We start from the raw sequence: 72,089 nt of genomic DNA on the forward strand, positions 1-72,089 counted from the left end.
GCCAAAATAACAGTGTAGTCCCAAGACTACAACTGCTAAGTCAGGACTTCATGAATCTTCAGAACATTAGATGGGATCTCTGTAGATTTCTTTAGGGGATAGTCACATGCAGCACATGAAAAAATGTCTGCCACTTGTGAATATACCCTTAAAGGGAATGTTACCAATCAGTGGAATGCAGGTCTATAGGGGTTTGGTTCTATAGGAATCATCTTGATTTAGTTTTGCTCGCCTTTCTAGCCATATAGAATTTATAATTAATCCTCAAGTATACTATTGTAGCATGTAAGAACCCTTAAATTACTTCCAAGCCTTTATATACCGTAGCTTTAGATACAATTAAAAAAAAGGACAGTAGTTTTATCACCTATGGCACATTAGAAATAAGAAGTTTCAATATGTACATGAGCAAAAACTGATAGCTTGGCATCTTCTTGTAAATAGCAGTCAGCCCTAAGTCAAGAGCTTGGTTCAGCAAACTATTAGGGGTCAATACACCCTGCCTTAGCAGGTCTTACAAGCACAAGGACTGGACCTTCAGCCATGACAAACCACTAGGTCCAAGAGCCTTAAGCTCCATTTTGTTATGGTGACTGAAGACCATGGCTAGATGTTAGTATCAAAGGCAGAAACTTAATTAAATGCGGATTTCAGTTCTTTGAATGCAGCTCGGCGGTTTTTCTTCTTTTCCTCCTCTCGCTTCCTTTCATCCTGCTCTGCCCGAATTTCCTCCTCAAACTTGCTGGCGACAGATAGGGCCTGAACCTAAGAGCAGAAGCAATGGAGATTTCAGTCTACATGTACAGAATGTACATAAGTATTCAGTTATTATCAGCCTCGTACAATAAAATAGGGGTGGCCAGGAACTTAGGTTTGCAGTGCTGGAGTCCAAGCAAAGACAACATCTGCATGGAGTTTGTATGTTCTCCCTGTGTTTGCATTGGGTTTCCTCCCATACACCAAAGACAAACCGATATGGAATTTAGATTGTGGATCCTATATGGTACAGTGTTGACACCATCCGTAATGATGGCGCTATACAAGTAAGCAATATAAACAGGAGCTACAATAATAAGTAGTTGCTTTCCAAGAGCCTCCGACATAGAAGCAGCACAAAAACCAGACCTCTCATTTCCAGCGTAACACTAAAACCAATCCTTGTCTCAACACAGAAGTAACGTAGTAATAGGTAATTTACTAAGAAAAGGCAATCCTGCTTACAACAATAGGTTATCAAGCATACAACTTTAAGAGCTTTGCTGCAGTTCCTACAGACAACCTATAGGTGGCACTGAAGGATTAAGGACCAAAAATCAGGACTTTACGAGTCAAAGGAGAAGGGTTGTTTTAACACAATGGTGGGCCCAGTGCAAAAGTTTTCAGAAGTGAACTGTGTTAGCTCTACCCCCCCCCACACACACTCCTTAACTCCACCACTTAGGCATACCTGACCCACACAAAATAGAATGCCCTCCTCAGAGACCCCAACATAGTATAATGCCCCTTAGTGGCCCTCACACTGTACAATGGCTCCTCAGTGGCTCTTCACCGTGTCAAGAGCCCATGCAGAGGCATCACACATTAACCTGCCCACCCCAGTTGCCCCTTCATCAGACATTAACCTGTCCTGTCCCACACATTATAATGCCCCCATCCAGCCTGCCTTCACAATTTTATTTTCACCTCCAGTTGCCTCCACAGTATATACCACACCTCTGCTTTCTTTGTTCCTCTGTTCTCTCCCAGAGGCTTTATGGAGCAAGGGGTGCAATGTAAGTGAAGTCTACTGCTCCCAAAACACCAAGAACAGAGACAGAAGTCGAATGATGAAGCAGGGAGCAGACAGCTCTTTACTTCACCATTGCATTCAACTCATCTGTGCTCGGAGGACACAGGAGACCCCGGGGCAGCCCAAACACTCTACAAAGAACAGAACTCTAAATGCTGGACTGTCCTGCTATCTCTAGGGGCCCCCTGCTACCTTAGGGCCCAATGTACGTACACAGTTTTCCCTATGTTTAAAGCAGCCCTGAAAATAATTATGGCTACATGAGACAGATGCAGATCAGCTCCAGATATCCTATCCCAATTAGGGCGCCACCACACAATCCAGGGCTTGCCGAACATCGGGCCATGCCACTGGTGTTTTCAATCACATCTATTGATTATTGCAGGTTATCTAGTTACCAGACGCCCAGTTTGGATGCTACCACATGGTGCGGATCCAGCAGTGCAATGGTCCGAGCCAGTGATTTTTTTTTTTTTTTTTTTTTTTTTTTTAAGTGAACACAGTTCTTATTGCCAGCTTCTTGTTACTGGCCACACATTTTTGCGAGTTGCCACATGACCAGTAAACAAGGAGCAGCTAACTATTTCATTATGTTAAATGAAAACTCCAACGTCTCTGCACATTTGTGGCTGGAGCTACATCATATGGCGGCACCCCAACTGTAAGACACACTTAGGTTTGAAAAGCCATGTTATGCATCAGATACACACTGGAGTTTTCACTTAGTTTATTTTTCAGTGCAAAACCCAGCACCATTCTCTGCTCTACGCTGCAACATCACCATTTACAACCATCCCGACAATGCCCACTCACCTTGGCCTCAAAGAAGTTCTTGGCTCCCATTACTCCCTCTGTTGACACATCGATTTCAGAGAGTTTGGCTAGAGACATCAGTCCACTGTCCTCCTCCAGCTCTCCGGCTGCTGCCTTGCGGAAGATCAGTAAAAACTATAAAAGGAAAACAGAATAAGAAAATGAACATGGTGTAAGATCGTGGAGACAACAGGCCCTTCTGGGTCACCATTTTCAGAATATGTGCAGGTGCATCTAAAGTTACAAGCTGGACTAGTTATAGAAGAGCAGGTCATACACATTGGAGACATTTTTGTATCTAAACTTTTACAAATTCACTTCCAACACAAGCAATCTTAAGTATTATTATCTGAATAACAGTAATACAGTCACATTGTTTGTATGTAACAAATATTAAAGCGCCATCTATATATATTTAAGGTAACCCTCAAGTCAGAACATCAGAAATCCTAGAAAAATCGGAATCTATAGGTGACAATGACTTGTGATTTATTTTCCTAAAATGTTGCTACTTGGCTGTGTTTAGCTGAGCTACATTATGACAGAACTGTGAGCTCTGACTGCGGTTTGCATACAGCGCCTACAAAGTGTGAAGCAGTCTGAGACACACCCCCTCTCTCATCATTGGCTCAGACTGCTGCTCTCCGCTTCCCCCTTCAGCTACGCCTTCTCTGATTGGCTGCTGTGTATAAACTAGTCCATCACAGGCTGGGCAGGAGGTCAGAGCATGGGGAGAGGATTGTATTAAAGCAAGGACAGAATGATTTATAAAGTACAGATTACTAGACCTCCGGGAAGAAAAAGACAACGATCAGGTTATATCTCCGTATATACTGACGGGGAGGAGCTTTAGTAAGGAAGGGCCTGGACATTACCGCCACATATCACATAGAGAGCATTCCAATATGCCCATCATGATCAGGGCAATGCTGGCATTTAGGGATGACTGGCAGACATTGTCTCTTATCAACAGGTAGACGACTGTGTGTGCCCAGCACTAAGGACCCATTGTGTCAGTGGAGCTTCTCACACTCCTCACCTTTCCTATCACTTACTCGTCTGCATCGCTAAAGAGTCACAGAACAGTCGCCTATTCTCCCAAGTCTGTATGGAGGTGTTCTGCATGGCAGCCAATCATATAGTGCAGGGTGGTGAATACAGACGTGACATTTATGCTGTCATCCATAAACCTCCATTTTAACGCAAGATCAGGAGCATAACCCTTTGTATGCAGGCATAGATGGTGTAATAGGCGCTAGATGTAGTACTAAGTACTACAAGATCTCTGACAGGCACAGTACATTCTGTACAGGGACAGTGTCTGTCTATATGAACACATTCATATAGCAGCTATATAAGGTAACGGTATAAAGACTGGATATGTAGGCAGAGATAATTCACAGAATCCGTAGACTTGCCATACAGATGTCCATAAGTAAACAAGCACACACTTACATAGCGGTTATAGTAAGTATTCCGCAAACACCTAGTAAGCATAGCACTTAGCTCAAGGAGCCCGACTTGTTAAGTCACCACACTCCTGTCAAGCAGGTACGAGCACATCCGTCATAGTTAGTCACCGGATCAATGGCAGGATGCAAACAGTGACATTGTGCTAGGTTTCTGAAACCCTGATTGTTTAACATGCAACATATTATAGTGGAAACTTCCTAACCAGGCATCCAATAATAGAGCGAAATGTTTACTAGCTTTGTCAGGAGCAATACCCTTAAAGGGGTTTTCTGGGCAAAAAAATTTTTTTTTATATAATAATAATAACAATAACAATAACAATAACAGTTAGTGCTATTAATAGGTTAATAAGTGCACACAAATACCTTTCGCAGTGTTTGGTTGCGTTCACACGGAGTAACGGCGGGCTCAATTTGAGCTTCTTTTTACAGGCGTAGAACTCCGAGGGTCGCGTAAACGTTGCAATCACGTGGCTTTTTTTTACTATGAGCGCATACGCTGTGTTTTTTGCTCGCGTACACTCCCTGCCTTTTTTTTTAGCAGAGCGTGTACGCAAGCAAAAAACACCACGTATGCGCTCATAGTAAAAAAACGCTTCGTGATTGCAACGTTAACACGAGCCTCAGAGTTCTACGCCTGTAAAAAGAAGCTCAAATTGAGCCTGCCGTTACTCCGTGTGAAGGCAGTCAGAGTGATTTCTGGGTTTCTCTGTGAGCTCCTGGCATCTTTACATTTGTTTACATGGGCATCTTTCTTTTCTGCGTTTCTCTACAACTATTATGATGCCTTGGGCTTCACTCAGCACTAACTCACACCACCTCCCTTTCTCACTCACTTCCTGGCCGTAGCTAGCCCACCCTCTACTAGCCCTTCCTAACTAACTCAACAAGCCCCCCCCCCCCCCCACTCCATCATACTTGCCTGTCTTCCAGTCCAAACCTTTTGGGCACGAGATATCACTCCTACTGGGCTACTGCGCATGCCAACACTCTGGCTCTATTGCGTAGGCAACCCTGAAGGAGTGACGTCCCGTTCCCAGAAGGTCTGGACTGGAAGACAAGCAAGTATGAAGCATAGAGAGGGGTGGGTTAGTATAGGTAACGTTCTGTTTCCCCCCTTCTGGAAACGGAAAGTCACCGTAATATAGGAAAATGTGCCTGGGGCGGTAACATGACCACCCTGGCGATCTAAGTAAATAAAGATTTTTGGTACACTAAGTAATCTATAAGGTAGGTGGGCAGGGAGTGGGGGGGGTATGTGGGGTTTACCTTAGATTAGCAATTTCAATTTATCCCAGACAACCCCTTTAATGTCCTTCATTCACTAAAGGTCCCAAAATGTTATTCGCTAGACATGCAAGATTGACCATGCACATTAGAGACATGTCGGCCAAACCTGACAATCTCACCAGGCTGGCTTACCATCTAATGCGTATGGGGGCCTTGTAGCTGATGGCAGCTGTCAGGGAAGAGAAGGATCAAGCATTGGGATGGCATATGCTGATATACTTTTTATTCACAGTTTAAGAAAGCACAGTATATGCCAGACTACCAAAAAATAAATAAATTGTATACTGTATATTAACACTGTGCCCAGATGCCAATGTATACCAGTGTATGGCTATACTGTGGTATATGTCAGAGGTATATATATCAGGGAATACTTCTGGCGTATACCACCAATGTATAATCTTAGTGAGATGTAAGCGGTTCCCTTTTTTTGGCCTACACCAGTAATAGACGTGATAGATCCACATGTTGACTGGTTTCTGGGCCCGTCTGACTGGCTCTTTTGCCCAGCCCTGTAGTTATTCAATGATGCCTGACATTTATTAACAGGAAGTTGTAGTTATCTAAACTTGAATTACATCTAAAATGTGAACCTTGGCCAAGACTGTACTCAGCCAGGGACAGGAAATGACTGTCTTTATAAAGTAGCCTCCAGCAATCTGCACTGCACACTGTCACACGCTGCCAAAAACAAAGACTATAAACTTCTTCGTTTCCGACAATTACTTTTTTTTTTTTTTTACATTTGTGCCCATAACGCTGGGTTCACACTAGCGTTCGGGTCTCCGTTATGAGGCTTCCATCTTCTGCATGCATTCTTCATGAAATCTGTCATGCTGAGTCTGGGCATTAGCGCTGGTGAGCGTTATATGCTCTCCGCGGAGAAACCTTTTTTTTTTTTTTTTTTTTTTTTTAAAACGGACACAAAGTCCTGCATGTCCGACTGTGTCTGGTTTAAAAAAAAAAACAAAAAAAAAAACAACACGGTTTGAAAGATACCTGCAGGTTTTCATCTCCGGCTCAGTTTTGTGCAGGAGACGGAAACCTGCAGAACGGCACAGATGTGACCGAGCCCTTAACTGTTTGCCCTATAGCATTGTTTGTAGAATGAGCATAAAAATGTATGGTGACCTAACATAGTAAGGTCTGCCATCTGCAGCCTCAAACTATAGCTTTGAGGGCGACTCCATCTGTGTACACTGCATAATTCTGCTTCGCCACATGGTCAACAGGTGCCACCACACAATGGCTGTGGCCCGATGTCATGATGACAGCAGCACATAGCACAACATATGATAAAGTGAAACAAGTTAGACACCTGGCAGTCCTTTAAAGGGATACACCAGACCTGCATCAATGACATCATGTACATCATTTACTTGATTGATACAGCCAATCACTGGCTCTCGTGGTCACATGTAGTACATACAAGCGACTGACGCATGCGATGTCATTGCTGCAGAAATGGAGAGGACCACTGGAGCAGTGTATGAGCAGCAGGGCTTATAATGGGAGACTAAATTCTATTTTACAACTTACATGCATTTCTCTACATGTCACAGACAAGCCCTCAGCAGTAAGCCAAAGCTCTGCTTCTACAGGGACAATTTTTTGGAGAGGAAGACCGTCTCAAATTCTTCCGTGTGAATGGGATCCATGTGAATGTGTATACTATTTTTTTCCCCCCATGAACAGCGGAATAAGCCCCTCTAACAGCAGCTCCCATGGTAGGATTGGGCATGGTTAAACCCATGCTGTAAAGTTGGGTTCACACCAGTGCTTGAACTACATTCAGGGTTTCCGTCCCCAAACCCGCTTAAAATTTTGGGCGAAATTCGTCGGACTACATTATAGTCTTCTATTTCTGTGGGTAACCGCTTTTTAAGCGGGTTAGCTTTCTGTTTTTTTGGTTCTCCAAGTGGACCTGTAGAACGGAAAGTTGAACGCTAGTATAAACCTAGTGTAAGGGGGAGAGGTGGGACACCCCCATACACAATGGACAGCGGTCTAATCTTTGCAAAATCTGGGGGTTCAACCATTGTTGAGATAATGTGTAAGGCTTTTCAGAGATTACCAGTACAAGTGAATGTAAGAAACCTTGTAGTATGTCTTATTGTAGAAATCTATTTCCTTCTTAACTTATCAGGCCACTCTCCTCCTTACACAGACAGGTATTGCTATAGAATTCTATCCATACACATCTCATGCAGAGACATCTTTAGAGAGGGGAGGTGGAGGATAAGGCTGCTGATGGCCAGTTAACACATTGATTCCCTCATTCTATGTAGCAGTACAGCCTTATTTTAAACGGTATATTGTAGGAGAATGTCTTTTCTAGCATTCTTCTCCTCCTCCCCTCTCCATAGACTTCTATGTGAAAAATAACTCAACTTGATAAGTGGAGAAGGAAACATTTCTATAATAAGATATACTACAAAAATGCTTAAATTCACCCAAACTATCCATGTATGAAGCGTGGTTTTATAACAGGAGGTATGTTTTAAGCTTACAGCACCAGATTCACTGTGCAAAACAGAAAGAAGTTTGAGATGACCTTTTCGGTTGTATCATGTAAAAACTTGTTCCTGTATTTTACAGTAGCTTTTACAGGGGGACGTTAGTGAAGAAAATATTTTTGCAGTTAAAAGGTCAACCCTGCACAGACTATTAACAAACCCTCTTTGATTGTGTATACTATTAGAGATGAGCGAACAGTGTTCTATCGAACACATGTTCGATCGGATATCAGGGTGTTCGCCATGTTCGAATCGAATCGAACACCACGTGGTAAAGTGCGCCAAAATTCGATTCCCCTCCCACCTTCCCTGGCGCCTTTTTTGCACCAATAACAGCGCAGGGGAGGTGGGACAGGAACTACGACACTGGGGGCATTGAAAAAAATTGGAAAAAGTCATTGGCTGCCGAAATCAGGTGACCTCCATTTTAGACGAATAGTGGATTTCAAATCCGGGTCATATGAGAATGTGAACTTTGTGACTATGAGACAGGGATAGCTGTACAGGCAGGGATAGCTAGGGATAACCTTTATTTAGGGGGGAATGTTATTAAAAATAACTTTTTGGGGCTCTATCGGGTGTGTAATTGTGATTTTTGTGAGATAAACTTTTTCCCATAGGGATGCATTGGCCAGCGCTGATTGGCCGAATTCCGTACTCTGGCCAATCAGTGCTGGCCAATGCATTCTATTAGCTTGATGAAGCAGAGTGTGCACAAGGGTTCAAGCGCACCCTCGGCTCTGATGTAGCAGAGCCGAGGCTGCACAAGGGTTCAAGCGCACCCTCGGCTCTGATGTAGGAGAGCCGAGGGTGCACTTGAACCCTTGTGCACCCTCAGCTCTGCTACATCAGAGCCGAGGGTGCGCTTGAACCCTTGTGCACACTCTGCTTCATCAAGCTAATAGAATGCATTGGCCAGCGCTGATTGGCCAATGTATTCTATTAGCCTGATGAAGTAGAGCTGAATGTGTGTGCTAAGCACACACATTCAGCTCTACTTCATCGGGCTAATAGAATGCATTGGCCAGCGCTGATTGGCCAGAGTACGGAACTCGACCAATCAGCGCTGGCTCTGCTGGAGGAGGCGGAGTCTAAGATCGCTCCACACCAGTCTCCATTCAGGTCCGACCTTAGACTCCGCCTCCTCCGGCAGAGCCAGCGCTGATTGGCCGAAGGCTGGCCAATGCATTCCTATGCGAATGCAGAGACTTAGCAGTGCTGAGTCAGTTTTGCTCAACTACACATCTGATGCACACTCGGCACTGCTACATCAGATGTAGCAATCTGATGTAGCAGAGCCGAGGGTGCACTAGAACCCCTGTGCAAACTCAGTTCACGCTAATAGAATGCATTGGCCAGCGCTGATTGGCCAATGCATTCTATTAGCCCGATGAAGTAGAGCTGAATGTGTGTGCTAAGCACACACATTCAGCACTGCTTCATCACGCCAATACAATGCATTAGCCAGTGCTGATTGGCCAGAGTACGGAATTCGGCCAATCAGCGCTGGCTCTGCTGGAGGAGGCGGAGTCTAAGGTCGGACCTGAATGGAGACTGGTGTGGAGCGATCTTAGACTCCGCCTCCTCCAGCAGAGCCAGCGCTGATTGGTCGAGTTCCGTACTCTGGCCAATCAGCGCTGGCCAATGCATTCTATTAGCCCGATGAAGTAGAGCTGAATGTGTGTGCTTAGCACACACATTCAGCTCTACTTCATCAGGCTAATAGAATACATTGGCCAATCAGCGCTGGCCAATGCATTCTATTAGCTTGATGAAGCAGAGTGTGCACAAGGGTTCAAGCGCACCCTCGGCTCTGATGTAGCAGAGCCGAGGCTGCACAAGGGTTCAAGTGCACCCTCGGCTCTCCTACATCAGAGCCGAGGGTGCGCTTGAACCCTTGTGCAGCCTCGGCTCTGCTACATCAGAGCCGAGGGTGCGCTTGAACCCTTGTGCACACTCTGCTTCATCAAGCTAATAGAATGCATTGGCCAGCACTGATTGGCCAGAGTACGGAATTCGGCCAATCAGCGCTGGCCAATGCATTCTATTAGCCCGATGAAGTAGAGCTGAATGTGTGTGCTAAGCACACACATTCAGCACTGCTTCATCACGCCAATACAATGCATTAGCCAGTGCTGATTGGCCAGAGTACGGAATTCGGCCAATCAGCGCTGGCTCTGCTGGAGGAGGCGGAGTCTAAGATCGCTCCACACCAGTCTCCATTCAGGTCCGACCTTAGACTCCGCCTCCTCCAGCAGAGCCAGCGCTGATTGGCCGAATTCCGTACTCTGGCCAATCAGCACTGGCTAATGCATTGTATTGGCTTGATGAAGCAGTGCTGAATGTGTGTGCTTAGCACACACATTCAGCTCTACTTCATCGGGCTAATAGAATGCATTGGCCAATCAGCGCTGGCCAATGCATTCTATTAGCGTGAACTGAGTTTGCACAGGGGTTCTAGTGCACCCTCGGCTCTGCTACATCAGATTGCTACATCTGATGTAGCAGTGCCGAGTGTGCATCAGATGTGTAGTTGAGCAAAACTGACTCAGCACTGCTAAGTCTGCATTCGCATAGGAATGCATTGGCCAGCCTTCGGCCAATCAGCGCTGGCTCTGCCGGAGGAGGCGGAGTCTAAGGTCGGACCTGAATGGAGACTGGTGTGGAGCGATCTTAGACTCCGCCTCCTCCAGCAGAGCCAGCGCTGATTGGCCGAATTCCGTACTCTGGCCAATCAGCACTGGCTAATGCATTGTATTGGCTTGATGAAGCAGTGCTGAATGTGTGTGCTTAGCACACACATTCAGCTCTACTTCATCGGGCTAATAGAATGCATTGGCCAATCAGCGCTGGCCAATGCATTCTATTAGCATGAACTGAGTTTGCACAGGGGTTCTAGTGCACCCTCGGCTCTGCTACATCAGATTGCTACATCTGATGTAGCAGTGCCGAGTGTGCATCAGATGTGTAGTTGAGCAAAACTGACTCAGCACTGCTAAGTCTGCATTCGCATAGGAATGCATTGGCCAGCCTTCGGCCAATCAGCGCTGGCTCTGCCGGAGGAGGCGGAGTCTAAGGTCGGACCTGAATGGAGACTGGTGTGGAGCTATCTTAGACTCCGCCTCCTCCAGCAGAGCCAGCGCTGATTGGTCGAGTTCCGTACTCTGGCCAATCAGCACTGGCCAATGCATTTCTATGGGGAAAAGTTAGCTTGCGAAAATCGCAAACTGACAGGGATTTCCATGAAATAAAGTGACTTTTATGCCCCCAGACATGCTTCCCCTGCTGTCCCAGTGTCATTCCAGGGTGTTGGTATCATTTCCTGGGGTGTCATAGTGGACTTGGTGACCCTCCAGACACGAATTTGGGTTTCCCCCTTAACGAGTTTATGTTCCCCATAGACTATAATGGGGTTCGAAACCCATTCGAACACTCGAACAGTGAGCGGCTGTTCGAATCGAATTTCGAACCTCGAACATTTTAGTGTTCGCTCATCTCTATATACTATATACTATAGACTACAGCAACCACATTCCCAAACCAGCCTAGTAGTATAAAAGTGACACTGTGTACAGCACAACACGCGCTGTGTTCTGACATAAACCTGCTTATACAGGATTACCGTCCAAAACCTAAAGGTCTATATCCAGCTGTAAACATACTGTAACCTTATCAGAATATTGCAGTAATAGAAGGGTGACCTGTTTACTGCAAACCCTGAGCTTTCTTCTACAGGTTCTGTGGTCTGCCCTAAATTGCAAACAGAAAATTCAGAACGTCTTAAAATAACTTAAAGGGATTTTAAGAGGGATGACTTATTCTTAGTTTAGGTGTGGATCCTACTACCCCCCCCCCTCCCACCAATGGTCACCTGACATTGGTGCCACACTTGAGCCTCACCAGTCACCAGAGAAACATGAAGGCCACAGGTCTGACTTCATACAGATATTTGTGTGGCCAGTCCCACCAAATTCAGTAGGTTCTAATGTGTTTGACCAGCTTCTGGCCTCACACTGACTAACAAACCATACGTTTTCTCATCAGTTATAGAAATTAGAATCTTGATATACATTTTGGTTTACACCAATGTGATCATTTACCTCTCTGAAGTTCAGCTTCCCATCAATATCTTCATCTACTTCTTTCATCATGTTCTTCAAACCAAGATGAGTCTGTGGGGCACCCAACTTCTCCATCATAAGCTTCATCTCCATCATGTCTATGAAATTGTCCCGTCCGGTGTCATACCTGGACAACGGAAGAAGAACCAATACGTATAATGATCTCATAACTGATGCAGTGTGGTTGTGTAGATAAAGCTTAGCTGTTAATACTATGTACACTTTGTGCTTCATTTATTTCTGTTTGCTATAAGAGAAACAAACCGTTCTTGATGAAGAAGCATTCCAGTAATATGTTCTTCTCCTGCCCATTTGATAGTGAGCCTGTATGTAGTGTAATGTTCCTATATAGTTATATGCTCCCTTCTGGAGCACTTTCTTCCTCTCTCATGCATAGTGTTTCCTGCATGAACAGGAGGTCAAGCTATCAATGCAAAAGTATGACTTCCATAGACCTGTAATGGCATTGACAGTTTTACTTCCTATTTGCATCAGAGGAAATAAGTGCTTGGGAGGAGAGCACATAATGTCACAATAAAGGTGCCAGTAAGTCATTCAGTAACATAACACTACACACAAGCACATGTTCAAACCAAAGGACAAAAAAAATAAAAAATACTGGAGTACTTCTTTAATGTTCAGTGTTTAAGCTTAGAAACTAGTACATGCCTCCGCTCACACAGCTGAAGTTTGTTACCATGGATAATAGTCAATCTTCTATTGTTTATGGCTCCATACAACTGTGAAATTCTAAGGGTCACAATTGTGCACCTATAGACCTCTAAAGAGCCCAATAAATTAATTTAACATAGGGCTCACATGCATTTAGGACCCGATGTCGATGAGGCTATGTCCAAACCATATCTATAGGCGTGATTTGCATACTATTTGAGCACATTTCGACTTAATCCCTTACATGTCTCAGGATATGACCAAGGCCTAACTGTATCTATATATACACTAGACAAGTTCTGAAACAGCACATCTCATAATGTTGACCATCACCGGAGGGAAAAATCAGGAATTTTCACGAAAACTTTACTGTAGATGACAATTATTTGGCGAGGAAAGATTAACCCCCATCCACAATTTCATCTGCATTTCTCCAAGGGAAGATTTAGGTCCTGAAGTCAGGAAATCTGGAAACTGGACTAAAAATAGGACTGCATTCCTGCTGAGAAGGCACACAGCACCCGTTCACATGCATTTTGGTTGGCCTGCTGCTTTAAAGGGGGGAAAAAAAAGCTCTTACTGTGTTAAAGTGGAAGTTAAAAAAAAAAGGGAAGATGCTGCGAAGTGATTGGAGGCAGGGCGCATGTCCTAAGAACACTCACAGCCCTTTTATAGACAAGTCTGCAGTACGATATAGCTATAGAGCAGCCTGTACAGCGCACACCTATATAAATAAACATAAGAGAACGCACACATAGGATAATATTAGAGCAATTACGACACCCTGGCTCCAGTACCCACTGCCAACCACAACTGTATATTTGATAACTGTACAATATTTATACAAGAGAGACAGAATATATATATTATTTAGTACAGTAAGCCACAAAAAAACATAAAAAAAAAAAAAATACTCAATTTAAGAGACATTTAAGCCATTAGGCCATAAACTTTAGATCTTTATTGCCGAACTCGCCGATTGCAGTTGTGTCCTGGAGAGGGAACTACATACATGCGAAGTGATATGGCTGTAGAGTTAGGACCTGCACCGGCTAAAGCCAGCGAGCAGTCCTAAATAGGTGAACATGCCCGATTTGGGGAGAAAAGCACAGTGAAAGGTCTACGACTGCGGTTTGCTTATAGTCTTCACGTTTAGCACACATTCAAAACTCACTCAAGCCATGCTTGCATGTACATAAGGAAGCATTCAGCTGAAAGCTATATAATGTGTATAGCTGTACTTCAGCTATCTTTGGTGTCCCAACTGAAATGAATGAAGGGGTGTGTGCACTACCCAACCACTGATCCATTCAGAAAAGGGGGACAAAAGACCTCTGTTACCCTGATCATTGGGGATCTGCACAAAGTTATGGGAAATTGCTAAAAATTCAGAATACTAATCATATAATGGTTGGAATGTCATTGCTTATGTAAACACATCAGTTTATACTGAAGTGTCACCTGAAAAACCAGGTATGCTTTAAGACCTTGAGGTCTTTGTTCTACCCGGATCAGTTTCTTTAATGGTTTGGCATTAATCTTTGCTAGAGGAATAACCTTTCATGTCTTGAATTCCAGGGAACAAAGGTAAAATCAGAGAAGAGTACCAGTGAAAACCTTTCCTCTGCCCAACTCTGTGGTGTGATCTGTGACCGAGCAGATGGTTAATGGTTACAGTGACCTATGAATGTGGATCTGTAAATGGTTTGCACGACTACAGTGAATGTTTATCTGACCTGTCCGATTTATTAAAAAAAATAAACAAACTTGATAGTCTTCAGTAGTTGATACCTTTTTAATGGCTAACTAATAATGATGACAGATTACAACGTTTCGGAACTCTAGGCTCCTTTCTCAAGTAAGTTCCGAAATGTTGTAATCGGTCATCATTATTATTTAGCCATTAAAAAGGTATCAACTACTGAAGACTATCAATTTATTTATTTATTTTTTTAAAAATATTTCCTACCCACTGGCTAACACGGTACGAGAACAAACATTTTCCTTATACTGCCGATTTAGACAATCCCTTTTTGTTGGCAGGATCCACTGTTACTAAATTGATCACAGGGATCAAGATTTTATTTTGGACTTTCGGCAATCCAGCTATTACGAAACCACACATACCAGCATGCACGCTTACGTGCCTTATCCGAGAACTCCCACAGAAGTGACTGGAACATATGGGAGTTGTAGTCTTACAACGGTAGGAGTGCGGGTATGCCGATACGGTCACCCTTTGCAATGCAAAGTATGGAAGCCATGGTGACAACCCACTCCACTGTATGCGCCTTTAGCATTAGCCATATGCAGCCGAACTTGATCTACATGTGGCCACAAATAATCAAATGGCTATACAATATACTCATGTGATCATAGATGGTCAGGGTTTTGGTCACATACAGCTTCAGCCACATGTGCATGCTCCTAGACTTCAGGATCTCTATGCAACTTGTGGATGAAATTTGTTTAGAGGGATTGTTCCATTACAGAGTTGTATTCCCTTTCCACAGGATAGGGAATACCGTAAGTGTCACACTGCGGAGGATCAGAAGAGTCAGGGATTGAAAGTCCACCCTGTATATGTAGCACCGCTTGCCTGACTGACGTTCCCTTCGCTTCTATGGGGCTGATGGAGATTGTAGTCCCGGCAGCCCCTCAGCACTGAATGCATTACCAGCACTTAATTCACAGGGGACTTAGTGATCATTGGGGAACCCATCCACATTTATCCCATCCTGCAGATAAGTGTCTACAATGAGACAACCCTTTTAATTCTCATCCACTTTGCTGCTCTTGTACTACCCAGCAGATTTTCCGCTTATAAGGCCACAGCTGCGTGCACACCACATGGGAACTGACTCTTGAAGTTGCCAGTTTCACACTACTGTGTAGAAAAGACGAGAACCTTAAAAACTATTACAAGTCTCGGGTTCAGTGGCCCATCCAGTGCAGATTACAATCTCGCTCCACTTCTCAATACACCATTTTAGTCAATCACAGAACAAATGAGAAAATTTACTTGTCACATGACTGGCTAAAAAGATGAACCCATGTTCAATTTACATAACTTGTAGACATCGCATTTTTGATCTTCTTTTAGGGTTTGTCTCATGATGGCTGCCAAGTGACTGCTGTGGTCCAGGGCCCCTGCAAACAGCTGATTTTACCGGGACAAATTGTCACTTACTCTTGTCGCTTCTGCATTCAAGTAAGCGGGCAGCCTTGTATTTTATGAATGGAGTAGGTCTGCCAAACCTCAGCGCTTGTTAGCAGCTGTGCGGTGGTTCATGGGGTGAACAGAGGACAGGTGGTAATGAGCACGGGACCACCAACATGTTCCATCTTATTTCCTAACATAGAAACGTGTTGGCAGGATAAGACAGCCCAGTTAAGTCTGAAAAGTGGTAACCCCAGCAATATGCAAGGGGCCTGTACAACTATACAGTGTTTTATGCACACGACTGTGGGTGGAATACAGAACAGGTGGCAGATGAATAACATTTGTCCACTGACCATGTTTTTCACAGACCCCATCATTAGGCTACACAGAGGCCGCAGAAATGAATGAATCTGTATATAATATGCAATTATGGACACGTAATTGGGGATAATATAAGGCACAGACTATAGTGTGTGCAAGAGGCCTAAGCCAGGGCTACAAGTTTTGATGTGCGACAAAGATTGTGATGTTGAATCTAATGACAGTCTATGGAGTCACACTGCGACACAACAGTTGCAGGAAATCCAAACCTGCTGGATATTTCATTGCAAGTTGTGTGATAATACCCCCACAGACTTCAATGGGTAACTTAAGTGTTAATGTTGATGGTGGAATTACTTGTATCAACAATGCCATGATCAATCAGATGACCGCGATTTGGTGTGTTTTTTTCCCCATGACCAAATCACAGCGCTAAAGAAGTCGCACAAATGTTTTTTGGTCATGTGACAGGTCACTGTGCAGCCCTAGCTTAAACACGGTTCATTCTGTGTTGGAGGATCCAATGGAGCCGCCACCACATACTTCTTCAAAACTTTTTTCCAGTAAATTGATATACACCTTAACAGAAACCAGACAGACCCCATTAAAGTCAAGGGGATCTGTCTGGCACAGCTGTTGTCTGTCATGTCACAGATCCATCCAACTTGTTCCTATGAAGTAACAGAAAAACAGGGCGCCCGACAAATGTGAACAAACCCAAAAAAGGCTAGGTTCAGACCAGCACTCACTTTCTGTTTGTGGATTCTGCCCCCTCATTACGCTTGAAAAAGGTGGAGAGAAACATCCCGCAAGTAGAACTTTTCTCTCTGCATTTTTCCGGCAGAAACCCGGTAGACCCCATTATAGTCTATGGAGTCTGTGGGTTTAGGAGGGTGACCACTTTGTAAGCGGATTGCGTTTCTGTTTTTCAGGTGCCCAAGTAGACCCGAAGAACAGAAACCCAAGTGAAAGTACGAACCTAGAGTAAGATGAATCTGCTAATTTATACATATAAAGCAACACACAAACCATATAAAAGTAGCACAGAAACCTATAAAAGCCTTATAAGATACACCTTCCAAGCATAAGATCACACATGCTCAGAGAAGCTACAGCGCTATAACAGCAAATATGTAATAATTGTATATCAGACATGGTCAGATGAAGGAATGTGTCACCGTGGTGGAAGAATCGCCCGCCCCCGTACGTGTCACTGTTCTAACTTGTCAAGAAATTTCTATCAAGATAAGATTGCAGAGGAAGGTCGCTCCTTATGAGTACAGTCAGAATGCAGGACTTGGAAATAGTGAGATATTTACTGTTAGACAGCGCCCTCATTTACTTTTCTATACACACTGTTGTGGCATAGTTTGATCCAAAATTTTGGCACAGTAAAGACCAGAGAGGCGTCTGAACTGGAGTGAAGCAGCACCAGATATAGGTGAATAAACTTTTGTTATGTTAATACCCCCCCCCCCATGTGTAGCCCTTCTAATTCTATTTTTTAACTCCATTTTCAGAAAAGTAAAAAAAAAAAAAAAAAAAAAAAAAAAAAAAAAATTCATAAAAACATACAAAGTATTTTAATGTACTGGAAATAAAATGTTAAAAATTACTAGATGTGTCATTTAAAAGAAAAAACCTGACACTAGGTTCACAACTGCATTCGGGTTTCTATTCTTCAGGTTCGCTTGGGGACCCAAAAGCGGGAAACCCAATCCGCTTAAAAAGCGGTTACCTGCGGACACCATAGACTATAACAGGGTCTGCTGGAAAAATTCTTGCAGGACATTTTTCTCTACAATTTTCAAGTGGATTTGGGGACTGAATCTCTGAACGGAGACTAAGCGCAGGTGTGAATCTAGCCTGATCAGTATTTCCCCAAAATACTTACCTAGTAAATGTATGAGCGCCAAAATTGTGCTCTTTGGTGACAGTTGACATGGCCACCATTACAGTTCCTCACCTAGCTGTCCCACAATCCTGAATGGTATATCTGCATGGTTATTAAGAAATATGTACCTGAAGTAACTCTTTATTCCAGTGTACTTAGACAAAGAGCAGAATATGGAACCCTAAGGGGGCATTCACATGATGTAACGCGGCGTTGATTCTGACACGATATCTTGTGACAGAATCAGCGCTGCAAAACAGAATCCCATTGACTTCAATGGGTTCCGTTTAGCGCACATAACACATTGAAATCAATGGGTTAAAAAGCCTCCCATTGATTTCAATGTGTTACACGCACTAAACGGAACCCATTGAAGACAATGGGATTCTGTTTTGCAGTGCTGATTCTGACAAGAGTTATTGTGTCAGAATCAGCACCGCGTTAAGCTGGGTTAACACTAGCGTCGGTGTCCAACAGTTAGTGTCTGATGCTAATGTCCGTGCAAGATTTTACATGTAGAATTTAGCTGTCCGCTTGCAAAATCGGATATCTTTGTAAACAGACACTACACGATGCCCCATTTAAAATAATGCAAATTGTAACGGACGCAGCTAGTGTCCGATGCTAAAATCTTGCGCGGACAATAGCATCAGACACCGGCGCTAGTGTGAATGCCCCCTTACATCGTGTGAATGCACCCTTACATCGTGTGAATGCACCCTTATCGTGCAAGAATCAGTGCGACGTTACATTGTGTGAATACTGTTGAGTTAAATAGATCGTGTGGGGCAAAAACTTTCCACAGATCATACTCCAGTGTAGCTTTTTGGTGTTTTTGGTTATCACCTGGGTGTTTGAAACAATTTTTGTTTTTTGTTTGTTCAAATCTTTTAATTGGTATTAATAAAGATCATGTTTTTAAGACGTCCAATATAATAGACCACTCATCTATTTTCAATCAATACCCCTAAGTCTGTGAGATCCAGCGTCGCACTAGTTTTGGCTGGAGTCAGGGATGGAAAAAAGTTACCGACTCTGGTTTCAAAATAAAGTTACAAATTATATCATACAATTATTAAAATTGTATAATCACAGATAATTAGATTCCTAGTTTGTAGAATATTCTTTCATAGCAATACAAATACTAGATTTTTTGGTGATTTTTTTTTGCTGCCTGACCAAGATTGTCAATGAAGGAGTCAGAGGTTTTCAGACTTTTTTTTTTTTTTTTTTAAGTAAATTCCCTCCACTGTCTTTTATGTTTTATTCACTTTGTGCCTCCATACAACATAAAGTCTGAACCAAGCCTTAGAGGTGCTGTGGCCACATTATATGGAGGACATCGGGAGCTGTACAGTGTCTCATACCACCCATTGGGGATATCTGAGGAGAGTACTTAGCTCATATAGGAAGCACAGGACAAGTCTTTTTTGGTAATTTGCTCCCTGATGTCTGGGAGGGAATGTGGAGCAGCAGACAACTGTTCCCAGGACCTCAGTGACAGCTCTTCAGCTGTACAAAGCCATGATTGTCAGTGACACTTGCACAGCTGTAGGACAGGCATTAGGAGGCTGGAAAAGCACCGTCTGGGCGATCCTCACCCCCAGCACAGGGCGAGGTTACATAGCTTCAGTCACATACACCAAAGTTAAAGCAACAGCAGTGCCAGGCTCCACCACCACAGAATGACCTCAGGGCCATTACATATCTGCTCTAGAGGGAAGGCCTGGCAGCCTTTACACACACACACACACACACACACACACACACACACACACCCAAACACAAGTGGCCGCTCCAAACTCACACTCATTAACCATTTCAGGACAGAATTGTGAAGTCATGGTTGTCTGAACTGCTCAAAAAACTCAATTCACTTCACTCAGAAAAGAGAAAAATCTGCATTTTCCCAAAGATTACACCCATTGTATTGTAATGGATGAAATCCATAGGCTTGGACACATTCAGAAAAAATCCAAGTATTACAAACATAACACAGACAATTAAATACGGGTACAAGATGCCGCCTGAATGAGGCCTTCCACTGTAGAGAAAAAACTTACTACATGGTGAATGTACCACGACTTGCAGACCTTTAGCGTGGATTGTACAATGAAAATCCCTGACAAAGCTAAGGCCCTATTCACATCTGCATTTGGGTTTCTGTTCGGGGAGTTTACTTGGGGACCCCCCCGAATGCAAATCTATACTCATTAAAAAGCGATTACTTAAGGTAACCCGCGGACCCCATAGACTATAATGAGGTCTGTGTGGTTTCTGCTCAGTTTCTACACAAAGCATTTTTCCGTAGATAGAATTGGCATGCTGCGACATCCAAAACCGCACTGGTTTTAGAAATTGCCGCATGTCTGCAGCATGATTTTCATCACAAAGCGGGCATGGGATTCACCTCCCCCCCCCTCCTATGAAACTTAGGGCCAGGAAGCTATGGTGAAATTTCACCTGGTACAGAGACTCCAAGAACAGAGGGGAAGGAGGGTGTATTAGAGAGGTGTGGGGTACAGCAGTTTGGAGCACTGAGGGTCCATTCACACAGAGGAAAATGGTGAGGAATTTGGTGTGGAATTTCAGCACTAAAAAACCCCCCCAATAAGCCTCCCATTGACTTCAATATGTCCCTTTTACCGCTAGCAGAAAAAGGAACACATTGAAGTCAATGGAAGGCTTTTTTTTTTTCAGCGCTGAAATTCCACACCAAACTCATCACCATTTTCCTCCGTGTGAATGGACCTCAGTGCTCCAAACTGCTCATTTGCATATTGTGAAATGAAATATTAACTTAATATCTCAGCAACATAAGGAAAAAGGAGTTCCATTCAGCTAAGCCTGACCTATCCAACCAAGACAATGGCTTAATATGCCTCACCCTGGTGACAGACTCCCTTTAAGGAATGTTCCATATATGAAGGACGCTATCTAGAGCAGACTCCCTGCAGAATCTGCATGTTTTACCTTACGTGGGTTTCATTCGGCCTTTTGAAAGGAGTGAAATCCATTGTGAAAATTCTCTGCATAAATTAACATGCCGCAGATTTAATGTCTAAAGGACCTTCCTTTTTTTAAAAAAGATAAAACAGTCTTCTGTTTGGATCAGTCAATAAGGGAAACTTTAACGTCAGTCCTTCTGATTCTCTGATTGGAACAACAAACAAACATTCACTGGCAGTGTGAACATAGCCCAAGTCATAAAATATAACAAAAGCTATTTCCCATTTTTTTTTTGGCACAACGTACTGGTATACGTGGGCAGTAGCCATGCGGAGTCAATAGGAGAGACGAGTCTACCATTTGCTAAGTGGCAGCAGCCGCTCACTGTCTGACAAGGCCACTAAAGGGGGCAATACAGATTAGATGACAGCCGGCAGAAGGAATATGGCCGCAATGTATGGTTGTTACAGAGTTGGGAGAAATCATTGCCAAGCACAACACACCAGGAGCATGGCACAATACTAACATCATAAGGTTAGAGCATGAATCAGGCCGTGTGTACACAAGGTATCCTGGCAGACGGGAAGGGAAATCTGCTGACTACAACCATCATCATCCTGGACCTGAATTCTCTGCCCTGTATAGATGCAGAATCTAAATAGCAGCAAAGACTGAATCATAAGGAGAAGTTATCAGGATGGGGGCGGGGGTGACAGGAACTATGATTCAGCTGGAGGGGACTGTGGTGAAGCAGCAAAGCTCACCCCGGATAAGGGAGGAGGAGACCAGAGTGTAACTTGTAGCCAGAGAGCTGGGAAGTAAACCAGAAGAAAAGGGAAGAGCCCAGAATAATGGCATCACGCAGACTACTCTGCACAGCAGGGAATGACACGCTGACTTATAACCTATAGGCGGAAATATACAGAAAACTGTATAGATAGTAATTCCATAATATTATCAAATGGGTCCCTGCACAAACAAGAACAATAGGATATTACAGCCTGTAATGTAGATACCCCACTGCCCCTGAATGTCATATATCTGCCCACCCTGCTGGTTGATAGATGGTCAGACCCACATACTGGCATTCAGTCACTCCATGTGCAGTAACCACAGGCTTGCTGGGAGTTGTAGTTTCAGAACAGCCAAGTTGAACATCACTGATATACAATGCCACATGCCCGTCATTATGTCCGGTTACGCATGTCAACAAAAAGTGCCAGAATTTTAGCAAAATCCCTAATGAGTAAGCAGGTGTGGCTCTCATTAGCCGCAGCGTGCCTGTAGTCTTAGCATTGTACTCATATAATTCAGTATGACACATGCACCCGTTATTAAGTCATCTATGACTGTAACAGCCAGGTCACCCAAACCCAATTTGTCCTCATAACACAGCAGTGACCATTAAATGTAACGTTGGGTAAACCTATAGTGTCATTACATAGAAGTCAATGGGAATAACGTATGACGTTTCCACTTGTGCTGGTAGTTTCAATAGGCTTCTCCAGCTCAGAATGTACAGAAATACCAAAGTAGGACATTACCGACCCCCAGACTAGTAGGACATTACCGACCCCCAGACTAGTAGGACATTACCGACCCCCAGACTAGTAGGACATTACCGACCCCCAGACTAGTAGGACATTACCGACCCCCAGACTAGTAGGACATTACCGACCCCCAGACTAGTAGGACATTACCGACCCCCAGACTAGTAGGACATTACCGACCCCCAGACTAGTAGGACATTACCGACCCCCAGACTAGTAGGACATTACCGACCCCCAGACTAGTAGGACATTACCGACCCCCAGACTAGTAGGACATTACCGACCCCCAGACTAGTAGGACATTACCGACCCCCAGACTAGTAGGACATTACCGACCCCCAGACTAGTAGGACATTACCGACCCCCAGACTAGTAGGACATTACCGACCCCCAGACTAGTAGGACATTACCGACCCCCAGACTAGTAGGACATTACCGACCCCCAGACTAGTAGGACATTACCGACCCCCAGACTAGTAGGACATTACCGACCCCCAGACTAGTAGGACATTACCGACCCCCAGACTAGTAGGACATTACCGACCCCCAGACTAGTAGGACATTACCGACCCCCAGACTAGTAGGACATTACCGACCCCCAGACTAGTAGGACATTACCGACCCCCAGACTAGTAGGACATTACCGACCCCCAGACTAGTAGGACATTACCGACCCCCAGACTAGTAGGACATTACCGACCCCCAGACTAGTAGGACATTACCGACCCCCAGACTAGTAGGACATTACCGACCCCCAGACTAGTAGGACATTACCGACCCCCAGACTAGTAGGACATTACCGACCCCCAGACTAGTAGGACATTACCGACCCCCAGACTAGTAGGACATTACCGACCCCCAGACTAGTAGGACATTACCGACCCCCAGACTAGTAGGACATTACCGACCCCCAGACTAGTAGGACATTACCGACCCCCAGACTAGTAGGACATTACCGACACCCAGACTAGTAGGACATTACCGACACCCAGACTAGTAGGACATTACCGACACCCAGACTAGTAGGACATTACCGACACCCAGACTAGTAGGACATTACCGACACCCAGACTAGTAGGGTATTACCGAAACCAAGACTGTAACTGACTAGAGTCGGTGCAGGTGTGAACAGAGTCTAACTTCTAAAAACTTCACAAAGTTATCAGGTGCCGGGCACATGAACTAGCCCAATGCTGTCACCATAACACTGTTCTGCCCTCCAGGATAGAGGAGCCATCTACCACCCCACCAGATGTGCCCAGCTCCCCATGCCCCCTACATGGTGCCCACTCACTGGCGGAACATGGACTCCATATCCTTGATCTGCTTCCTGGAGAACTCCTTGAACTCGGTGTAAGGGTTGAAGATTTGGCCCCGGTTGGAAGGCACGGCGTTGCCCTCGTTGATGTCATTCCTCCGGTTCAGCTTGGCACACAGCTCGGAGTCCGCACTGGCAGTAGTTGGCTTCTCCTCCCCGTTGGGCACTGGCACCTCACCGTCTTCTGGCGGCGCTGCCGGGGCTTCTTCTAGCACCAAGCGGCGCTGCAGCTTCTTGGCCAGCTCGTTCTCAGCCATGGGAGCCGGGAGGAGAGGACAGGAGAGGCGGGAGGGGCGCACACTAGTGCTCGCTAACTTCCAGCAGCGCCGGGGATAAGGCGGCGGGGAGGAGCCGGGAGGGGAGGAGGAGAGCGCCGACTACACGGCCGGACACTGCAGCCCTCTGCTCCGGGCTTCCGCCTCAGCCCAGGGGGCAACAGGTGCAGCCGGGGCAAATGACCCCTAACCTGGACTACTGCCCCTGACATACATAAGTCCTATCCTAGGAGAGGTATCCCTGGCAGCCAATCACATTGCAGCTCTAGTCTTGCCAAGTTCTTGTCCTTGAAGAAGTTTTGGGTCTGGGCTACAGTCACCTACGGTATAGGACTTCATGGCATCATTATAGGGTCACGCGTCTTTTTGGTGATGTTGAAGGTCACAAACATTTCACAGGGCGATATGTGCCATTTTGGATTAGTTAAAAAAGGGACACTACCATCAGTTAGGCTAGGTTCACACCTGCGCTAATGGCAGATAAGAGAATAGTCCTGCAAGGAGGACTTTTCTCTGCTCTGCGCCAGTTTTGGTATAAAACCGGCAGAAACCTGGCCGTCCCCATTATACTCTATAGGTCCGCAGGTAAACGCTTTTTATGCAGACAGGCTCTTCGTCTTTCGGATTGCCATGCGGACCCAAACGTCGGAGATCTGAATGCTAGTGTGAACCATTAATATCCGTTATGGTAGGCGTACGTTTTTAATGGACCCTATCAGAACGGACATCCAACGTTAGTGTGAAAGCCCCCTTAAATGTGTCCTTTTTTTTAAAAAACTCATCCATGTAATGACACATTAACATCAGTTAGTGTCTATTATTACACAGTCTTTTTTGGGGGCAGGGGGGTGGTTGTTCTGCTTTCTGAGCGTGCGCAGAAACAAAAATTGATAGAAATAATGGACGGTGTATCCATTATCATAGACATTAATAATAGAAAAATAACTGACAGTTCACATCTGTCATAAGTCCGGTATTGTGAACAGATCCAAAAGTCCTGAAGCCTGTCACCAAAATAACAGACGTGTGACAGATTGAGTGAAAATGGACACTGAGGTTTAAGCCCCACATTGTGAAAACGCAGCAATTTTACTGCTATGAAAACGCTGTGTTTTAAAGTACCTGCAAAGTGATTAGGATTCTGGCTAATCCCATCCGCACATTGCAGAAAAAAACCGGCAGCGGAAAAGCTACGTTTTCAAAAACTCCTTTGTTTTTGAAAATCGCGGGATGTCAATTATACTTGCGGAAATGCTGACGGTCTCTGCATAGATACAATAAGGGCAGGAAGACCACAAAGAAAAACTCTGTGAAACAAATGCTCTGCATGGTTCCTAAGGGACAATAGATCAAATCCCATTGAAATTAATGGGATTTATGACAGATCTGTTAAGTGTACATTGTTAACGTATTGTGACAGATGATATCAACAGACAGTAACAATAGTAATGTGAAAGCGCACCAACCTGATCACAGAAATAGCTCATTTTGTTAAAAAAAAAAAAAAAATTCTCATTCCATACTAAGGCCGGGGCCCCATGGGTCGGAAATGCTTGCCAGTGGCGAAAAATTGCTGTGTTTACAGTGACTGCAAAGTGGATAGGATTCTTGAGAATCCCATGCCCACTCTGCGGTAAAATCCATGGTGCGGACACACCACGATTTCCAAAACCGGCGCAGTTTTGGAAACCGTAGCATGTCAATTATATCTATGGAAACGTCGGCGGTGTCCGCATAGATATTATTGAAACAGAAAGTCTGTGGAGGAAAATTCTGTAAACTTTGTGTGAAAAGCGCTGTGTGAAGAACCGAGATGTGTTGCTGCCGCGTTTTTGCCGCCTAAGGGAGCCTTCACACGGAGTATACGCTCCGCTCATTCTGAATGTAAAACACGTTCGGAATGAGCGCGTAAAAACCAGCTCCCATTGACTTGAATGGGTGCCGGCATACGAGCGCTACTCATTGAAATCAATGGGAGGCTTTTTCCCTATTGCTTTCAATGTGATACTCCATGTGAAGGCTCCCTAAGGGTGTTATCACTACTAGTGCGGTGGAAACAACCCTATGAATATTGCAAAAAAACAATACAAATTTGCTGCATTGATAATATTATCCACATGCGGTGGGAATTTCAGATCTGCTGTCACAGATTTTCACAGTAGGTTTTACAACTTTCTATTTATAGGGGTAAATCTGCAGCACAAACCACAAAAAAGTACACGTACCAATAGCAGATCTTTGCTGTGTTTTAGAAATGGCCATTATATGGCCCAGGGGCCTATAAGATGTCTCTTCCCAATATACGGAGACCCATACATTACCGCCATTACAGTTGGGGGACCTGGTAGAGATTTTGGGGCCCAGGAATTTCATGTTATGTCTCTTCACACTGTAGCACAAGGTTTCAGCTTTCCTCGGGTAGTAGGGACAGCACTATGTACCCCACCTTCTAGCCTGTAACAAAGTGTCAGCAGAGTATCTCCCAGCATGCCCTTGTGATAGCTACAGTAAATATCTTGCACCTCTTCCCCCAGTAGTTTAGGTGTCTACCTGCCCCTCCTCCACATACTTCTCTAATGCATCCTTGGCAGCTACAAGAGGCAACCTATCCCCAGCTGCTGCATGTAGTTCCCTGTTCTATCATCAGTCTTAGCTAACAGAGATCAGTAGTGGAGGAGCTGACAGCGGCGGTCATCCTGTAATATTCTCAAGGGTGCCAAAAGACAGCGCCTCCTGGTGGAAATGTCCAAGATAGACTTATCTCTGTCATTCCCTCAGCTATTCCCATTCTCAGTGCAGATAGGCAGAATTGGAATGGGGTGTATAATAGATAGTTGTCATGCCTCCCAATATAGGGGACATTTGCACCCCATCCATATCTGAAAACCCTCTGACAACAGTATAAGTTTTATGTAGAATTGAAGGTCTGGTTTGCAAAATTAGGACTGTTGGCAGGTATGTTTTTTTTTTAAAAACAATTCAGTCGGAGGCTCCTGTATGAAATCCATTTGTCTTAAAGAGGACCTTTCACTATTTTGCACACAGGCAGTTCTATATACTGCCGGAAAGCTGACAGTGCGCTGAGTTCAGCACACTGTCGGCTTTCCCGATCTGTGCCCGGTGTGAAGAGCTTACGGTCTGGTACCGTAGCTCTTCTATGGTCAGAAGGGCGTTTCTGACAGTTAGGCAGAGACGTCCTTCTTCACAGCACAGCCAATCGCGCTGTGCTGTGAGAGCCGGGAGGAACGCCCCCTCCCTCTGCTCGCAGTACTCGTCCATAGACGAGCATTATCAGGGAGGGAGGGGGCGTTCCTCCCGGCTCGCACAGCACAGCGCGATTGGCTGTGCTGTGAAGAAGGACGTCTCTGCCTAACTGTCAGAAACGCCCTTCTGACCATAGAAGAGCTACGGTACCAGACTGTAAGCTCTTCACAACGGGCACAGATCGGGAAAGCCGACAGTGCGCTGAACTCAGCATACAACTGTCATGTGACTGTTTTTCGTATGAATAGTGACTCACCTCGCTAAAAAAAAACCTTTTAAGGCTGGGGTCCCACAAGTGTTTTGGCCTTGACGGAAACTCCTGGGCAAAAATGCCGTATTTTGCATTACCTGCAAAGTGGATTGGATTCTGGCTAATCCCATCCACACATTGCATAAAAAAATCTGCAGCGGAAAAGCATGTCCATTATACCTGCAGAAACGCTGGAATTTTCCATATAGGTATAATGGGGCAGAAAACTGCAAAATCTCAATGAAAAACACATTTTTGCCACATTTTTTTTTTCAGCAGTATTTTTTTTTAGATGTGGGTGCTTAGCCTAAACGTCATTTGACAAGATGTTAATGATAGACTTCACACGTGTCTAGATGGTGAACGTATTCACAAACATGCCTAGACCTGTAGCATGACAAGAAAAGCGACCTCATTGAGAAATCATTATAAAACTTGGCTTCACGGACCTGCAAGACACAGCCATTTACAGCTACTGATGGACACTACTGCCAATGTAATGTTTATGATGATAGTACAATAGGGAAAGGGTCAGGCTTGTTTATGTGAAGAGTTCAATCAATATTTATTCTCTATAAGGGCTCGTTCACACAAGAGAGGGTAAATTTTGGCGATGAATCCTCCTCAAAATCCACCCCCTCATAATAGAGGTCTATGCAGACCGCTAGCCCTCTTTTTTCTGCTAGCGGTTTGTTCCCTCTAGCGGAAAAAAGAAGCGAGCTGCCCTTTCTTCAGGCGGATTCCACAGCTGATTCAGCCACAGCGTCCGCCTCATGGCAGCACCCTCCGGACTAGGCCTATTCATTTGGGCCTACTCTGGAGTGGGAAGCCACGACTGTCAGAAGCCGCGATAGTCGTGGCAGACGCATTTTGGTCCTATTCTGACGCGGCTTCCCGCGTCAAAATCAGGACCAAAATATGCAGTCCCGTGTGAACGGGGCCTAGGAGTCAAGACTCACATTCCCTTGCCAGCTGCACACCATTCTGTGTGGCCAGTGTTCTTAAAAGGGTTGCCTGACTCATATTATTTAATAGTGATGCTAGTGGGGCCGTCAATATAACAAACCAGTACATATATATATATATATATATATATATATATATATCTACATAGCTCCTCCAGCAGTTCAGACACAATATTCAATGTAACTGGTTTCCTGTACTATGAATAGGACCTTATGTCAAGTCCATAAATGATGGCAGTGTGCGCTGTCTCACCACGGACCGTAACAGAAGACTTTCTATATACCAGTATGTAATACTAGCATCTTCCTTTCTTTCTCCTAGGTTGGTGAAGTGCATGCTGGGATTTATGGCCTCATTATCTTATTGCATTAAATGGATTAAAAATTAGGATTGTGTTAAGATATCCAGATGGCCAAAGGAGTTTTAAAATTACGTTTGATAATTTTTGATCTATTTATATAGTCGGAACATGAAAGCAATGGTAAAACTAAGTACAACACAGATTACTTGGTTTACTTAGACACGTAAAATGTACATTTATATATATAGCTATTGACCCTTCACTTTTGGGTTTTAATTCGGAAATCATATTAAATAAAGACGTTCTTATCTATAAGGATTGTCTGTTTTAGAAAAAAAAATGGTTCTGAAGTAACCTATTAGTAAATTCTGAGTAACGCTGGGTTCACACCTGCGTTCAGGGGCTCCGTACTATGGACCATAGACCGGGTCCGGCCGTGCGCGGCAGTGAGCGTTTTAGGCTCTCCGCCGCGAAACCGGATTTTTTTATCCGGACACAGAGTAGTGCATGTCCGACTCTGTGTCCGGATTATAAAACCCGGTTTCGCGGCGGAGAGCGCAAAACGCTCACTGCCGCGCACGGCCGGACAGCTTTCTCACCCATTCAAATGAATGGGTGAGAAAGTCTCCTGCAGGCTTCCGTCTCCTGCATCTGTTTTATGCAGGAAACGGAAACCTGCAATAAGGACCCTACAACGCAGATGTGAACGAGCCCTGAGGCCAAATTCATAAAACCAAGGTCCATCCAGGAAAAATGGTCCATGTGCAGGCCATATTTCCCAGACTGAACTCGGCTGTGTGAATGGAACTCACTGCGTCATAGTAATAACTAGTCTCTGCCCACGACTTCGTCTGTCATGCATCTATAATTTACAGGTGATCGCTGAGGGTCACAACACCCTGTGATTAGTTTTAGGGTTTTGCCAACAGGCCCAATTTTTAGCCAATTACAAGACCACCACTACATTCAGACATTGGGGATAAGCTGTTCCTCCTTTAGGCCGGGACCCCACAAAGCATAAATGCTGTGATTTGGCTGCAGCGGAAACAACATGACAAAAACCATGATGTTTTACTGTAAAGGGATTGACCAAGACAGGTGATCCCTATAAGGATTGCCATTTGAAGACTTAAAGGGGATGTTTAATGGAAAAATATATATTAAAGGGGCTCTATCAGCAAAATCATGCTGCTAGAGCCCCACATATGCGTGCATAGCCTTTAAAAAGGCTATTCAGGCACCGTAAAAGTTAAATTAAACTACCCCCCCGTTTTAAAATAATAACTTAGAAAAGAATGTTCTCTACTTACGGAACGTGCACCCTGGGCGGGCATTCAGGGTGCGCCGTCTTCTTCTTCCCCGCCTCTTCTTCCTCTGTCGTCTTCGGTCCCGTCCTCCTCCGGCGCTTGCTCGCGGACACTGATGAAAAAAAAACAGCCCGGGCGCATGCGCAGTAGCACGCGGCTTCTACTATGGCTACTGCGCATGCGCCCGGGCTGGTTTTTTTTTATCAGTGTCCGCGAGCAAGCGCCGGAGGAGGACGGGACCGAAGACGTCAGAGGAAGAAGAGGCGGGGAAGAAGAAGACGGCGCACCCTGAATGCCCACCCAGGGCCCGCCCAGGGTGCACGTTCCGTAAGTAGAGAAGATTCTTTTCTAAGTTATTATTTTAAAACGGGGGGGTAGTTTAATTTAACTTTTACAGTGCCTGAATAGCCTTTTTAAAGGCTATGCACGCATATGTGGGGCTCTAGCAGCATGATTTTGCTGATAGAGCCCCTTTAAGGAAAAAGTCAAACTTTATGATTGTACTTCTGGGAAAATAGAATTGCTTGCATGTCTATAGTAGACGACCACAGCGGGTTTTCCATGTCTATATGGGAGAGACACGTAGCTGATTTTGTTCCATGGCCTTGCTGTGGGTCTTCCCATTGGCTTTGAACCCATACAGCTCTGCTCAATTGAAATGAATGTGAAATAACAGATACAACAGTCTTTTCTGATTTTCTAAAAACCCCTTTAACCACAAAATATTCTTTATGCTCATTCACTGATATTTACCTTTTAGTTAAATCTCCATATGTAGAAAATGAAGCCACCTGATAAAGAGCTAGGGATTTTGAGATCTTCTACTCCATAAAGCAAGGAGAGGCTGCCATTTGTTGGGTGTACAAAGGAACATAGGGCGTAATGTTAATCTGGTATTTTAGATTTTAAGGTATATGTAAGAGTGTAGCTGTGACTTTAGTGCTACCATATATCTCCATCTTATTACCACACCTGTGTAGGCTCCATCAGGGGCCCGTGTCTTAGATACATGACAGTTGATGAGAATAATAGAGTAACATGTAGCACTATTTATCACAACAGACTCTGCGATGGGTCCTTGATGGACATCATTGTAAAAAAGTAGGGTCTGAGGGTTGCTGTAGGTGTCATGTGATAGATCCCGCACTTCACTGATCCGAACAGCACGCTCGCATAGAAATGAATGGACATAGCCGGCACGCGGGGGGTTAAGCAGCCGGCTGCCGTCAAAGCGGAAGTACCAGGTGCATCCATTCATTTCTATGGAGCGTGCTGTTCGGATCGGCTGATCCGAACAGTACTCGCTCATCTCTAATATGAACCTCACTTCCTAATATTGTACATTGATCTATGTTTCTCAGCAAAATCTACAAAAACAAACACAAGATTCTTGGTATACATTTTGATCAAGGTGTATAAGCCCACTAGTCACTTCACGGCAACCTCTGTATAGTGGGTCCCTACTCTATAGCATGAGCTGCTGCATGGCAAGCACCCCCACCGCAGCTCAGCAGCCCAAGAGCACCCCCAAACAGGCTATGTACCCATGCATTGGGCCACCCCACAAGCACATTACTATAAGGGTAAGTTCACACTGGGTTTTTTGGACTGGATTGTGACGCAGAATCCAAAAAACGCCTCCCATTGACTTCAGTGGGAGCTGTTCACTTCTTTTTTCCACTGGTGGTTTTGTGCCGCTTGCGGAAAAAAGAAGCGACCTGCCCTTTCTTGCCACGGATTCCGTAGCAGAATCCAGCGCAGCGTCCACGGCACGAATACTCCCTCCCAACTAGGCCCATTTATTTGGGCCTAATTGACAGCCGTTTTTTGGACCGGATTCTGAGGCGGCCTCCGCATCAAAAACCGGTATAAAAAAACCCTATGTGAACTTACCCTAACAATGACAGACAGCCAAGTAAAACTACACCATGTGACCATGTGCAGTCCATGTCTTTTTTCTAAATTGTTGGAAGGAACAGATGTGTACAGAACCTTATACAGGTCACATATATGCCCTGTACGGTTGGAATGCAAAGACAGTAGGTCGGACCTGTTGTACCTTGTCCCTTTGTGACCTTTTATATGCTGATATATTTAGCTGCTGATATATCCTGGACTAGTTCAGATGTTCATATAGACAAGTTCCTACAAATCTGAAACTGCTCAGAATTGCAGAATTGTCCATGACAAAGAAGCAGTGTGAGTTGCCACATACCACAACTTCCTAAGTGTAGCTAAAAACAGAATGCAACTCAGATAAGATAATACAGACTGGGTTGTAGCATTTTTGTTTGAGCCCTGCGGCTGAAATGGTCATCCTGTGTGCTAGTAAAAAAATTTAGTTTATAGATAAAAACTGCATAGAAGTGTCTTATCAAGATGAAATTAGGAATTAGCATTGAGTTCTAGAAGTTATTGTTACAGTATTTTCATGAGCATTGAAATGGATACAGAAACTGCATGATAATGAATGAGATATATATCAGGAAGGGCTGGGTGATTCATCGAAAAATAACCTAAACTGAACATCAACTGGGATAACCAATGGATTTTGCTCACATTAGTTATTTTGGTTTGGTTATTGCACTATTTGCAGTTTTGTACCGACTGAACATGTCTGAACAGAAACTGCTATCATTATATTCTGGGGTCTCTTCAGACCCCAGAGTATAATAACCCAAGGTCCATGTTTTGTTCCTATTAAGGAGTTCACACAGCGATTTTGGGCGCGGATTCTGACACGCGGAAAAAAAGCCTCCCATTGACTTCAATGGGTTCTGCATGGGAAAAAGAAACCCATTGAAGTCAATGGGAGGCTTTTTTTCCACATGGATTCCGCCTCAGAATCCATGCCAGAAAACTCTGTGCGAATAGACCCAAAGGTCTGCACATAGCACTATAATATGCATTTTGGACTTGATAGACTCCCTTTACAATACAACAGTGTGCACCACAATCACAGCAACGTTCTGTCTCAAAGTAAGTCAGCTAATAGACGGCAAGAACATACAGTCTAACCAAGCACCAAATGTGTCATCCAGCATCAGCCACTGTGTTATTACTTCTTTTCTTGTGAAATGGACAACACCATACGTTGTGTGATAAAACACTGAACATTTGCACATTTGGTTAGTATTGCGATTGATCCTTTGTCCCTTTTAGGTATTTGTGGTCTAGCAGTTTATTTCTGGAGTGGCACGATGTCCATGCGAAGTGCTAGTGCGGCTACCATATAAAGTCATTCTTCTGTGACAGACTGTCTTTAAGATATTAGACCACTTAACACAGATATGCACGACTATCTCACCAGAATAAGAGACTGCTGAGTTTTTTGTGTGATGTATTTTTTCAAGAGTCATTTGTAAAAACCCACAAGTTTCCAGAACATATTACGTTATTACAGATCCTTTACACCAGCTGAGAATCGGGCAAGTTATCAGGAACAACCATTTTACAATTGTTTGACAGGTGATCGCATCTTTTATGTGATACGATACATCAATGTTTGTCAGCAGCATGTCTCGCAATGTTCATACCCATACAGCAGCAATAATAGTTAGATCCCATGTACATGACTGTCATCCCTGTGCTATCCATTATGTATTCACATCTTTAGGGCTTCCAGTTCTTTCAGTTGCGATAACCGGAGCAATATAGAATCATATAATTGGAAATGAATCTGAAGCCCATACCGATGTGAATGTATAATGGAATACACGGAGATGTCACTCTAAGTGTCATCTTAGTGCATTCTGCTGCAAACTCTGCACACATCAGATGCATACTTGGTTATACGTATGGGGCCTTATATGTAAGGCTTTATATTTGGAGTGACTTCAAGGTTTCCCTGATCCAAGTCTGCATTCTAACAGATCTGAATAGGACCGGCTCTAAAAATATCAGAAGATAAGATGGAAGATCAAAAGACTCAGTTATGTACATGAAGACTAAACACTGCAAACAAGCAGGAAATTATTTGGAATGTGTGTTCCTCGAAATATCAGTTTCCAAAATCTGCCAGTCGCTCAGTTTGTTCCTAAGACCTGGTTCACATCTGTGTTTGGTATTACATTCGGAAAGTGTGCTTGGGGACCCCCCGAATGGAATACCGAACGCACTGACAAACGGTGAGCAATGAAAGCACATAGACCCCATAGACTATAATGGGGTCCATGTGTTTTCCGCGCGGTACCGGCACGAGTCATGCAGAGAGGAAAGTAAAGTACTTTTCTCTCTGCATGTTCCATGTGGATACTGCGCTGAAAACACATGGACCCCATTATAGTCCTTGTATTTTCATTGCTCACCGCTTGTCCCCAAGCGCACTCCTCGAACGGAATACCAAACGCAGATGTGAACCAGGCCTAATATTGTTATCAATCGCAGTAAAGATATTTAGCTAGCTAACCAGCTAATGTACTCAGTGGTGACCACAACACTATAAAAGTCAACACTGATTTGGTTATGTATTTGAATATTTGTTCTTTGCAGTTCAGATACGCCCAGTGTTCAGAATGATGTGTATAGATATGTACATTCTACAGGGTGGGGAACCTTGGAGTTTTATATGGTTTTTCTAATGGTACATGGTTTTTGCACAGACTTTAAAGTCTGCAAGTTGAAAAAGCATTAGGCCTCTTGCATACTGCAACACATGGAGTGTTATACTGCTCTGCACTACAGAGTCTAAAGGTTTGTGACAGTTTGCGGTACCTGTATATATGGAGCTATTCTCCTTCAGGAGAGAAAAGCCTCATACATATGGTATCTTTTGAGGCAGGCCACAATATGAAATCAGAGGCATATGATAATACAGTATAGGATCCACCAATTGCAGATGTTCGGGGAGAGAAATGTCGGATTGTTGGATCTCAGCATGCCTGAACCTTTTGTTCTCGAAGAAGGAAAGCAACAAACTGATTTTCTCGACATGTTGGTTTCAGACCTGAAGTATTTTATTTGAATTGGTACTTTATTCAACATGGAGTTACATAAACAAGACTTGTAAGAGACTGTTGTGATCGGAGACGGGGGCTGTCAAATTACGTCAATGGACGAGTCATATTCTGGAAAGCCCACTGTAAGAAGCAATCAAATGAACTCTGTCAGAGAAGAGAAATGAGGACATGAAGGCATGAACACACCAACAAACACCAAAAATGCTCATCTATAAAGAGTCCTAGAGTCAGTCATTGATGTTTAGCTTCCACTGAAGTCAATGAAGTACCAGCTCCTGGCTACTATAACAGACAGTGGAGCCAACTGCTTCTGGTCCTATGTTGTGTATAGTACCACGGTGTCAGAAGTAGTCCTGCAAGACCTAAATCCTGTACAATCCCTTTAAGAAAATCATATTAAATGTGAGACATGTTCATCTTACCTGGGCAATGTGTGTATACTGATCTGTTGTCGTGGCTTGGGGGTTCCCCCCTCGGCCGCTTTTTTTTTGTATGCCCTTGTACTTTGCCTATTATTTTGCCTGTTGATTTGTGTTTGTATTTTACAAATTTGAAAAATCTTCAATAAAATCAGTTTATACATAAATGTGAGACATACAGAAAGACAGAGGCATCCAGGCCTTAAGGGATTGTCAAGAGCTGTATGTTAAAGCATACCTCCAATTATAAAACTTTTCATAAATTAATAGTACAGCTAAATATAAGAATATTTGTAATATATCTTATTAAAGACCCTACTTATCTCTAATAGCATAATATCTGTATCCAGCCTCACACACAGAAGTCTATGGAGAAGGGAGGAGAGGCTACTGCCAGCTATTGATTACTTTTTTGCCTCACTCTGTACAGTGGTAGAGGATCATCTCGCTAGATATAGCAAAAGGCTACTAGCTATGGTAAGTGAGTGTATTCATCAGCAGCATCCTCCTTCCCTTCTTCATAGAATTCTATTTTAGAATTAATTAAGCTTTATAAATGAAAAACATTTTTCTTTCATTGAATTTACCAAATTATTACAAAGTTTCTTATAGTTACCTGCACTATTCATTAATGAAAATTTGTTTTACAATTGGATGCACGCTTTAAAGGTAGCCTCTATGACCTTGCTAACAGCACTAGATAGGAGACATGACACCCTGTTTGAACATACCTATGTGGAGGGTTTTAGAAGCAGTATGACTGAAGAAGGAGAACATATAATCCAACATATACTACAATGACAAGTGCTAGCTGGGTCTTCTGTAATAACTGAAATAGCATTGGCTCCTGCATTGAGCTGCTCCACAGATCTCCTGGGTGGTTGCTACAACCATCACTCAGAGGGGAAGATTGAAGCAGCTTAAAGGGGCTATCAGCAAAATTATGCTGTATGAGCCCCACATATGCGTGAATAGCCTTTAAAAAGGCTATTCAGGCACCGCTAATCTTATTTTAAACCCCGCTCCCGTTTTAAAATAAAACTATAAAAACATATATGTAAATCATAACTGAACGTGCAAGGTGGGCAGTCGTGCACAATCCGACGTCATCTTCTGGCACGTCTACCTCTTCTTTCTTCTTGCAGCGATGCCCTCTGGTCCCGGCTCTTCCGCGGCTTCATCCTCGTCTTCTTCCGGCTGGATTGCTTGAAATTTCGTGCCTGTGTAGTAGCGCTTTACATATACCGTATGTTTTTATAGTTTTATTTTAAAACGGGTTTAAAATAAGATTAGCGCTGCCTGAATAGCTTTTTTAAAGGCTATTCACACATATGTGGAGCTCATATGGCATAATTTTGCTGATAGTGCCCCTTTAATGCAGGGAGCAGAGGGCGTTAAGGATTGCTTGGTAGCATGTACCGTAGTGGTGTGCACTGGATTAAAAGTTCTCTTCCTACATAGATATGGTATAGATACTTCTTCTTAAATAATACCTTACTCTAGATTCGAAATTGCGCCCGGTATCTGTCCTTTTGCAAGTTGTTTAAAAAAAAAAAACGGTTTGGTACAAAAAGGATTCCAAACAGTTACACAGCGGATACCCAAATCTGTCTTTTCAGGGCCCCTTCACACGGAGTTTACGCTCCGCTTATTCAGACACGTATACACGAGCGCTTCAAAACACTTCCCAATCACTTCAATGGGAGCGCGCGTAAAGCCGTGAAGGGGCCCTTAGACAATGGGTGTCTGTTCAAAATAACTGACCATTTGTGTCCATTTTTGATCAATCCATTTTTTCCCCCTTCATCATAGTGAGCATAATCAAAAACGGATTGCAAAGTGGACACAAATGGATTAGTATTCGCTTGCAGTCCACTTTCCATAGACCTCAATGTAAAAAAACAAACAAACAAAAACAAACTGATTTTGCAAGTCCGACTTTTTTCTCTGTCCAAAAGAGCGGATACCAGACGGAAATGCTCCAAGCGCAGACCTGTAGATGTTTTTTACAACCCATTGAAATCTGCTTTTGAGGATTTTGAGACCATTTCAAAAACTGATTTCGCAAGGTGAGCCAAGATTTGCTGACGCGTTTTGAGGCAGAGCCTCTTCGCTGTGACTAAGAGGCTCTGCCTCGAAATGCGTCAGCGGTTCGGTATGTTGCGTTAGTGTTTTTGTATCAGTATGTTTTTGCCTTTTTATGTCTTTGCTCGATGTTTTGAATATTAATTCATTTATACAATTTTTCAATTAAAAGTTAAATTTTAACTATTTGGATTGCTGGATACTTCCTGTTGTTGCTATCAGTATCGTCAGTCCCTTCCCGGGGGACAGTATCCGTGCACCATTAAACAAGCAATAGGCTGTGGACTCTCTGTTTTGGTCCAGAGCCAAGATTTGAACCCGGCCTTTTGCCATACTGTATAAAACTTTCTCTTAGGCCAAGGCTGAGTTCAGACGGGGTTTTTTGGTCAGAATTTGGAAGCATAATCTGCCTCAAAATCCTGACCAAGAAAAAAAGCTCCCTTTGAAATCAATGGGAGCCGGTAATTTCTTTTTTTCCACGAGCGGTCTGTTCCGGCTCCCAGGAAAAGACATGCTCATTCTTCAGGCAGATGGTGTGACCGATTCAGCCGTGGACATCCGCCTGAACACCCCCTCCCCCCCCCCCCCGACTAGGCCCATTCATTTGGACCTAATATGGAGCGGAGTGCCACAACTGGATGTCGGTGCACTGCAGTCACAGCTACCGTTTTTTTGGTCCAGAATCTGAGACGGCCTCTGCCTGAAATTCCGGACCAAAAAACTCTGCCTGAACTCAGCCTAAGGCCCCATGTAAAATGCAGTGTTTTTTCTGCAATGTTTTTCAGTGAGTATTTGCTGCATTTTCTCTTCCCCTATTAAATCTATAGAGAAAACACTTGTGATTCCGAAGATAAAACTAACATTCTTCTATTTTAAAGTTTTTGAAAAAGTCATTCTTCTGCAGCTCCCCCCCCCCCCCCCGCAATATATTAAATGAAATCTGATTCACTTTCCTGGTATTGTAAACGGTGGCGTTTTCTTATGCTGCATTTGCACAGCAGCCAAATGTGTTTCTACAACATGGGGCCTCCCTAAGGCTAGACTGAACCACACAATGCCAGATTCTTTCCAATATGTAGACCCAAATACAGAGTAAGTTCTTCTATATGCTGAGGCCCTGTCCAGATGTGGCTATGAAGTAAACTTTTGTCCTATTCATACCATACACAGTGGTCAAATCTACACTATATGGGATATCTCCCTATTTAGGCATCTATGACTTGTTCAGGGACCTAGCGTGATAAAAAACACTGTGATACTTTATTATCGTTGTAAAAACAAAATGTGCGTTGGGGCCATGTGCTCTGCCTTGTGCTGCATTAGATCCCGCTGTTTGTGCATGTCAGTGTGTTGTACTGTACTGATGCATGTTTGCTATGTACTTGGAGAGGTTTATGCACATAGGGATGAATTTATCATATGCAGAATATTTGCTGGAGGCAGCACTGTCATCCATTTTTACCATCTTTCCATAGGTGTAGAGATTATACTGTAGTAAGATTGCACAAAAAATTTGCAAAATGTTAAAAAGTTGGGGTAAATAAATGTATCTAAATCCTGGCCAATAGCAACACACGCAGACATTTTTCACTCCCCTATTGCAAACTGATGTGCATGGTGCGGTGCCTGTAGGAGATCAGCACTGCCGCTCTATTGCTGCTGGACATCAGGAGAGTCATGGCAAAGATGGTGAAGGAGAGATACAGCAGCGCAAGGGAGATTACAAGTGGAATTTTTCTCCTTATGATGATCGTCATCATTCAAGATAGCGGTAGGAATCTTCCCAGTTCTGTATGTCCCTGGTCCTATGATATAGAAGTACTGAGAAATGCAGTAACGCAACATTGTGATCTTTACCTCAGCAATAAGGCATTCCAGTTCATGTCGGCTCAATGTCAGGTTGCTGCCAATATTTTCAGGCACACCCTGAGAATAAATTAAAAACCAATAAAAGTATTAAATATTATAGAGAAATCAATACATAACTGAACTGATAAAAGTAAGGCTAGGTTCACATCTGCGCTTGCTCACCGTTCAGGGATTCCGTCCCCCGTTGCGCTTGAAAAATGCGGAGAGAAAAGTCCAGCAAGCAGGACCTCTCTCTCCACATTTCTCTGGCCAAAACTGGAAAACCAGGACATTAGAGTCTATGGGGTCCACGGGTTTCTGCAGGTAACCACTTTTTAAACATTGGGATTCCGTTTTTCGGGTCCCCAAGCAGACCTGAAAAACGATAACCCAAGCAACAAACAACAGCATCTTCCTACCATAGGTACCAACTATGTCACTAGGGAGACATGCCATCAGAATTCATCCAATACGGTACTCACCTTAGCCTCAGTCACTTCTGTTTGCAATAATCCAGAGCCTGGTATCATATCTCCTCGAGCTGGTGCAAATGGAGGGCATGGTTCTGGTCTAGGCACTGGAGGAGGAGGCCTCTCACATTGATGTGCACCACTGACCCCAGGACAGGCTTCTTGTGGGAGGTTGCCCTCAGCCTGGTGTAACTGGGACTGAACATTATTTGGAGGAGGAATCTGAGGAGCTGTGACATTGTAGCTTTGGATATGGGACGGGTGTGCATGAGTGTGAGATTTTTGCGAGCTCCTAACTTGGAGACCAAGAGGAAGCTGTGTGCAAATCTGCTGCAGAGGGGTTTTAGAGGGGCATGGATGTGATAGTAAAAGAGGGCCGTTCTGAGGTTTTGGAAGGAGCTGATGTGAGCTCTGTGACTGTAGCTGGGAGCAGGTTTGGGGAGTGGGGCACACATTAGGTTGGAGGGGTTGTTGGTTGGATATGTGGTGCTGATCAGAGCAGAGCTTGGGGTTCTGTATTACACTGTAAGGAAAAAAAGAGCATTGACAGCATAATATGGTCAGTAGAAAGTGAGATTTAAGCCTACATGCACACAACTGTATGTTTTGGTATGTGTTCTATAAACATATATATATATATATATATTTATTAGAAAAAATACAAACAGCATATGGATCCATTCATTTCTATGGCCCCATATACTTGATCGTGACCTGCCCTCTGCGGCCTGACTGTTCATTGGCATAATCAGATTTATAACATTATCTCTGCAACAGAGGCCTAAATAGGAAAATGAAAAGCCATTGCATTCACGTGATCCTAATCTATCCAACTGTGTATTTATCTGTATGTGCTCATCCCTGGTGACAGGCTCCCTTAGATATGTTCATTGGAAAATCCCTTTAAGCACATTGCACTTACTAGACATTACCTGCATGACCCACCATTCTCTGGGAGAACGTGAGCGTCTTCACTGCTTTCCATAGCAGAATTCTCTGTAGACTCCTGTGTAGACAGAACCAAAGTGATAAATTTGCTTAATTTTACAGAATCGGTTTCATAGAGAGAGCTATGGTATAGTTATGGATAAATGACAACACTGATGTATAATGCCAGCACCTGCACAATTCTCTACTGGGTGCAAAAAATTCAGTGGTAACCGATATTAGCTACAAAAATCCATATGATTCCCCTACCGTGTCCGAATTCACTAATAGTTTCATCAGTTGTAGAAGTTTTCCTGTGTGAACTGTAACACCGGAGCTAATTCCAGAGGTAGAGAACTACTACAGCAAATTCCATATTCCTGTATGGGGCGGGACATGTGACATATTTTCCAATTTGGGGCATCATGTTGGATCTGACAATGTTCACCTCATTATTGATCTTGGAAATGCCTCTGTGATTTACAACAAGGAAGTATTTTGGTGTAGAGTTTCAAGTATTTTTTCATTTCAAATTTTCCCACGTAATTGACTCAAATCTGCCCTCCCATGATTTCAGCGGGAGTCAGTGTCTAGCTGGTAAAAAAAAAAAATCATCCTGCCCAAACATAGGAAGCTGTCAGCACCAATCAGCAGCAATCTAAATTACAATATTTCAGATAGAAAATATGAAAATCCACCAACAAAATCTGCTTTAGGCTAAGGCCCCACGGTTCTTTCTGCAGCGCTTTCAACAGAAAGTTCCCGGAGTTTTCCTCTGCAGACTTTCTGTTACAATTATATCCATTGGAAAGTCACCGGCGTTTCCGTAGATATAATTGACATGCTGCGATTTGCAGAGCCGCAACGGCTTTGCAAATGGCAGCATGTCCGCACTGTGTTTTTTTTCAGCAAAGTGAGCATGGGATTCGCATGAATCCCATCCCCTTTGCTTGCACTGTAAAACGCCGTGATTTTTCCTGCAGCGTTTCCGCTGTGGGCAAATCATGGCATTTATGTCCCATGGGGCCCTGGCCTTAAAAACAGACAGACTTTGGACTTTTCCCCCTGTGTGAGCATAATCATACAACACTTACAGTCATTATGGCATCATCCTTATCACTGTGGTCCTTATGTTCAGCTGTTGGTGAGACATCTTTCCTGCAAGATTCACATCTCCATGTTCCACTATAGACACCGCCGAAAGGAAAAGATAAGATACATCATCATGATCACCAGAGTAACCAAGGAGGACCGGCAGATCCAAGTTCATGCCATTGAATCTTATTCAGTGTAAGATCTGCAGCATTCTAATCTACTGTACATTGCTCTTCACAGTTTTCAAGATCTCTTCTTACTTCGTTATGGTGCACTCAGATAGTCAGGTTGGGTGAAGTTACAAGGTTTTGAAGCAGTTTTTGTTGCAATTTTTAATTTTACAGGTAAAAGGTTAAATAAATATGTTTCACATGTAAAGTACAAAAAAATCTGTACCATGCTCTTTTTTTCAGCTCCAAAGCAGAGCATGCTGGGAAATAGCCGTATGTTTTCCAACTTAGCATTATATTGGTGGAACCTACACAGCAATGCCAGTTCTTATAGAAACTATCATCTACTGTAGTTCTGCCTATTAGGCTAAGGTCTCATGTAACAAAACGCTGCACAATAATTCGAGTTGTTGCTACGTTAGGACTAGTACTCCGCGCAGCTAGCCGCAATGGCTTGCTGATTCAGTGCATCGGCATTCGGTTGCGGCATCCCGCTCCTGATTAGGCCCGAATGAATGGGCCTAATCGGGAGGGAGTTTTGCACCGTGGGAAAAAAAGCGAGCGGCTCCCATTGAAATGAATGGGAGCCTTTTTTGCAGGCGGATTTTGAGGTGGAATCCGCGTCAAAATCTGCCTGCAAAAAACTCTTCGTGAACACATCCTTATTCTCAGCTTTTTTCCTTCTGCTATACAGTATATAGGGAAAACATCTTGTAATTCTGCTGTTAAAATTTTCAAAAATTGCAGCATTATTGAGAGTGTAGCTTCTCTGCAACTCTTTTTTTTGCAATGTGTGGATAAATAAAATCTCATTTACTTTGATGGTATTGTAAAATACAATTTTTTTTCCCGCTGCGATTCCACAGCAGCTAACAACATATGTGGGGCCCTGGTCCTAGATAGGACACAAGCAGCGCCATAAATTGAAGCGCCTGGGCACTAGTGTAAAATCTATACCATGATCCCTGCTTACAATATGCTACCCTGTTTCCCCGAAAATAAGACACACACCCCCTCACCTTCTGGATCACATACAACCGGCAGTCATGCCGGCACTCCGCTAATTGTTCCCCGCTTTGTTTGCCAATTGTTCCCCGCTCCAGCCGCTGCATAAAACATCCCCCGAAAATAAGAAAGGTCATATATTTCGTTAGATAATTAAAGGGGTTGTCCCATCACAAGGATCCTATCTATACTGCTTGTTAATGTGGATGTAAGACTTTTCCTAAATACATTGCTTCAGCAAAACTGCTTTGTTTGTCCACTATATTACTTTATTCAATTTTTTGTGGCCACAGCCCTGACCTTGCTGCTCCTGAGTCAAATGATGTATCTGCTGCTCTCAGGGGGGAGGGAGGGGCTAAGTGCAGGGGAGCGAGCCTGTGTATCTAGCTAATCCTGTGTCTACACCATGTGACCTAGGTCCTGCACTCAGATAGAGGAGAGGAGCTGCTTTCATTTCTTCTGTTCTCCCTGTTATCAGGCTAGCTAATTCAATTGTGTTCATTATGGCAGAGACAGGCAGTCTCTGTATGTAACACAGAATGGAGTTGCTGCTGCCTGTACTTCATAGTCCAACATGGGTGGGCGGAGCTACACACGAATTTGGGGGCGGAGCTAAACGGCAGGTTACCTGTGAAACCCCGCCCACCAAATGATGCAAGAAACCAGGAAGAAAGAAGATTTTACAAGAGTGAAGACTGCTGAGTATGTGAGGTGGGAATACCCCTTTAATTATAAGAACATGTCTTATTTTCGGGGAAACAGGGTAAGTAGAATACTGGTGTCTTTTAGTCTGTTCAGATACCGGGGCCCAGGTTCAACTACTGGCTCTATACCCTGTATAGCTTTGGCCCTAAATTCAAGAGGTAAGGTTCAAGTTTGGTGTTTGTTTCAGAACAGGGAAAAGACTGCAAAATTGATAGAAAAATACATAAACATAACTACAAATAACGTACCTTGGAATATAAGTGAGTGGAGGTACCAGGCATGATAAGTGAAATGACCGGGGGCAGCCATCACAGCACAATAACTCTCCACCATCGCGACACACCGAACACTCATCATCATTACTCTGGAAGAGAAATACACCCATATTATACACAAATGGCAAAAATTTGAGTGCATTCACATCAAGTTTAGCAGACACAAACAAATGCAAATAGATGGAATTTTGTTATCATCCATTTCTTTCTTTTTTTTTTTTGAGAATATAAAAATGTAGTATACCTTTGTTCCCTGCCAAAAAAACCAGACAGAAACAGATCCAATCTCTGAAAACGGATGCCCGTTTATTTGCATCCATTTTTGCACCCATTAAACAGATCTGCTAAGGGTAAGTTCACATGGGTTTTCTATAACCGGATTTTGATGCAGGAAGCCGCCTTAGAATCCAGCCCAAAAAACGCCTCCTGCGACCTGATGCCGGTGCAGTGCACCAGCATCCAGTTGTGGCATTCTGCTCCGGATTAGGCCCAAATGAATGGGCCTAGTCAGGAGGGAGTGTTGCACCGTGGATGCCCACAGCTGATTCAGCCACGGAATCCGCGGCAAGATAGGGCTGCTCGCTTCTTTTTTACGTGAGTGGGAAGAAACCATTCACGGAAAAAAAGAAGTGAATGGATCGCATTGAAGTCAATGGGAGGCGTTTTTTTGATTCCAAGTCAAAATCTGGTCCAAAAAAACCTGTGTGAACTTACCCTAAGCAGATATAAAAAGAACACTTGTACCTTAATTGGCAATATGTGACACACACTTAAAGGGGTTGGCCACTTTCAGACCAATTTTGAGAGACAAATGTTATGGTTTGTATAATAAAAGGTTGTACAATTTTCCAATATACTTTCTGTATCAATTCCTCTCGGTTTTCTAGATTTCGGCTTGCTGTCATTCATTCTGTTGCTTCTAGAAGATAAAACTCTGACCATGGTCATGTGATGTACGGTCCATGGTCATGTGATGAGCACACAGGTGCCGCTCGTTATAGTCACAGCACAGTAATCAGACATCTGCCTGGTAATCAGCTGTGCACCTGTGTGCTCATCACATGACCATGGACTGTAAATCACATGACCATGGTCAGAGTTTTATCTCCTAGAAGTAACAGAATGAATGACATCAGGCAGAGATCTAGAAAACTGTGAGGAATTGATACAGAAAGTATATTGGAAAATTGTATATCTTTATATTGTACAACAATAACATTTGTTTCTCAATATTGGTTGGAAAGTGGCCAAACCATTTAAATTGCAACTACTACAACAAAACCACCGCTGCAGCATACACTGAAATAGGAAAAAATCTATCACCCTTATTAAATATTGTATTTAGAAGCACTTAAATGGTAGCAATACACAATACACATGTAATTTCCCCTACCTGGTAGATACTAAAACATACAAATCTGTACAAAAGTAAATCCACAGGACAATGTACAGTAATGCCTTGGAGCAAGTTGTTAAACTAAACATCCCCAACTACATAAGCAGTCACATCTCCTTCCCTGGTCGGTCCATGACATGTTGTGATTGACTCTGGCCCATTATGCTTGCTTGCTCCTATACATTTGCTATGTACTTGGATGTTTAGTTTAAACCACCACACGCTATAATGTATGGTACACGCTACAGGGTATTACACTGTGCTGTGGTTTTACTTGGTATTAAAGGGGCTCTATCAGCAAAATTATTCTGATAGAGCCCCACATATGCGTGAATAGCCTTTAAAAAAGCTATTCAGGCACTGCTAAAGTTATATTAAACTACCCCCCCCCCCTGTTTTAAAATAAAACCCTAAAAAAGAATATGTTAATCCTATCTATCGTGCACGGTGGGCGGGCATTCAGGGTCCGACGTCATCTTCAGCCACGCCTCCTCTTCCAGCGATGTCCTCTGGTCCCATCTTCCTCCGGCGCTCGCAAACTGCCATTGATCAAAAATGGCGCGGGTGCATGCGCAGTAGCATGCTGCTACTACTACTACTGCTGCTACTGTGCATGCACCTGCGCCATTTTTTATCAATGGCAGTTCGCGAGCGCCGGAGGAAGACGGGACCCGAGGACATCGCTGGAAGAGGAGGCGTGGCTGAAGATGACATCGGACCCTGAATGCCCGCCCCCTGTGCACGATAGATAAGATTAACATATTCTTTTTTAGGGTTTTATTTTAAAATGGGGGGGGGGGTAGTTTAATATAACTTTAGCGGTGTCTGAATAGCCTTTTTAAAGGCTATTCACGCATATGTGGGACTCTATCAGCATGATTTTGCTGATTGGGCCCCTTTAATTTATATACTTTAGTATCTTCCAGATGGAGGACTATATGTGTATTGTTAACTCTTAAATGCTTTTATAAGGCTAAAGCCCCATGTAGCAGGCCGCAGTGAAAAGGGATGGCGGGAAAAAAACGCTGCCCTTTTCTCAGAACGGAAACCTCTTTGGGCTTTCTGCTTCCATTATACCTATAGGGAAACCACCAGCATTTCCATAGCTATAATTGACATGCTGCAATTTCTAAAACTGCAACGGTTTTGGAAACAGCAATGTTTCCGCTGCACGTATTTTTCTGCAATCAGTTTGCATGGACTGTAAAATGCTGTGGTTTTTGTAGCAGCATTTACAACACATGGGGCCCTGGTCTAAAACAGTTTTCCAGGATTTACATACTGTTGACATACTGTTAACCTATCCTTAGCATATGTCACCAGGGCCAACACCTGGGAAATGCCACTTATTAGCTGGGTGAAGAGGTCACAGTGTTTGGATGAGTGGCGGGGCCTCCACTGAATACCAAACACAACGCTTAGTGGTTGTGCTTGGTATTACAGCTCAACTTTTCAGACCCCAGAGTATAATGATTGGAGGGCTAGGTGAGGTGAGGGAACATAAAAAACACTGTTACTTACCTCTCCTACGCTCCTAGGGGCCTATTTGGTGACATCTCAGACGTCACATGGGCCAGGCCTGCTTCACTATGTGTTGGGACGCAAGCCCGGCTCCATCATTGAAGATGGCCAACATCAGTGGGGAGTGCGCCGGAGCCCAGGAGAGGCAAGTAATATTGTTTTTTATGTTTGTATCCTGCCCTGGTTCTCTGATCATGAAAGACCCCAGAGTATAATAATTGTGTATAAAAGTGTGTGAAGGAATGTGGTTTGTGCGTGCAGAGGAAGGGGGTGTTCGGTTGGGGTCAGGGGGGCGAAGATTTGACATGGGGCCCAGCCCTGCCATTCTTACTTACGGCACTGATATTGCTGCAGCATTTTCACCAATTGCAGAGGTTCGGGTTACCACTGCTGCCTGTATGTGTACTAGAGTGTTGGATGTATTGTAGCTGATGCAGCTCTACAACACAGTGGATACAGGTCAACACTTAGCACTACATTCTACTACTGAGCAGTGCAGAGGAGATATAAAGGAGATGTTTAGAAGAATTTCCTTATGTGACTCCAGTATGATAAAAGCCATACAGACCTGATGATGTGACAGCTCTGGAGCAGGGAGAGTTGTAACCACAATGCCAGTCTGAAAAGAAATTGCAAAAAGTATATGCTAATTTATTCTGCATTGTTTTCCTGTGCATGTATATACAAGGTATCTTAATATTCCTTTTACCTCCAGGTGTCCTATTGCATCACATGCTTCAAACAAAGTCATTTACCCACAATTTTGAAAAGATGCCAACAATTTTGTCCAGACCATTTTTTGAGAAATAAATATGTGTAACAAAATACATGTAATTGAAATAATTTTCTGGGAGAAATATTTCATTTTCTGAATAAATTTCATGGGTGCCAACATTTACAGTCGTGACTGTATATATATATATCTTTTTACTTGTCTTTCTCAATGGTTACATATGTGTCGGTTTAGTGTACTTACAGGTTCTGTATACTCACATGACTGTTTGATAACTTTGGACGCAGCGTCAATTTCAGAGGCTGATTTTGGTTTCGCTCTGTGTTTTCCAGGTCTGTTTCCTTATGTTTGGATTTATCTGTAAAATATATTTTATAATTTTGTATAAGACTAACAACCGCACTAATCCTATCCTACTAATACTAATATTATAAATGTGAAAGTTTGGATGTTTGTGTGTTTGGATGTTTGTGTGTTTGTTCCTCAATCACGCAAAAACGGCTGAACGGATTTGAATGAAATTTGGCACACAGATAGATTGTAATCTCGATTAAAATGTAGGCTACTTTTTATCCCAGTAAATGACATGGCTTCATGACTGTTATGAATTTATGTTCACATACTATATAACACTGCTCCTGTAGCAGCCTTATCTCAGCCAGGACTGTTATCACTCTGTGTAAACACACACTAACCCTCAGTGTGTAGATACATTTGCATATTATCTGATTTGCTCCAGTGCTGACAAAAGAACATGGGCAAACACCTTAAATCCAAATTGGCAGTTTGCCAATTTTAAACATGGAAAAAGAAAATCTAATTCGTCGCAAACAACAAGAGCTATGAAGGAAGCCAGAAGTCACACAGTTCTCCTGAAGCGCAGCTGAGGGGGATCATCAACTCCAACAATACACTCATTATATGGCATCCCAGCGAGCTGCTGACATGCCAGAACAATCACGGTCATAGTGCGAGGAACAAGTTCAGCAGCAGGACATCTTGAGAGCTGCCGAACTGCCAAAGCAGGCAAACCATCTATGGCAGCAATTTGCTCAATATAAGCAGATCATCGATGCCAACAACCTGCAGACGAAGTCGCGGGCAGAGGCTAGTCTTTTATATGCCTATTATACTATTCAAATCAATGTAGTATAAGATAATAAAGGACAAATTAGCCAATATCACATATTGTGCACATATTATTGCATGAGAAAATGGAAAGTTAATAGTTTAGAGCAGAAAAATATATCTATAATTTTATTATTTATTGGTCAAAAAATGATGTACGAGTCAGAAGAACTGATAGAGAGCTCTAAATCTTCTTCTTTCCTGACTGAGGCACGTTGTATTTGCTTCAGTCACGACTAGAGGGAACTCCTTACATAACATTTGATGAAAGATATATAAAATCCTATAATAAACAATTTTTTTTATCATTTAAAGTGCAACTAAAATTTCAAAAACTTTTGATTTTGCTGGTAATATCTGTGTCATTAAAAATTTTTGTTAAATACACATTTTGGCTCTTTTCTATAAAATCCTATATTTTTATGCTTTCCTTTCCTTCTATTGAGAGCGTCTCACTGTTTATAATGGACGGTCACTTCAAACAGTTATAGCATGCACAATATAACATGTAGATACTTGCATCTAGTGTTGTATGAAACAGGAGATTTATCAGTTGAAAGCAATGTCCTTGTTGCTCCAATGTTACTCCTTCTTCTCAGCAGCAGAGGCACCAGTTCACAAGGGGCTGGTTCCCTTTAACATTTCATGGATCTACTTCATTAATCCTTTTTATTTTTGCCACAATAGAAAAACAAAAAAAATCAGGTGCGTAGAAAAATGGCTACCCATACCTGCGTTACTCTTCTTATCTGACGTCACTGGTTTGCTTAGGGTGAAGACTGCAGCTTTCCCTTCTGCATCACCAATAGAAGTTGATTTTTGTGGAGCTTCCAATATTATGAAACAAAACCAAAGTACAAGATAGTCATGGTCAACAGTAACAAAGCATTGTGGGAAATAACCTCCGACCTCGATCCCGCCTAAAAAGATCGGATCGGAATTCTGATGGCGATCGTGAAATTTACTCAAACGCCGATCGGAATCCAATCTTTTCCGATCCCGATCGCTCAACCCTACACACAAGTGATGAAACAACCATTTTATTTAATAAATGATATTACAAAACCTGTTATCGTCACAAGTACTATTTATGAGAAGTTTAGTTATGCTTTAAGGCCTACTACTCTCCCCTACGGCCACTTTCCCTTGTAGATTGTAACCTCTCAGGACTAGGGTCTTCTACCCTTTTGTACCAGTCTGTCACGTTTATTGTACTTGTTGTTATTCTTTCATGTTTATATAAAAAAATGAGGGTGAGGCAGGCAATGGTATAAAATACCGTACTAAATAAACAAGACTTAAATGTTAAATGCCTTCTACTCCAGTGCTGGGTACTGGTTTACTAGCGATGACATCACATTGACATCATGTGAGCACCAATCATTGGCGTATTATAATGTATCAGTGTTCTAGACTGGCAGTGGATCTGACAGGTAAGTAATGCTAGTTTGGTTATTTTATATCATTGACTTCTTTTCCCCTAATTTTTATGATTCTGAACAGTTTAATGGCACTCTCTTTAATGACATGTATAATAATAACATCCTCATTAATAGTAAGCTCTTCTGATCGGGGCCATCACTCCTATTGTTTGATGGCTCCGATTTTGTCTGTGCATATACGTTAGACACTGTAAAGTGGCGCAGTAGATGTTCAAGATTTATAAATAACAATTATTATTAGTGGAAGGACTTACAATGAACTTGTGGCATTTGTGAGGATGAGAGTTTTTCCATTTTTTCTGATTTACGGGGTGGCTTTGTTTTGGCTGGAGAACCTGTTGTAGCAAAATATTAACAATTATTAAGAGCAATAAATAATAATGTATACATACACACTGCAGGATAAAGGCTTCAGGGTGCATTTACACATATGATTGGTTTATGGCCTGAGTTGGCAATGCATAAAATCACAGACCGAAACAATTTTACATGTGGTCTTGATCTTTTGCTCATCAAGTAAAACAATATTGTTCAAGCTTTTTTACATTGCTTTCCAGCACACCAAATGGTGCCATAAGACTAGCAACACACTGGGCAAAATCAATACGGGTTAGCAGCCACTACCCAATTTTGGCTAAGGCTCCATGTAGGGGGCTGTAGTAAAAAAGCACTGAAGTAAAATCCACGGAGGCATCATATCACGGTTTTCCCTGAAAATGAAAGGTTTTCTACTTCCATTATACCTATAGGGAAACCAGTGGCATTCCCCGAAGTATAATTGACATACTGCAATTTCCAAAACTGCAACAGTTTTGGAAATCGCAGCGTGTCCACTGTACAAATTTTTCCACAATGTATGTATGGGATTTACTAGAATACCATCCACTATGCAGGGACTGTAAAACGTTGCGGTTTTAATCCCGTGGGGCCTTTGGATGGTTTTTGCCAGCTCAATTTTGCACTGATAACACAGTTCAATGTCTCTAGAGAAATCTAACAAAATTTTCACTATGTGGCCTTATACTAGCTGTGCCATGTAGGCAATTACTGGGCAGTAAACCTGTAGTGTCGCAATACAGTTTATGGTCACTTTGGTTTCTAAAGGTTAAAGCAATTGAAAGATAATAAGATTTGATACATCTGAACAAGCAGAACAAAACCATATAGTAAAACAGGTCAAGATGATAAATGATTATTTATACATTCTGATCTCTATATAGAAACCCAATAATATGCATTGTAAGTGGTTGCATAAAGAATGATTTTATAGAGTAAGTATGCAAATTTGTGTGACATTGTTGTCATCTTACCAGAGCCAAAAAGTTGTCCTATGTCTCCCGAGTCCTTATCTGTTCCAGCTTTTCGTTTTGTCTGCAGTTTTTTATGGTCAGAGTATTTGGTGGCAGAAGTAGAGCGCCGAGCTTTGCGATGGGACAAGCTTTCTGATGCTAAAGAAGAAAAAACAACCTAAGCCTAAGTTTACACGTTGTGGATTACAGTATAAAAAGCCAATACATAGAATCACGTACATATACATACACACAACACAACTTTTGGAGATGCCAACTGTCCTATATGAATTAGCTATTCTCTGGAGGCCACACATGAGGGCTACTTGTGCCCCGCAACATACTTGCCAACTCCCTAAAAATACCTTGTTTCTGATACAAAAATTCACCAACTGTGGTGCACTGTTTTACATTTTCATCTCGCCCCTTCCATACAAACTCTTCCCCCTTTTTATTAAGCTCGTCCATCTGTTGTACAAGACGCACAAATGTCACAGTGTCTAAGACTAAGGCCGGGTTCACACGGAGTATTTTGGTTCGTAATGTGGAACGTAGACGCCGCGGGAGCTTTTGCGGGCCGTATACGCGGCGCTATTTTGCGGCCTTGATTTTGCGTATACGGCCCGCAAAAGCTCCCGCGGCGTCTACGTTCCACATTACGAACCAAAATACAACGTGTGAACCCGGCCTAAGGCTCCATGTATCCACCTATTATACCTATATGGAAAATGCCAGCATTTCCATACGTATAATTGACATGTTGTGATTGTTAAAAAGCAACAGTCGTCTTCCCTGGTGGCTTCGGCCTGCTTTGTTTTGTTTGTATTTTTTTTTTGTACTATTGGTCCGTTTCTGACCTTGTTGTATTAATATAAAACTGAAATAAAAATTTTGAATAAAAAAAAAAAAAACATGGGGCCCCTGCCTAGCACAGTTCATAAATGCATGTATGATAGTTTCAATAGTAAATCTGCTCCAGTGTATTTACCAGTCTGAAGGGCTTTGTGAATCCCTGATAAGCGAGGGTAACTCTTTAAAATATACTCTGTGGACAGAAGAGACCATAATCCGCGGATATAGTGCATATCACGAGTGAGAAGCCAAGTGAGAAGACCGTGAGAAGCTTTCTGTGCTCCTATTCCTTCACTAGCACGCTGAGTCTCCTGTGGGAACATTACAAGCCCTGTTATATGTCTTATCTTTACAGCCCTTATAAGGGTAAATTCACATGGGGTTTTTTCGGATCAGAACCTGAGGTGGAGGCTGCCTCAAGTTCTGATCCAAAAACCGGGTAGCCACGACTGAAAGCCGATGCACTGCACCGTCATCCAGCAGAGCACTCTATACCAGATTAGTCCCAAAGAATGGGCCTAGTCTGGAGGAGGGTGTGTCTGCAGGCCAAATTGCGAGCCGACTCGGCCTGAAGAATGAGCATCTCGCTTCTTTTTTCCGAGAGCCGGAAGAAACGGCTCCCAGAAAAAAGACCTGAGCAGCTCCAATTGATTTCAATGGGAACCATCTTTTTGGTCAGGGTTTTGAGGTGGATACGGCCACAAAACGTTGACCAAAAATCTTCTTGTGAACTTATCCTTGGTCATAACAATTTTGCTACAAATGATTAAGGGTATTTACATCCTTACAGTTAGTGTTTGGCTGGGACTCCTTGGCTACACCCTCTATCTTTATGTGCAACATCTTTGTTAGGCTGTATTCACACAGAGTAATGCCAGGCGTTTTTTGTGTGTTTTTTGCACATAGCGCCGCGTTAACGTCGTTAACGCTGGTCAACGCCACCGCAAAATAGCGCGGCGTCAACGCGGCGCTATGTGCAAAAAGCACACAAAAAACGCCTGGCGTTACTCTGTGTGAATACAGCCTTAGGCTGAAGCCCCACGTTGCAGCTTTTTTTGTTGCAGATTTTGTTGCATTTTTTTGAGCCAAAGCCAGGAGTGGATTGAACAGCAGATAGAAGTATATATTTCCCATTCCTTTTGTAGCTACTCCTAGGTTTGGCTCAAAAAAACTGTTCTGTCCCCACATGAAGGCGATTAAATGTGTAACTAATAGTGGCCGTGTGACTCTCCTACCTTCGTATCCAAGCAGTGGAGCAGACCGGACCAGCAGGAGCTCAGGATAGATGGATTCAAACATAGACATGATGATATGATGAACCAACGTGGTTTTATTTGACCCAAGAACATCGACAAGCGATAACACGATACTATAATAGCCTTGGTAGTAGTGTTATTAAATGCAGTCCTTTTAGTGTCTTTCCTGAGGCTAACTGCTGGTCAAAAACTGATGCCTTCACAAGCCCAAGTATAAGCAAGTCCTGTCACACAGCTATGAAAAACTAAAATGGCTGCAGGCAGTGACATGGACCAGGGCTTTGCCTAAAACCACGCCCAGAGAGAAAAAACTTTATTAACAACAACAAGGGCGTGCAGCATGCAATTTCTGGCCAGGAGATGGCTTCAACAACAATGCATAGAAATAACATGAAAGGGAAATAGTAATACAGGACATTTAACTAAAAAAATACGAGGAGAACAGCACAAAAACCACAGCAAAATCTGCAACAAAGGAAGCTGCGTTTCCACAACATGGGGCCTCAGCCTTAGGCCCGATTCACATCCGCGTTCAGTATTCCATTTGGGGAGTCTGCTTGGGGACCCCCTGAACGGAATACCGAACGCATTAAAATGCAGTTAGCAAAGAAACCACATGAACTCCATAGACTATAATGGGGTCTGTGTTACTTGCAGTACTTTTCTCTCTCCATAATTCATATAGATACCATGTGGAAAACACTCGAACCCCATTATAGTCTATGGGGTCTGTGTGGTTTCTTTGCTAACAGCTTTTTAATGCGTTTAGTCCCCAAGCAGACTCCCCAAACGGAACACCAAACGCAGATATCAACTGGGCCTTAGTTTCATCACACATACAAGACTTATTATCCCTAATGTCTAATAGGTCAATTATCAATAAACCTACATATATCTTCTCTCAGGCTTCATTGGATGCCGCATGTACATAGATTTTCATTCCGATGCCTGTAGGGCTGTACATAGAGGCCTGTTCTTGGGAGTATCCATGTGGTTCCCTACAGGGCCTCCCATGTGAACAAGGCTTTAGGGTCCATTCACACGGAGTAAATGCGCGCTCCTTTTGGCAAAATACACATGTAAAAATAAGACTCCCATTGACTTCAATGACTCAAAAACAAAAAGGAACAGAGACTGAGCGACCCATAGTGTAGATAATTAAATATCAAAATTGGGGAAAGAAGTATTACTGATTCTCACCTTGATACGTTGTGAGATCAGTCACAACTCCTAGATAGGCATAGGGACCAGTGTTGGTAAAAAGTCCCTTCACGATGTGGGATACAGCTGCTACGTTCCTGACACCTCTTGGATGTAGAAAGAAATATTCTAAGGACCAATACACGGACAGGAATGTCGATGTATTCAAAGGAACTGCGCTTCCACCAAGACGGTATAGTATATATGGACTTTATTAATAAAATCTTCTGCACTACACGTTTTGGGCAATAGGAACGCCCTTCATCAGGTGCATAAATTCTCCACTGCATCCGACCCGACGGTGGAGCATTTATATACCTGATGAAGGGCGTTCCTATTGCCCGAAATGCGTAGTGCAGTACATTTTATTAATGAAGTCCACATTTACTATACCGTCTTGGCGGAAGCGCAGTTCCTTTGAATACATCGACATTCCTGTCCGTGTATTGGTCCTTTGAATATTGACTTCAATGACATTTTTTTTACACGCGTAAAAAAAACCTGTCAAAATACACGTGTAAAATATCATTGAAGTCAATGGGAGTCTTATTTTTACACGTGTATTCTTTACACGTGTATTTTGCCAAAATGAGCGCGTGTTTACTCCATGTGAATGGACCCTTACAATCAAGGTGGACACTCACCTGAAATCTGTCTTCAGATACGAGGTCTCTGTCCATCATACCATGTAACAGAGGGAAGAGGTCAGTAATAGCCACAGCAATTTCTGTGCGGTGCCATTTAAGGAGTGCTCTTAGATCTGTCCCAGTAGAAGGGGTATCTTGCTGAGACATCCTGCTGAAAACAGACAAGACTACCAAATGGTACAATATTATTATTAATTATTATTATTATTATTGTTTATTTATATAGCACCATTAATTCCATGGTGCTTTACATTTGGGGGTTACATACAATACACAAATTATACAGGTAGATATAATACTAACAATGACCGACTGGCACAGTGGGGCAATATAAATTATGGCCTCATGTACCCCACTAGTGTTTCCCAGCCTACTAGTCCCAGCAAAGTAGACAGGAGTTGTGGTCTTGTACCAGCTTGAAAGCTGCAGGTTGGAAATCATTGTCCTAGTACATAGGACAGCATGGCTCCAGCAGCAGCAACCTTATGCCCCACACATTCATGGTAGACGTCACGCTTGTTCTTACCTGTCCTGTGATTTTCGGTGCCCTTCTCATGTGTGGACAGGAGCTTCCTATATTATTCCTTTAATCTAAGTTAGAGGTAATTACCTAACCAATACCAAACAGAATCTGAGGTCCCCTCCTATTCTACAGAAAGTCACCTGGCATGATAAGGTTCATTGCCGAGACGCTGAAACTGAGAAAGGTCTATCAATCATGGCTATGGGTAATTGAAGAATGTGGTATTAGTCATTACTGGTAATAGCATGCCCCAAATCCATTTTAACAGTAACAGGACTTTGACTACAATATAAAGCTGGTTATAAAGAAGGGTTCCATGTGCTGAAGACCATACTCCCTCTAATCTGGCACCAGGCATCAGATATTAGATTATCAGAGTAAAAACCTCCAGCACAAGACTACAAGGTCATAACATGAAATATATCATTCAGAAACGGTTAACTCTTCATTTCCTATGAGGTTCCAGAGTAGGAAAAAAAAAGAATGAATAAAATGCTGGTTTAGACTAGGTTCACATCTGTAGGAGACTCCACCGCAGATTCCACCTAAAATTGGTGGAGAGAAAAGTCCTGTATGGTCTGTTTTGAAGGATATAACATTTTTATGATTTGGCTAAGGCTGGTCTTACACGACCATAGTGTTTTTGCGGTCCGCAATTTGCGGATCCGCAACCGCAAAATTCACTAAAAAAAAACAAAAAAACCTCATTCCGCAGACGACCGTGCTCAACCGCAAAGTGTACACGTGTGCATCCGTTCTTTTGCGGATCCGCAAAAAACAACACACACCCCCTGGCAACAAAAATGGAAGTCACTGCATAGTTACAACCCACGCTCAATTCTACTGTGCTGCTATGTGTGTAAAGAACAATCAGGACTCATGACTGGGTTTATCAAAGTTTTTTATTTATACCAAAAAAGCCAACACAGTACAAAACTTTACTTTGTTAAATAACTGTAACAAATATGATATATTTTTTGGCAAAGATAAAAATTTTTTTATAACTTTCTTACAGAATAATAACATTTCACAGGGTGAACAGATCTTGGGTAAAGGAGCCAGTTGTATGGCTAGTGGATGCATGAGTGTCAGCTGTTTGTCTAACATGCCCTTTCCCCTGAAGAAGGCTGGTACTGTACACCTTGCTGTGGATACTGACCCTGACCCTGACTGCAGTACAACGCACCTTCCTGGGAATACTGGTGCTATTGTTCAAATGGCCGAAACTGTTGTTGGGCTTGTTGTGCTGGCATGGGACCGGACTGTACAAGACTGGCAAGATGTTTCGCATCCTGCTCATCCTGGAACTGGTTCAGAATGCTGATAATTGTCGACTGGCACAAGAGCTGGCGTTCAGTAGGGATTTTCTCCATGTGCCTTGCCACCATCATGCCGAAATGTTCATTAGCACTCCATTCTGAACGTTTTTGCATGAAAGACAGCACTTGTGCATCCAGCATGGAACGTGGATCCATGCCTGTCCCTTCTGGTTGTTTTCTTTTTTTCCCAGGTCCGGCAATTCTTTTTGGACTTGGGGGCTTGAGCAAACTCTGTGATGAAGGGGTTTGGGATGGAGATGACACGTGAGAACTTTCCAGTGTGCTTTGGTCCTCAGGCTGCTCCTCAGGCTCACCTTCCAGGTTGTCAACAGTACTGCAAAAAAACAAAAGAATGTTTTAGTTTTTTTTACTGGCAGACTGAACAATTTCACTGTACACTATATTTCAAATATATACTCACTCTCCAATGTCCATCGTGTCTTTCAAAAACATCAGTTGTTGCGTGTACATGTACGGTTTCTTCGTTCGGCAACCAGATCCACTCTTGCCCTTCTGCGCATTCAACTCACGCCGAAATTGGTCTCTACATGTGTTCCACCGAGTTTTGATGTCATCAACTGAAAGAAAAAATAAAAAAATTAATATTTAATCACCATGTATGAAAATGTGAACTGTTTTCTGAATTTGTAGTGTTTTCCCTTTCGTACTTACGTAATTTTTTGCGTTTCACTGTAGAGACGGAATCCCATTCGTCAGGGTGCATTGTCTTGCATACATCCTCCCAGCCGCGGTCTTTGGCAATTTTGTCGAGGTAGTCCTCGCATCTTTTATCCCAAAGTAATGGGCGTTCCTGTAAAATATTGTAAATAATGTACATAGTCATTTATGTTTGATTATGACCAATAAAACATTATGAAATATTACAGTATTGTGTTACCCTGTGGCTCATTCCCTAGTAGCCATAACTAATCCCCCCACCCCCACCTGGCAAGGATCCCTAGTAGCCATAACTAACCCCCCCCCCACCTGGCAAGGGTCCCTAGTAGCCATAACTAACCCCCCCCCCCCACCTGGCAAGGGTCCCTAGTAGCCATAACTAACCCCCCCCCCCACCTGGCAAGGGTCCCTAGTAGCCATGAAACCCCCCCCCCCACCACCACCATGTAACTTACCTGAACCATGCACAGGAGCTGCTCCACAAACTGGCGCATCATCTCTTCTGTCTGTAATGGCTCCTCGGCTGCCGTCTTCTTCACTGTCCTGCGCGCTGACGTAATTCCGGCAGTGTCCAGTCTTGACATCCGCAATTACGGATACACACTGAACATGTGTTGTGTGTATCCGCAAAAATGCACGTGCCCATAGACTTCTATTGGACCTTCCGTGCCGTGCCGTGCCGTAAAAGCATGGCCATTACGGACATGCGGTATACTGTCCGCACCACGGTTGCGGCGCGCCACAGCACTGACAAAATCTACGGTCGTGTAAGAGGCCTCATAGACAACTATGGTACCGTAAATGGTCCGCAATTTTAAACCCGCAATTGCGGACCATTTGCGGTGGAAAACTACGGTCATGTAAGACCAGCCTTATTCAACTAATTTCTGCGTCTTTTCTTCAGTGACACATAGGGATTTATTTGTATGTTGTTTTTATTTTTGTATGTGTTAATTTTTTTTATATGATGGGAAAATATAAACAAAAGAGGTGATAAAACGGAGAGGAAAAACTATTTTATAAAGTGTTTTAGTACACGTGTATAGAATACACGTGTAAAAATAACACTCCTATAGACTTCAATGAAATTTTTTACACGTGTAGTTTAATTGAAGTCTATGGGAGTATTATTTTTACACGTGTATTCTATACACGTGTACTAAAACACTTTAAAAAATAGTTTTTCCTCTCCGTTTTATCACCTCTTTTGTTTATATTTTCCCATCATATAAAAAAAATTAACACATACAAAAATAAAAACAACATACAAATAAATCCCTATGTGTATTATATATTATGTATTATGTATTATGCTAAAATGTGCGCAAGTTAACTCCGTGTGCACGGCCCAAAGTGTTACTAAAACACTTTATAAAATAGTTTTTCCTCTCCGTTACAGTAATTTTTATTTTGTATGGTGTTGTCGGGAATTGGAGCTAGAACCTTTAATAAGTGTACGTTATTGATGTATTATTTTATTTATTTATTTATTTTACATTGTGGCGCCATATGGTCATAGTAGACCTTTTATAACATCTGACAATTTTTTGGGGGAGGGAGGAGTCTGATTCCCCTGTAACTGGGGCTGGCATATTTAGCCCCAGTTGCAGAACGAACTATAGATCTGATCTGGGTCCTGTAGGACCCAGCAGCTCTAAGGGTAAGTTCACACAGGATTTTTTTGGTCAGGATTTTGAGAACGTATCCGCCTCAAAATCCTGACCAAAAACACGGCTTCCATTGAAGTCAATGGAAGCAGGTCAGTTCTTTTTTCCGGGAGCCGGAAGAAACGGCTCCCGGAAAAAAGAAGCGACATGCTCATTCTTAAGGCCGATTCGCCTTGCGATTCGGCAAGAAGACACTCCCTTCTCCCGACTACGCCCATTCATTGGGCTTAATCCGGAGTGGGGTGTGCGATTGGATGCTGGTGCAGTGCACTGGCATTTAGTTGCGGCTACCCGTTTTTTGTCCGGAACTTGAGGAAGCCTCCGCCTCAGGTTCCAGACCAAAAAACCCCATGTGAACTTACCCTAACAGTCTCTGATCCTGGCGGATCACGTGTCCGCCGGGTCAGAGGGCAGCTGCATTATGGCGGTGCCCATAGCTGTGTATGCAGGGCTCACTGAGTGCGCTATACACAGCAATCATAAGGCAGGGACGGTAATAAACCTTGGGTCTATGGGAGCTCTGGTTGTACAACCAGCTCCCCATTTCAGCAGCTACACTATTTTACTAAACTGCTTAGATGTACCAGTATGTCCTTGCAGAACAAGTAAGACACTATCTGAATGTAAAAACCCAATGGAAGTAGTTAAGGAGAGGTCATCATTATCAGAGGAGTTTCAACACCCAACACCCTCATTGATCATCTGTTTTCCGCACTTGATACATAGAGAATGGAGCAGGAATAAAATAGCACATTTCACTGTGTAGACCAGGGTAATGTAGATGAGTTTCCTTTCACTTGAAGGATACGTGCGTATCACATTGAAAGCAATAGAGAAAAAAGCAGTCCATTGATTTCTATGGGGAGCGCAGGTATGCCGGCTCCCATAGAAAGCAATGGGATCTGTTTTATCGCCGCTGATTCGGAACGTGTTACACTTTCAGAGTCAGTGAGCGTATACTCCGTGTGCAGGGGCCCTAATAAGACAGCCTTAGTATTTACTGTATATTGGAAGAACATAAGGTGAAAATAAATTGCAAACATAGCCGGACATAGCCAGATACTTTTGTAAAGTAACATTAAATTCTGTCTATATAGTAAAGCAGAATATGACTGTATTACATGTACTCTGATAGACTCTGTATTCAATGACTGTATTAGTGAGCTGGCTAGTGAAAGATGGGACCTTTTATGTATCAGTCTGCTATTTATAGCCTAGGCCATGATTGTTTTCAGAGACTGGAAAATCAGAAATATGAGCTGTTTTTCTTAACCATCCCCACCTGATGTAACCAGATATCAGTTATCTGTTCTTCACCTCCCTTTGTAAATCCATGGACTTTCCAGAAGCCTAATGAATACGGAATGTGATAAATGTAAGAAAGTATATACAAAGAATTACACATACGGTACATAGCGTGCTGAATTATAAAGGGCATTAGCAGTGCGGGTAACCATTTTTTAAGTGGATTGGGTTTCCATTTTTCAGGACCCGATGAACAGAAACCCAAGTGCAGGTGTTAACCTAGCGTATATATCTATTCAGACAAATGTAAATGACATTATGCAGTCAGACATATATTCTCAGTAAATTTGCAGGTCTGTGGAAAGTCAAAAGTAAGTCCTCATGCACACAACCATGCATTTTATCTGCAATTGTGGATAAAAGAACCGTCCCATACATTTCAATGGGCATATACGCAAAGTCCAACAGCTGCCAAAAATGGAGCAGGTCCTATGTATATCTTTACTGGCATCTCTGTAAATTCATTTTCCATGTATGTGAAAGCTGTTTTTTCTGACCCATACACTGCACACGGTCAAGTACAGGAGGACTAACCCACTTTTTTTTAAAACCTACCATGGATAGTGTATGATGGAAAGGTTGCACAAATGTTTGCACAAAATTTTCAACTGTAATGCTAGAAAACTGATGTAAAATCATTCATAAATCCCCCCCATAGTCTTATATAATAGATCTGTTAAGCATCTGCATGTTAAACAGAATACCATAATATGCTACACTATACTTACAGAATAATCTGTCAGAAACTAAACTCTGCAAGTGTGAACAGGACATTAAACAAAGAGCTGGCCAAATAGGTTGACAGCAGATGCAATACCAAGATGTTAGATTGTAGTCAAACGGAAGAAGAGATCAAGGCTGGCATAATATTTGCAATACGGGCAAACAGGCATTGGACAGGGCAGACCATAAATACGGTCTGTAGAAAAACTCTTTTATTAGATCCGTCCTTCAGTGATGCTGAGAGTCCAGGGGATCAGTTGTGGCCACTGAATGAGACTGTATGGTGCATTCACAAACATCAATAGGCCATTCTTGTAGCCAGGTTTCTTTAGGATAAGACTTCTTGTTGTAATACTTATTTCTGTCAAGGACCTCAAATATAGAAATAAAATTACAAATATTTAGTCCCTGAAGTATCACAATGGCAAATTCCACTTCTTATCTTTCTAGACAATACAAGGGTTGTACTGTAAGGAACAAGGACAAGATGACAGAATCAATAAAATATTATCAACACCCTGAAAACAAAAAAACTGATTCTTATAGAAACATGTAAACCTATAAACAAATAAGGATTGTAAGATCTTCAGAAATATACTTCTGTACTAAGATACAATATGAGTTTACAAGGCCGGAAGGCTGAGGCTGCTCTCGATGGCACAGTCAGCTTAGAGGCAGAAAACTCCATTGTTATGGGGCCTGTGGTCAGATCAGTAATGGAAAGCTCATGGCACTCTGGTGTATTTGGTGTGCTTAGAGTAGGTCCCAACCAAATCCGGATATGAACAGAGATCCCTGCACTCTCCAAAGTGCAATGCAAGTCCCTTTATTCACAAAAACATAGGACAATCCACATGCTGGTAAATGTTTTGGATCATCAAACCTGTGTTGTCCATATGTCACACTATGGAATAAGTGTATGACAGGCAGTAACACCCACTACTAGAGCCATAACATTTTCCTGACACTACCAGGGAGCTCAATATACATACAGCATTTATACAGAGAGAGAGGAAGAAAAAAGAGATTTATAGTTTCCACTGAGATCAATGGTAGGTTTCTAACTCCTTACTACACTGTGAAGTATGTGCTTCTGTATTACAGCAGCTATACAGTTAGTGTAGTCTTGCCAACAATTTATAGGTGCGGGAGATAAGTGTGCAATTCAAAAATTTTCAGGTGGCGTAACTAGGAATGGTGGGGCCCCGTGGCGAACCCCCGCATTTCTGCGTGCTCTATTATGCCCCATAGTGGCCCCTGCACACAGTATTATACCCCAAAGTGGCCCCTGCACACAGTATTATCCCCCATAGTGGCCCCTGCACACAGTATTATGCTCCATAGTGGCCCCTGCACACAGTATTATGCCACATAGTGAACCTGCACACAGTATTATGCTCCTTAGTGGCCCCTGCACACAGTATTATGCCCCATAGTGACCCATGCACACAGTATTATGCCCCATAGTGGCCCCTGCACATACTATTATGCCCCATAGTGACCCCAGTACACAGTATTATGCTCCTTAGTGGCCCCTGCACACAGTATTATGCCCCATAGTGATCCATGCACACAGTATTATGCCCCATAGTGACCCCAGTACACAGTATGATGCCCCATAGTGGCCCCTGCACATACTATTATGCCCCATAGTGACCCCAGCACACAGTATTATGTCCCATAGTGTACACCCATGAACAATTATTATACTCGGGGGTCTGAAAAGCCCCCCAAGTATAATAATAGTGTTTATGGGGCCCGTATCATCACTTACCGGGTAAGTGGACCAACAAGACAGAAAAGCAATAAAACCATTTTTCTTCAACTTGGCATAGACCACAAAGACAACTCCAAGCAGGGTGCGGTGTAGCCTCCTGAGGTGGTATGTGGCCAGTGAGGATAGAGGATCCAGGACCTATGGAGGATGCTCAAGGAAACCATCCAGTTAGCAGATGGAGCTACTAGAAGCCAGGAAGAACATGATAGACTACAAACATATTTGTCTCCTGTAACATCAGTCAATGCTATAGATTAGAAAACAACTGTCTTTAACCCAGTGGCGTAACTAGGAATGTTGGGGCCCCGAGGCGAACTTTTGACATGCCCCCCCCCCTTCCTGACCTCGAACAAGCCCCTCCTATGCATTTTTTTGCGGGGCTGGATGTACATTTTAGTTCTACCATTTTTGGGAAATACTATTGCTTTGATCACTTTTTATTTAAATTTTTATCAGAATCAAAACAGCGGTTTGGCACTTTTGACTATTTTTCCCGCTACCGTACAGGAAAAATATTTTTATAGATTTGTAGAGCGGGCGATTTTTGACACAGGGATACCTAACATGTATGTTTCACAGTATTAAACTACTTTTATATGTGTTCTAGGGAAAGGGGGATGATTTGAATTTTTAATACTTTAAATTTTTTTTATATTTTTTCACTTTTTTTTTTTTGCATTTAATAGACCCCCTAGGGGTCTTGAACCCAGGGGGTCTGATCACTAATGCTAATGCATTGCAAAAAATCATTATTTCTTTTTGCAGGCTGTATAGACCATAGTTACACACCCTGCATGCGCCGTACTAGTATGTTGGGAAAGGGTTAATAAAAGCAACAAAAACAGCAAATTCCATAAAATGTTTAAGGACAGAGTTGGCTGGCATAAGCTATAAGACTGTCTATGTGAGATTGACAAATATGAACATTTGTTTAGGGCATAACTTAGTGTATTTAGGATGATTTTGGTGTTTATAAAATGGGGGGGGGGGAGTCCAAGGAGGACCTTATAGTATTTTGGGATTGCATTAGTTTATATATGACTGGCTGCTTATATCAGTATGTAATAAATTTCCCAATTTGTCATTGCCCAGCTCTGGTTGACGTAATCATATTTCAATACGTTGTATTATTGAAAGTGATAAGTGAGATTAAACCCAATTATTAAGAAGTAAATAAGAGTGAGGGGTCCTAGCAGATCATCCAAGTTTAATAGATATACAAATAGTGATAGAGTAGATGGAAATCTTTTATCTTGTTGAATTACGCCCATAAGATGTTCTGCAGTAACAGACAGAGGCGGCCACTTTGCGCAGTTCTACCGCCATTAGTAAAAGTGCCCCCTTGTATCTACAGAACATTGCGCAGGAGTTTAGTTACCTGAGCAGTAAATCTCAGCTATAGAATATTTCTCTTTACAATATGAATGGTCAGCTGCTGGTCACATGGCCATATGCCGTGCGGCCAGGTGAGTGACAGAAGTGACAGTTGGAAGAGACAGAAGCGAAGTTAGAAGAGACGAGCGACGTTGGAGATTTCTACTGATCTGCGATACTATGGATCCAAACGAAGAGGAGGCCATAGTGAAGAGTGAGAGAGTGAAGAGACGAAGATCCTGCATTGACTCATCGGACGATGATGAGCGGGAACCTTGCGTCAAGAGGACCAAGCCATCGGTCGGAGAGAAGGAAGAAGTGGAAGAGACGAAGAGTCCAAAGAAGAGAGGAGCCATCTTCTTATCATCTGCGGACCAAGATGCATCAACAAGCCTGGAGAAGAAAAGGCGAAGGATGACATCAGGACCAAAAGCCATGGATCTGAAGAAAGAAGAGGTCCAGAAGAAAGAAGACCGGCCTGAGGACCCGCGAGGCTCAGGTAGATAACATATATGTGACTGGCACTACAAACTTTACACATAATGTCCTAATATTTCATGTCTATTGCTTCTCTGTTACCCACAACATTTAGACTGTATCATATGCAATGGGCAAACCAATGATGTAATGGCACGTGCTTGTCTGCTGTTGTCCTATGTTAGGATCATGGATAAAGTAAATGTCCAGCACACACTGTAGACTCACTGTCTTTTCTTCTAGTTTTCTTATATTATACATATTGTGCAAAAGGCAAAAAGAAAAAAAAAACAACTTCTGTAGTAACCATGTAACCCTGCAATCCCATAATCTATATGCCTGGATAGTTTGCGGCATCTTTACAAGGTTTTCATTTTTGTCAAGTTTTCCAGGGTGCCCTTTGCCTATTTTTCAAGAGAGGGTTCACATTGAGCCAAGTAATGTTTTTTAGCTGCTAATAGAACTATGGTGGGACTATTAAAGGATTATCTTATCGTATCTTATATTTTTTATAACTAATAACCTGGGTATACAAAACACACAAAAAAGAAGGTTCCCGAAACGTGCGTTGGGGTGTGCACCTGGGCCTGTGTCTCATATCTCTAACATGGGTATACATACTTATACTAAGCTGTTAGCTAGAAGCCTGTCCATGATACGCTGATCTCTGGCCCTATACTACTAGGAGCAGCACTTTAGTGAATGTTGTTGGGGCATTATTTAATCCTATAACATATAACTGAGCTCCTTTGGGATATTTCTATCTACTCTTTCCTGTGATAGGTGATTTGTATTCTCATTACATAATAACACTATGTATCCTGAATATATTTATTGTATTATTATGATGTAGATTATATCCTTAATGCTTGTCTATGTGCATCCCATAGCATTACTATTATACACCATTGTAGATATACTATTATTATCAGGCCACTTTTGGTGGATTCCACCTGTCCGGCACTTTAGCTTTTTTACTGTATTATCTTGTCTTGTGGTATCTTAGAAGTGTTAATAAAGTTTATCATTTTTTTCTAAACTTGTGTTTTCATTCTGAGTACCTCTGGTTTAATGATTGTGTGTACTGGATAACCTGGCTATAGTATAGGAAATGTCACCTTGGAAGTTGGGGAGTCTTAACTAATTACCGTATATACTCGAGTATAAGCTGAGTTTTTCAGCACAGTTTTTGTGCCGAAAAAGTCCCCCTCGGCTTATACTCGAGTCAGGGAGTCAGGGAGAGATGACTTGGGGCGGCCCTGGAGACAGCGCTGCTGCCGATTGGTGAGTGGTGAAGCAGCGCTGCCTCCAGGGCCGCCCCAAGTCATCTCTCCCTGGCTCCCTGACTCCAGTGGCCGCCTCCATCACACACTGATCCATCCCACTCATCTGACCCCTGGTTCACATTAGCTTATGTATTCCATCCAGGGAAGTCCACATGAGGACCCCCCCTCCCCAGACGAATACAATCGCAACTGCAAGCACTGTCCAGTTAAAGCACACGGACTCCATAGACTATAATCGTGTGGGCAGTGCGCGACAAGCACACGGACCCCATTATAATCTATGGGGTCTGTGTGCTTTAACTGAACAGAACTTGCAGTTATGATTGTATTCCATCCGGGGGGTCCTCATGTGGACTCCCCCGGACGGAATACATAAGCTAATGTGAACCAGGAGTAAGACTGATCACAGACCTGATGCAAGGCTTTGTCCCGACACTCACCTTCAGCTTGCGCAGCACGGCTCCTCCTCCATTCACCGCCATCTCCACAATGAACATGGCGGACATGGCGCAACCTAGTACACTAGAACCCATAGTGAACCACGCTCCTTGCATGCTGATAGGATCCCATCCAACAGTGGGAGTAGCTTGTGGTTGCTTGGGATACCTATATTGGCCGGATAGCAGAAGTACTGGTAAGTCTGCAGTTTGTAAATAATAGTGTACTAGATTGATGTTGATGGGGGTTTGGGGTGCAGTAGGTGCTGGGAAGTGGGGGAGGGGTGGCGTTTTGGTTGTCTAGCTGCCCCTTCCCTGAGACTGGGTTTTTTTCCCCCCCACTTGGAATTCAGCCTGACTACAGCCAGGCTGAATATAGGGTATCTGCAGTGCTCCTATTCCGTCAGGGAGGGATAATAGGAGCACTGCAGATACGCTATATTCAGCCAGGCTGAATTCCAAGTGGGGGAAAAACCTCAGTCCTCAAGCTCAGGGAAGGGGCAGACAGACAACCAAAACACCCCCTCCCCTTCCCCAGCACCCAGCATCTCCTGCACCCAAAAACTCCTGCCACCCTACCCATCCCGTCGGTGCCCATAATAAGACCCCCTAGGTTTCAAGACCCCTAGGAGATCTAATAAATGTAAAAAAAAAAAAAGTAAAGATATTTAAAAAAAGTATTAAAAAATTCAAATCACCCCCATTTTCTCTGTGCTGTTCACTCACCATACAAAGTATAACACCATTGAAGTCTATGGTACAGCAATGCAGTATACTCTGTAAAGCGTGTTAGGTAGCATGGCTGCTGACCTGTAATCACTACAGTGAAACGCGCTGGTACAGCCGATCTGCTGGGGTCCCCGGTGTCAGATCTCCACAGATCGAATATTAATGACCTCTACTAAGGATAGGCCATAGTATTAGAAACTGGAAAACCTCTTTTAACCCCTTCTCGCCGATGGCATTTTTTGATTTTCGTTTTTCGTTTTTGACTCCCCTCCTTCTAAACCCCATAACTTTTTTATTTCTCCGCTCCCAGAGCCATATGAGGTCTTAATTTTTGCGGGACAAATTTTTCTTCATGTTGCCACCATTAATTATTCTATATAATGTACTGGGAAGCAGGAAAAAAATTCAGAATGGGGTGGATTTGAAGAAAAAATGCATTTCTGCGACTTTCTTACGGGCTTTGGTTTTACGGCGTTCACTGTGCAGCCAAAATGATATGTCCCCTATATTCTGTGTTTCGGTACGGTTCCAGGGATAACAAATTTATATGGTTTTATTTACATTTTGACCCCTAAAAAAAATCCAAAACTGTGTTAAAATTTTTTTTTCGAAAAGTCGCCATATTCCGACGGCCGTAACTTTTTTATACGTAAGTGTACGGGGATGCATAGGGCATCTTTTTTTGCGGGGCCAGGTGTACTTTTTAGTTCTACCATTTTCGGGAAATGTTATTGCTTTGATCACTTTTTATTCAAATTTTTATCAGATTCAAAACAGTGAAAAAACGGCGGTTTGGCACTTTTGACTATTTTTCCAGCTACGGCGTTTACCGAACAGGAAAAATATTTTTATAGATTTGTAGAGCGGGCGATTTTGGATGCGGGGATACCTAACATGTATGTGTTTCACAGTTTTTAACTACTTTTATATGTGTTCTAGGGAAAGGGGGGTGATTTGAACTTTTAATACTTTTTATATTTTTTTATATTTTTTTTTACTTTTTTTTTTTGCATCTATTAGACCCCCTAGGGGTGTTGAACCCCAGGGGGTCTGATCACTAATGCAATGCATTACAATGCTAATGCATTGCAATGCATTGCAAAAAATCATCCTCTCTTTTGCAGGCTGCCTAGACCAGCCTGCAAAAGAGAGAATTTGCAGACAAGCCTGGGAGCCTTGTACAGGCTCCCGGCTGTCATGGCAACATGACGTCAGCCCTGGAGCATGCTCCAGGAGCTGGCGATCCCGGGCAAAATGGTGGCGCCCATGCGCCGCCGGGAAAATGGCGCCTCCAGCGCCTTTGACCGCGGCGCCGGAGGGGTTAATGCCTCCGATCGGTCCGGGGACCGATCGGAGTCATTAGAGCCGGTTGTCTACTGCTTAAAGCAGTAGACACCCGGCGGCTATGGCGGCCGCTGGCTCCCGGGCGGTCGCCATAGTTACAGACCCGACATGCGGCGTACTATTACGGCGCATGTCGGGAAGGGGTTAAGTGTTAGGGAATTATAAAATGTATAAACCATGTCTACTCCTCATTCTGATACCTGATGGAGGGATCAGTCTCAGTTTTGGAAGTTTTAAAGATTTTGTAAGTGTCATATCAAGTCTTACAATACTACTAAGGTGTCACCTATCATCATTGATTTAATCTGAAATAAGATGACCCCTCCACCCTACTCCTATTCAATAGTCACCTAAAGTAGTGAATATTAATAGAGCCCCTTCCTCATTAATATATATATACCGTATATACTCGAGTTTAAGCCGACCTGAATCTAAGCCGAGGCCCCTAATTTTACCACAAAAAACTGGGAAAACTTATTGACTCAAGTATAAGCCTAGGGGGGAAATGCAGCAGCTACTAGAAAATTTTCAAAAATTAAAATGGTCTGAGTTTTTGGGTGCAGTAGATGCTGGGGAAGGGGAGGGGGTGTTTTGGTTGTCTGTCTGTCCCTTTCCTGAGCTTGAGGACTGTTTTTTTCCCCCACTTGGAATTCAGTCTGGCTGAATATAGTGTACCTGCAGTGCTCCTATTAACCCCTTTTCGACGCAACAGGAGCACTGCAGATCCCCTATATTCAGTACACCGGGCACTTTCAGACACAGGGATACCTAATGTGTTTGTGTTTCACAGTCATTTTCTACTTTTGTATGTATTCTAGGGAAAGGAGGGATTTAGAACTTTTATTTTTGAACTTTTATTTTTTTAATTTTTTTTAAAGCTTCTTTTTTTTCCCACAAATTTTTTTTTTTTTTTTGCTGACTCGAGTATAAGCCGAGGGGGGCTTTTTCAGTACAAAAACTGTGCTGAAAAATTCGGCTTATACTCGAGTATATATGGTAGTTATTTTCTTCATTACTTGGTTTCCTGGCCCCATATTGAGCTTTCATAGTTATGATATATCCAGAGGATATATGTATCATATATAGCTCAATTTTAAAAGGCCACATTTACTCGATGCCCAATGAGACCATGATCATCATACAGATTGAAGGCAGGCCCATGTAATATATGGCGACAACAGCTCAGGTACAGAATACTGATAAAACAAACACTCACACACCTACAACCCATGAGGGGATGGATGCTAATATTTCTAATGTACATAGACAGAGCTTGTATAAGGTGCCAGTCACATGATAATATGAGGTGCACAGCACAGAAAAACAGCTTATTCAGAACACCAATACTAATAGATTTGGCGGACAGTCCAGCCCCTTTATATGTGCACCCCAGTAGTACCAGCACTGCACGAACTCCCTTCTGTGTACAAGTGAGCCGCTAGATGTCTGGTTGCTATGACGAGGTCACATGACGTTAATCACGTGCTATTAGTAAGCTCACATGATCTACTGAGTTGTACGGACGTAACATACTCCCCTATGTAAACTTTGACCATTGTTAGGGCTTGTTCACACGGAGTAAATGCGGCACGCAATGTGCCACGTTTCCGGGGCGTTTGCACCGCGATTTTGCATGGTGCATGTTTGCGGTCGCGTTAACGCGCGTTTACACGATGCTGAAGCGACCGCAAACATGCACCATCAAAATCGCGGCGCAAACGTCCCGTAAACGCAGTACATTGCGTGCCGCGTTTACTCCATGTGAACAAGCCCTTAGAGATAGAATGAAGGGAGCTTAAGAAGCCAGTTCCAGCAGCAGACTGTGGGCAGAGCTTGGCTGGAGAGCCAAAGAAAGAGGTCATATTTTTAGAGCTGTGTCCTGAGTGATTCAACTCTACATTTGTTTTGGACTAAACAAACTGGACTTCTGTGTCTATGCCACCCCACCTAGCAACGCCAGACCCTGACTATATATATATATATATATATATATATATATATATATATATATATATATATATATATACTGTATCTCCCACAGCGGCCCCTGCAGCCTATATTATGCCCCACAGTGGCATAATAGATTGTGGGGCATAATAGAGGTTACAGGGGCCACAGTGGACCCTTCAAGCTTTATTATTATACTCAGGGGTCTGAAAAGACCCCCGAGTATAGTAATCGGAACCCCAGGGGAGATGAGGGAACATAATAAACACTGTTACTCACCTCCGATGTTAAAGAGGACTTTTCATGGATTTGGGCAAAGGCAGTTTTATATACCGCTGGAAAGCTGACAGTGCACTGAATTCAGTGCACTGTCGGCTTTCACGATCTGTGCCCCAGGTGAAGAGCTATCAGTGCCAGTACCGTAGCTCTTCACAGTCAGAAGGGTGTTCCTCACAGTCTGTCAGGAATGTCCTTCTTCACAGCAGCGCCTATCGCGCTGTACAGTGTGAGCGGGGAGGAACGCCCCCTCCTTCTGCTCACAGTAAATGTCCATAGACGAGTATTATCAGGAGGGGACGGGGCGTTCCTCCCCGCTCACACGGTACAGCGCGATAGGCGCTGCTGGGAAGAAGGACATTCCTGACAGACTGTGAAGAACGCCCTTCTGACTGTAAAGAGCTACGGTACCGGGACCGATACCTCTTCACCCGGAGGACACAGATCGTGAAAGCCGACAGTGCGCTATATACAGCGAACTGTCGGCTTTCCAGCAGTATATAAAACTGCCTGTGCCCTAAACCCATGAAAGTTCCTCTTTAATCCTAGCAGGCTTTGGGCCTATATGGTAATAT

General features: G+C 43.1%; 2 protein-coding genes across 2 annotated transcripts; both read right to left on the reverse strand.

Moving 5' to 3' along the window:
- Positions 1 to 230: 230 nt before the first annotated feature.
- EFHD1 (EF-hand domain family member D1) lies at positions 231 to 24,188 on the reverse strand. Its single transcript, XM_075268904.1, has 4 exons — positions 23,845 to 24,188; positions 11,981 to 12,128; positions 2,603 to 2,737; positions 231 to 765 (listed from the first exon to the last, which is right to left on the reverse strand). The coding sequence occupies exons 1-4, from the start codon at positions 24,123 to 24,125 to the stop codon at positions 634 to 636; spliced, it is 696 nt and encodes a 231-aa protein (XP_075125005.1). The 5' UTR covers positions 24,126 to 24,188; the 3' UTR covers positions 231 to 633.
- Positions 24,189 to 35,273: 11,085 nt separating this feature from the next.
- AIRE (autoimmune regulator) lies at positions 35,274 to 55,799 on the reverse strand. Its single transcript, XM_075266749.1, has 13 exons — positions 55,650 to 55,799; positions 52,686 to 52,860; positions 51,719 to 51,856; positions 50,663 to 50,743; positions 49,698 to 49,793; positions 48,099 to 48,196; positions 47,674 to 47,724; positions 44,162 to 44,277; positions 42,033 to 42,123; positions 40,944 to 41,017; positions 40,024 to 40,534; positions 39,551 to 39,619; positions 35,274 to 35,333 (listed from the first exon to the last, which is right to left on the reverse strand). Exons 1-13 carry the CDS (start codon positions 55,797 to 55,799, stop codon positions 35,274 to 35,276), a joined length of 1,710 nt encoding a protein of 569 aa, XP_075122850.1.
- Between the last annotated feature and the right edge of the window lie 16,290 nt (positions 55,800 to 72,089).

Source organism: Leptodactylus fuscus, chromosome 3, assembly GCF_031893055.1.
Source record: "Leptodactylus fuscus isolate aLepFus1 chromosome 3, aLepFus1.hap2, whole genome shotgun sequence".
Classification (NCBI taxonomy): Eukaryota; Metazoa; Chordata; class Amphibia; order Anura; family Leptodactylidae; genus Leptodactylus; species Leptodactylus fuscus.

Bases quoted from the DNA above. Each gene is read 5' to 3' on its own strand.
- AIRE (XM_075266749.1), bottom strand. From the start codon at position 55,799: ATGTCTCAGCAAGATACCCCTTCTACTGGGACAGATCTAAGAGCACTC. The intron at 52,861-55,649 runs GTGAGTGTCCAC...ATGTTCCCACAG, and splicing joins TATCTGAAGACAGATTTCAG to GAGACTCAGCGTGCTAGTGA. The intron at 41,018-42,032 runs GTAAGTGTTGTA...CTGTCTACACAG, and splicing joins AGGATGATGCCATAATGACT to GAGTCTACAGAGAATTCTGC.
- EFHD1 (XM_075268904.1), bottom strand. From the start codon at position 24,125: ATGGCTGAGAACGAGCTGGCCAAGAAGCTGCAGCGCCGCTTGGTGCTA. The intron at 2,738-11,980 runs GTAAATGATCAC...TTCCTTTTATAG, and splicing joins GGAAGCTGAACTTCAGAGAG to TTTTTACTGATCTTCCGCAA. The intron at 766-2,602 runs GTGAGTGGGCAT...TTCTGCTCTTAG, and splicing joins AGAACTTCTTTGAGGCCAAG to GTTCAGGCCCTATCTGTCGC.